General features: G+C 40.8%; 1 protein-coding gene across 2 annotated transcripts; it reads right to left on the reverse strand.

Moving 5' to 3' along the window:
• Positions 1-13,273: 13,273 nt before the first annotated feature.
• On the reverse strand, positions 13,274-47,213 carry NCOA4 (nuclear receptor coactivator 4). Of its 2 annotated transcripts, none has more exons than XM_063435270.1 (10): positions 47,119-47,213; positions 21,920-22,065; positions 21,251-21,391; positions 20,488-20,576; positions 19,614-19,722; positions 19,369-19,473; positions 18,824-18,970; positions 17,029-18,027; positions 15,934-16,026; positions 13,274-15,281 (listed from the first exon to the last, which is right to left on the reverse strand). In XM_063435270.1, exons 1-10 carry the CDS (start codon positions 47,156-47,158, stop codon positions 15,276-15,278), a joined length of 1,875 nt encoding a protein of 624 aa, XP_063291340.1. In that variant the 5' UTR covers positions 47,159-47,213; the 3' UTR covers positions 13,274-15,275. The 2 variants fall into 2 exon arrangements, with proteins under 2 accessions (XP_063291340.1, XP_063291341.1); XM_063435271.1 differs by lacking the exon at positions 47,119-47,213 and adding an exon at positions 24,924-25,017.
• Between the last annotated feature and the right edge of the window lie 24,876 nt (positions 47,214-72,089).

Below are 72,089 nucleotides of genomic sequence, written 5' to 3' on the forward strand. Positions count from 1 at the left end.
GCGGCGCAGCACTGCTGCACGGAGGGCGGCCGGGTTTGAGTGACCGGCAGGAGGGAAGCGCAGAGCGCTCCCTCCTGCCGGTCTCTCCATGTAGCGTGGCCGGGCGGCGCGGAACGCGGGACAGGAACCTTTGTTTCCTGTACCCGGCCGCCGGCGGAATGACAGGAAGTGCTCACTGAGTGAGCATTTCCGGTCATTCCGCCGGCGGCCGGGTACAGGAAACAGAGGTTCCTGTCCCGCGTTCCGCGCCGCCCGGCCACGCTACATGGGTAGGAGTTGAGGGTAAGGACCACTAAGGGGGGGGGGTTGTAAGGACCACTAAGGGGGGGGGGTTGTAAGGACCACTAAGGGGGGGGTGTTTGTAAGGACCACTAAGGGGGGGTTGTAAGGACCACGGGGGGGGGGGGTTGTAAGGACCACTAAGAAGGGGGGGGGTTGTAAGGACCACTAAGTGGGGGGGTATAAGGACCACTAAGGGGGAGGGGGGTATAAGGACCACTAAGGGGGAGGTGGGGTATAAGGACCACTAAGGGAGGGGGGTATAAGGACCACTAAGGGAGGGGGGGGTATAAGGACCACTAGGGGAGTGATGGGGGGGATAAGGACCACTATGGGAGGGAGGGGGGGATAAGGACCACTATGGGAGGGAGGGGGGATAAGGACCACTATGGGAGGGAGGGGGGATAAGGACCACTATGGGAGGGAGGGGGGATAAGGACCACTATGGGAGGGAGGGGGGGATAAGGACCACTATGGGAGGGAGGGGGGGATAAGGACCACTATGGGAGGGAGGGGGGATAAGGACCACTATGGGAGGGAGGGGGGGATAAGGACCACTATGGGAGGGAGGGAGGGGGGGGGGGATAAGGACCACTATGGGAGGGAGGGGGGGATAAGGACCACTATGGGAGGGAGGGGGGATAAGGACCACTATGGGAGGGAGGGGGGGATAAGGACCACTATGGGGGGGAGGGGGGATAAGGACCACTATGGGAGGGAGGGGGGATAAGGACCACTATGGGAGGGAGGGGGGATAAGGACCACTATGGGAGGGAGGGGGGGATAAGGACCACTATGGGAGGGAGGGGCGGGATAAGGACCCCTATGGGAGGGAAGGGGGGATAAGGACCACTATGGGAGGGAGGGAGGGGGGATAAGGACCACTATGGGAGGTTGGGGGGGATAAGGACCACTAGGGGAGGGGGGATAAGGACCACTAGGGGAGGGGGATAAGGACCAGTAGGGGAGGGGGGATAAGGACCACTAAGGGGGGGAAGGACCACCAAAGGGGGGTAAGGAGGGAGGACTACTAAGGAGAGGGGAGGAGGGTGATTACCACTAAGGGGGTGGGGGGAGTAGGGGAAGGTCTACTAAGGGGTTTGGGAGAGGGAGGACCACTAAGGGGTTTGGGAGAGGGAGGACCACTAAGGAGGGGGGAGTGAGAAGACCACCAAGGGGGACTGCAGAGGGACAGGGGGCCAAGGGAGAGCACTAAGTGACAGAAGGGGAGAACACGGAGGGACAGAAGGGAAGGGGAAATCAATAATTGAGGGGAGAGCACTATGAATTTTTTTTTAAAAAAGAAAGAGCTGTTCCCCTCCCAGTCTCTATCCTACCCCACAAACCCTCTCTTTTACACTACACACATACACAATGCACCCCCCTCACACAGAAACATACAATGCATTCCTACTCACACACAGACACACCCGAAACACACAATGCATCCCTTACGTTCTCTTACATAATTAATGCACCCCTTACAGACACACACTGCATTTAATTACATACAATGCATTCCTACTCACACACACACACACACACACACACCCAGAAACATACAATGCATTCCTTACACGCAAACACACACTACATCCCCTATAAACACACTACATCCCTTACACAAATTGCACACATAAAACATCCCCAACTCATGGATGGGCCATGTAGGTGGATTTATGGGTGGGCATTGTAGGCGTATGCCCCCTGGGGGCCCAGACCTTGAGCTGTGTAAGGGACCCTAAAAAATGGAGCTGCTTCCTGTTCGTTAATTGTTGTGAGCACTGTTAAAAACAGTCTCCAGAGAGCCTCTTCTACACCAGACCTGTGGAGCCAGACTGAGCCCATCATCAGCCTCTTGTCCTCATCTGGTGGTAAGTAGGCAATCCAATATATTATTAGTGGCACTAATCTCTAATTTACCTCACATTAAATGGATACTATAGTCACCAGAAGCACTACAGCATAATGTAGTGGTTCTGGTGTCTATAGCCTGTGCCTGTAGGCTTTTTAATGTAAACACACTGTCTTTTCAGATAAGACACTTTGTGAAGACTGGCGTTGGCCCATATGGCAGAGCATATGGGCGGGGCATTGTGATGTCACATGGTGGGCTGGACATATGGGGGGGCGGCAAATTTTTTTTTGCCTAGGGTGGCAAAAATCCTTGCACCGACCCTGCATGTATCATATTGTCACGTTCTCTTCACATTTAAGTCTATTTAGGGGGTGAGGCCACCCCTTGCATGTGATTTTATCAATATCGCTCCACTCTTCTTGTTGTATAACTTTAACACTTATTAACACTTGTTTTGATGAGGCCATGCAGTTGAAGGATGTAGAAAATGAGAGACATGGAAAGCGACTGACTGATCTTTGTCTTTGTCTCTGTCACTGAAATGACAATGTACACACTGGATTAAATCTATATATATATCTGTACCGTATAAGTCACATTCAGATTTTTCTTTGAGAGTCACTATAAACCTAATTATATTGAACTGAAGTCCAAATGACAACATTCATGCTAAAATCGCGGTCTTGGAAAATTTTCTAAATCTGCTATTGTCACCTATATTTTACAATTTGGTTGTTAATTCATTACAATTTGTTGTTTAGTAAATAATGCCATAAATCTGTAATGAGTTATTCAATTTACTTTGACAGAGACCTCAAACCACTCGTTATCTAATACACACACCAAATACAATAGTGGTCTGGTCTAATAAACTGGAAAAGATGATTTCCACTGACCACAAAGGTTTTTTTCTGGCTATTTTCTGTGAAATTCAGCATTGAAAGTTGTCACAAGGCTACGTGAATATTTGGTGATGAACTTGCAAAAAGTTTTGTCGACTTCAGCAACTTAATGCAGTTCCCCCCACCCCGCTAACATTGTGTATTAAGAAACAATATTCTAAGAATAGGACTCTGTTTTACTCTGTATGTTTACAGATAGGGAATCGACAACTACGAATTCTGGGGAAACTGCAGAGTCTTGTCCAACAACAAGAGTGCAAGAGATATGAGCTTTTTTTGATCCCTTACCTTAGCTATTAGTTTGGTAATATGGGTTCACTAGCGTGTAAGACGTGGGCAACGAAACGTCTAGAAGCAATTCAAAAAGAAAACACGAGACTGGGATTAATTGATTGTAATTCCACAGGAACTCAAACTTCCATTGAAATGGTGGGTTCAAACGTGACGCCCGAACAGGAGTTAACCTTGAACTGGGGTATGCCGCAGATCGACCCACTGGCAACACTCAAAAACTCCCAGGTACCCACTGGTAACACTCAAAAACTCCCAGGTCCCACTGGTAACACTCAAAAACTCCCAGGTACCCAGGTTTTTCGCCAGATAGCAAATCAACAAGTAGATGCACAGGATGAGCATTCCCAGACGTGGACGTTTGACCTGGCCAGGAGAGGCTGAACTCCCCCAGTAATACCATGTTAAACATGGTAGTTGAGAGCCCCCCAAAAAAGCCAACTATATTTTTAACAGGGGAATAAAGTATCCCAGCCTGTCAGCTAGGACAGGAAAAGAGACCAAGGAGCTCAGGAAGCAAAGGATTGTTATAGAGAGTGTTAATTGATTAATCAATTGATTATTTCTGTCCTGACAGCTGGGGAGGAACTTAGCCCATACGTGGTACTGCCAGGAAATAAAGCTTGCACTGATAATTTAATAATCATAATATTCATAGTAACGTAGACGGTGAGAGGATAGAGGGGAAGGAATGACAGATCAACCAGGGCTCTTTTAAAATGAGAAAAAAAATACTTGCCAAGTGTTTTAAAGTGTCCCTTAAAGATTGGTAATCAGTAATCACGGCCTCTTATGTTGTAGGCACAGGTCCTCATGTGGAAGATTAAACCTGACCCATCAAGCAAACCACATGGTAGCATTCAAATCGAAATTGATAAACTTCCAGTAAGAGTAAGATTTTCAATTTTTATTTTCCTTTATTTCCCGTTGTCTGTATGATGCATCTACTCAAAATATTTGCTCCCGTGACTTTTGAATTTGTGAACACATTTCCGGAATCATGCTTGAGAAAACGATTATGGACGTTATTCACCATGGCATTAACAAAGATTTGGGATCCTACTTCCTGTCTAAATGTTATCATACCACAAATGCTTCGTTGCCAGCATTGAAACAGAGTGAGGTCACGTCACTCCATTCCTATATCTTATATATGGTGGTTGCTATGCTTAGGAGAGCAGAGGGACCTCCTGTGGGTCCTCAATCTAATGAGCGGGAGTTCTTTGGGGAAATTAAATGAGCATTCTGTAGTTGTTATAGTGCAATCAGTGGCCTGGCCACCGCCCCATGTAAATAGTCAAATGATTTTAGAATGATTTGACTTTATATCTGGGTTCCGCCAATCACAGCTCCCTGCCGTAAGTTGCTTGAGCTAAGGTGGGTGGTGCAGGCCTTTGCTCAGGAGAGCTAACAGGTAGGAAAGCTAAATGGAAGGCAATAGACAACAGATAGCTATACCCGACAGACCCCCGGTAGAAGGTTGAAAAGCTTTCAATAGATTGACTACTTACATTGGGGGCGCCAGGGTATTGCTGGCACCATAACCACTACAGCCTACAGAGTTGGTAATGTTCCTTTAAGCCCCTACTGCAAAAAGCACTTAAAATACTGTTAATTGTGGATTTCTGCTTCCCTTTCTGAAGTATAAATAAGTTAGTTTGTAACAGCAATAATGTTGAATCCCCATCAAAGACTATGAATGTGTCATTAAAGAAGAAAAAAAAAAAAAAAAAAAACCTCCAGGAAAATAAATAATCATATAGTCAAATCTTCCTGCATTTCATTTTAGCTTGTACCTCTAAACCAGGGGTTCTCAACCTTGTCCTCAAGGACCCCCTACCAGTCCAGGGTTTAGGGATTACCTGGGTGTGTCTAAGGTGTTTAGAAAAATAAAAAAAAAACACCTTAGAGTCTAAGGTGTTTTTTTCCCCTTTTTCTTAACACCTTAGACACACCCAGGTAATCCCCAAATCCTGGACTGGTAGGGGGTCCTGAGGACTGGGTTGAGAACCCCTGCTCTAAACCTTAAAGGGACTCTTCAGTGCCAGAAATACACCCTGCAGTGCCCCTCTCCCTCCCACCCCTGCCGACGTCAGCCGGCAGGGGAGACCTAATGCGCATGCATATTCAATGCTTTCCTATGGGAATTTCGGCGATGCTGGAGGTCCTCACATGGCGTGAGGACGTCCAGCGTCGTATAACACACTTTTCGTGTTCTAAGAACACGGAAGTCCCTCTAGTGGCTGTCTGATAGACAGCTACCAGAGGAGGGCTTAACCCTTCAAGGTAAATATTGCAGTTTGTAAAAACTGCAATAATCACACTTGCAGGGTTAAGGGTGGTGGGAGTTGGCACCATGACCACTCCAATCGGCAGAAGTGATCTGGGTGCCTGGAGTGTCCCTTTAAGGCGGCCCTGGCATCCTTAATTAGGCCCTTTGTATCTTAATACTTATACTCCCACCCTTGTCACTTGCCTCTATTGATATTTTTTCTTCCTTGTGCTGGATCTCAATACCTGGATATCGCCATTGTATTTTTCTCTACTCATGTCTGTGGTTTGCACTTCAGTGGGATTGGTTTAAGTGATGGATTGTGAATAAATTCAATACTAAAGTTGAAAAACTCTTTAGTACGTTATTAAATAAAACACAAAGATTGGGTAAGTGGCGCTGAAAATGGTTAAAGATATAATAAATAAATCCCAGTGTGTCTAAAAACAAACCAGTGTTTTAGTCACCCTTAAAACACTTACATGGATACAAATGGATAACAGAAGAGGCAGTTTTTGCGCACACAATGGATGAGTGATGCTATAATCTGCAAAACAAACACCTTTCATAGGGCAATATATATAAACCCAACATGTAATATAAAGATAATTAGGAGCACTCACACTCTAGAGAGCCATATAAGTCGGCTCTCTACTGCAGTAGCATGTAGAATACTCCACAAACGAGGTTGTAGTTGGAATGGTCCCCCAGGAACAGGAATCAAATACTGTCTGGATAAAATCAGGAACCAAAATAAAATATGAATGAAATATTTTATTGAAAATAAAAACTGAACAGGCACAACGCGTTTCGACCAACTTCCTTGGTCTTCTTCAGGTGCAATAATAGTGCATGCAAGTAACATGCTTATATACCTTATAACAAATTAAAAATATCAAACACATGTGTAAAGTACAAAAGATCCCGCCCACCCAAGTCCTTATATGGGAGTTCCGGTTGTCATTCCCCTCCCAATATGGAGTCCTTATTCTCTGTAATCTATGTTAAATGACCTCCTTCCAATGGCCGCTCTATCCGGATGTATACGTCCGGAATGTCACTTCCGTTTTACGTTATTTAATGTAAATGCAAAAATTATAAATAAAAGTCTCACATCTGATGTTTCACATTTGCTGTATATCACCAGGTTTTGCAGTTAGAACTCCCCAGATCAGCAAGGGATTCAATGACACTTTCTTAAAGGGACACTATAGTCACCAAAACAACTTTAGCTTGATGTGGCAGTTTTGGTGTATATATCATTCCCCTGCAGTCTCACTGCTCAATTCTCTGCCATTTATCAGTTAAATTACAATGTCTATGCAGCCCTAAGCACATCTCGTTGGATGTGACTTACCCAGCCTTCCTAAGCACTTCCTGTCAAGAGTCATCTAATGTTTACACTTCCTTTATTGCAAATTCTGTGTATTTTAACGTCTTTTTCCTGTTCTGTTAATATTTTGTTAGATCCTCCAGAAGCCTGTTGTGTGTGATTAAAGTTCAAATTACAGAGCAGGAGATAAAACTTTTATAGTAAGTTACATCTGATTTAAAATGAAGCCATTTTGGTTTTTAATGCAGGCTGTCAGTCACAGCGAGAAGAGGTGTGGCTAGGGCTGCATAAACAGAAACAAAAGTGATGATCTATACACAACTGCTTCATTAACCCCTTAACCCCTTCAGGACCGGCCTGTTTTTGCGATGTTTGTACGTTAAGGACCAGAGCAGTTTTAACACTTTTGTGGTGTTTGTGTTTAGCTGTAATTTTCCGCTCTCTCATTTACGGTTCCCATACAAGTTATATATTGTTTTTTTCAAGACAAGAAGGGCTTTCTTTACATACCAGTATTTATATTATGTCATATATTGTATTTAAAAAAAATAATGAAATATGGTGAAAAATAAAAAAAAAAACATGTTTTTGGACTTTTACTTGAAAAATCTTTTACTTATCTACAAAAGCTAATGAAAAAAACTGCTAAATAGATTCAAAATTTTGTCCCGAGTTTAAAAACACCCAGTGTTTACATGCTTTATTGCTTTTTTTTGCAAGTTATAGGCCTATAAATACAAGTAGGAAATTGCTGTTTCAATATATATATATTTTAAATGTATCAATAGTGACATTGTTACACCGTTATCTGTCATAAATCCCCGAAACACACCTAACATGTACATATTTTTTAAAGTAGACAACCCAGGGTATTTAAAATGGGGTATGTCCAGTCTTTTTTAGTAGCCACCTAGTCACAAACACTGGCCAAAGTTAGCATTTATATTTGTTTGTGTGTTAAAAATGCAAAAACCGCTAACTTTGGCCGGTGTTTGTGACTAAGTGGCTACTAAAAAAGGCTGAACATACCCCATTTGCAATACCTTGGGTTGTCTTCTTTTGTAAATGGTATGCCATCATGGGGCTAATTCTCATTCCTTGGCTACCATACGCTGTCAAAGGCAACCTAACCAATCTGACAAATTTCAATAAAAAAAAAAAATCGCTGTGATATGTTTTACTGTTTTGAAACACTAATATTTGTGTTCAGCGAAGTCTCCCGAGTAAAACAGTACCCCCATGTACAGGATTTAGGGTGTCATAGAAAGTTACAGGGTTAAGCACAGTGCTAGCAAATTAAATTATCTGGACTTTTGGCCTGGGTTGGCAGGCAGGTCCCTCAAATTGCAATCATTAAAATTACTTAATTAGGTAAAAATATTACATAAATATGCACGTAGAATTTTAATATATATACATATTTATATATTTGACGTCTACGTGTATATTTATGAAATTATTAATGTAATTTTGTATGTGGACATATGTATATTTCGTATTATTTTTATTTATTTATTTATACATAGATATATATATCATTACATTCTAAGTGTATTTTGATATAAATATATATATATCAATATCAAAATACTGTTAGAATAAAATTGAATATATATATAATTTTTTTTTAATTATTAAAAATTATTTTTATTTTTTGTTATTTATTTTTATTAACATATTATTTGTATTTTATAATAATATATATATACCATATATATAGTTATTATATATATTGTATATATTCGTGTGTAATTTAAATATAAGTGTATTTTTATATTAATATACGTATATATAAATATAAAAATACACTTAGTGTGACATTATATATATGATACATATACATATATTATATATATAGATATAATACATGTATATATATCATATATATATACACATATTATAATTTTTTTTACACTGATTGTTTTTTTTTTTTACTTTATTTTATGATTTTTCACTTGCAGGGAGACTGCCTGTCAGCACAGACAGTCCCCCTGCAGGCAGATACAAAGACCCCTATTGCGGTCATGTGATCGAGTGATCACATGGCCGTGGGGTCCTGATCTGCCGAGGGGGGACTGCCCGGGCAGACAGGCAGTCCCCCTGGACCGGGAGGAGAGCTGATCGCCGCCGTGGGACCGACGGCGATCAGGTAAGTAGCCCAAAACCGTTATGACGGTTCAGGACCGTCAGCGGTCCAAACGCACGTTTTACCGCTGACGGTCCTGAACCGTCAGCGGTCCTGAAGGGGTTAAGGACTGAGCCAAATGTACACGTTGTGAACAAAACAAAGCCTGGCATTTGCGCTATATGTCTGTCCAACCGTAATTCACCTCTTTCATATTAAATGCACCCACCCTTATTATGATGTAGATTAATTTAGGAATAAACAAATATGTCTAAATGTCTATCTGTTCCTGTCCAAATCTGAGATGATTAAATTGCGTATACGCAGAAGTAACTTCAGACTGACACACAAAGTTCAGGTTAAAATAACTTCGAGGAAATTTAATGGCATCTGGTTAAAAGCGGGCTCGCAGACCCTTTTAAAGGCAATATTACATCATCATTGAATATCAGATAATAACAAATAAACATCATTAATTGGATTAAGTGTTAAGTGGTTATGTCAATGTCCACCCATCAATATTATTAATTGGCTCCAACACTAAGTGGTTAGCTAGGTGTCCTCCCACCCGGAGGTGGCGTTATTCTGGACTTAGGTGTGGACGGATGGCTCAAGCGCCATCTTACCCAGGACGAGGCTTACTCGGTGGGAAGGGGGGCTTGGGCGTCATTATGGGCAGTTAGTGATGTCAGACTCGTGGTCAGGTTCAGGGTCTTTTTTATGAAAGAACATTTCATACAGGCTGTTTCTCATGGCCTAGCTTTAGTATACTTTGTTTCATATTAGAGGAACTTGATAATTCCGGAGTTAGTCATGTCCTTCTAGAAAATACAGTCTCTATTCATTATACTAAATGCTGTTAGGAAATTCTGTCACATAATGTAGTTAAAATGGAGAATCTGTCATGTAATGAGGTTAAAATGGAGTTAATGCAAAAATTCAACACAGGTTTAATACAGGTTTTTAATAATTCTACATCAATTATATATCATTTTATTCAGGGGAAACAGGGCTTTCATTTAATATAAAATATTTAGCTATGAAACATGATTTAATATGAAAAAAAAAGGGAGAAAATAAGAATTGTTATTTTTTTAGTTCTACATGACATTTTAACTGTCAATGTCATAATACTGTTTGCTTTTACTGCAATAAAATACACATATTTGTATTCAGCAAAGTCTCACGTGTAAAACAGTACCCCCTATGTACAGGTTTTATGGTGTTTTGGGAAGTTACAGGGTCAAATATAGCACGTTACATTTGAAATTGAAATTCGCCAGATTGGCTTTTGAGACTGTATAGTAGCCCAGGAATTAAATTTACACCCATAATGGCATACCATTTGCAATAGTAGACAACCCAAGGTATTGCAAATGGGGTATGTCCAGTCTTTTTAAGTAGCCATTTGGTCACAAATACTGGCCAAAGTTAGCGTTAGTATTTGTTTGTGTGAAAAATGCAAAAAACGCCAATTTTGGCCAGTGTTTGTGACTAAGTGGCTACTAAAAGACTGGACATACCCCATTTGCAATACCTTGGGTTGTCTACTATTGCAAATGGTATGCCATCATAGGGGTAATTTTCATTCTTGGGCTACCATAGGGTCACAAAGGCAACGTAAGCAATCTGGCGAATTTTAATGTGAAAAAAATGAAACACAAGCCTTATATTTGACACTGTAACTTTTGAAAACACCATAAAACCTGCACATGAGGGGTACTGTTGTACTCGGGAGACTTCGCTGAACACAAATATTTGTGTTTTCAAAACAGTACAAAGTATTTCAGCAATAATATCGTCCGTGTAAGTGCTGTTTGTGCGTGAAAAATGCAAAAAACTTCACTTTTACTGGCGATATCATCGTTGTAATACATTTTACTATTTTGAAACACTAATATTTGTGTTCAGCGAAGTCTCCCGAGTAAAACAGTACCCCCCATGTACAGGTTTTATGGTGTCTTGGAAAGTTATAGGGTTAAATATAGTGCTAGCAAATTAAATTCCCTATACTTTTGTCAGGCAGGTCCCGCTAATTGTAATTAATTAGGATACCGAATAATGTAAAACTATTACATAAATATATGTGTAGAATTCATATATATATATATATATATATATATATATATATATATATATACATACACACACACACACACGTGTATATATATATAATTTTTTTTATATTTTTATTTATATATATATATAGTGATATATACGTATATATTTATGTATATAGATATATTATTTCGTTCTACGTGTATTTTGATATAAATATATATATATTAATATCACAATACAGTTAGAACGAAATAACACATCTATATTTTTTTTTTTTTTTACGTATTTACATTTTTTTATATTATATATAAATATATATATATATATAACAATAATTATATATATATTTAATCAGTATCAGTCTACGTTTAATTTGATATTAATATATATTAATAGTAAAATACACCTAGACAGTGTATGTGTGTGTATGTGTATATATATATATATATATATATATATGATCTAAGTATATATATATATATATATTTTTTTTTTTTACACTGATTTTATTTATATTTTATTTTATTTCCAACCAGCAGGGGGACTACCTGTCATTACAGGCAGTCCCCCTGCTGGCAATGCAGCAGGCAGCTATCCCGGCCATGTGATTGTGAGGTCCTCGCAAGGACCTCACTCTCACATGGCCCGGCCGGGCTGAAGAGGACGGAGGTGCCGCGGGGGGCTCTCTGGGAGTCCCCCCAACCGGGATCACCGGCGACCGGGTAAGTAAAAAAAAAAAAAAACGGAGGGCGAACAATTATGCCCGGCGGCGTTTAGAGCCGCTTAAAAAAGGACGTAATTGTACTCACCGGTCTAAAGGGGTTAAGCTAAAGTTGTTTTGGTGACTATAGTGTCATAATTACATAGCTGAAAAGAGACATGCGTCCATCAAGTTCAGTCTTCCTCACATATGCTTTTACTGTTGATCCAAAAGAAGGCAAAAACCCTAGTCTGTAGTGCTTCCAATTTTGCAACAAACTAGGGGAAAAAAATCATTCTTGTCCCCAAAATAGCAGTCAGATGTCTCCTGGGATCAAGCAGCTATTACCCCACTAATTAGAAATTATATTCCTGTATGTTATGTTTTTGCAAGTATTTATCGAATTTCAGTTTAAACATCTGTATGGACTCTGACAAAACCACCTCTTCAGGCAGCGAATTCCATATCCTTATTACTCTTACTGTAAAAAAAAAAAAAAAATTATTTGCCTTAGATGAAATCTCCTTTCTTCCAGCATAAATGTGTGACCTTGTGTCCTATGTATAGCCCTGTTTATGAATAGCTTTCCAGATAATGGTTTGTACTGGCCCCGAAGATATTTGTATAATGTTATCATATCCCCTCTCAGGCACCGCTTTTCCAAACTAAAGAGATTTCAATTTTTTAAACTTTCTTTGTAACTAAAATGCTCCATTCCTTTTATCAATTTTGTAGCTCGTCTCTGCACTTTTTCTAGTGCCATGATATCCTTCTTTAGAACAGGTGCCCAAAATTGCACTGCATATTCAAGGTGTGATTTTACCAGCGATTTATAAAGAGGCAAAATTATATTTTCATCCCGAGAATTTATGCCCCTATTTATACATGACAAAACCTTACTGGCCTTAGCAACTGCAGATTGACATTGCATATTGCTACCTAATTTGTTGTCTATAACCGTTCCCAAATCCTTCTCGTGTGTGGTTATCCCCAATTCACTACCATTTAGGGTGTAAGTTGCTTGTGCATTCTTGACCCCAAAGTGCATAACTTTGCATTTCTCTACGTTAAATTTCATCTGTCATTTTAGTGCCCAATCCCCCAATCTATCCAAATCCCTCTGCAGCAAAGCAATATCCCTTTAACTTTTTTCAGCAGTGCCGAATTAACCCCAAAATGTAATTATGTTATATATTACATAAATAATGTGTCACCAAGCTTATAACATTGTTATGGCCCCAGTCCAAAAATGAAAAAAATAAAAATAATTATGTAATTGTTGAATTTATTTTTTAAACCTGCAGAAGTAACAGTCCTCATGAATCAGCAAACATCCTTCACAAATACAGCCCACACCCATTACTCACGAGCAAGTCACGGAACACAAAAATAGGCTCATGATTCTCACTGCTTATCATTAAGTACTGCAAAGTAAATGAAACCAGTCTCATGTATTGCTGTAATTCTTTAATGATGAAAGAAAATTACATATGAAATTAAATTTGTAAGATTAACTAGCATAATCAAAATATATGGATTGACATAGCTAAAAGTGTTCACTTTAATAAACAGACAAGGTAGACTGGCACTTTCAGACAAAACATTGAAACAGGTCATTGCAATTAAAGGGGCACTCCAAACATACCATCTACAAGCTCACTGAAGTGGTTATCATGCACAAATCTTTGGGGGCTGTCCCATATCACTCCTCCAGCTTGTATCAAACCAGAAGTGAATTTGGCTCTTCCAACTTTGAGTGACTGATGACTATTGTCCTCTGGGGAAAACTGAAGACCAGTAGATCCATGTTATTTGTCAAACCGAATGAAAACTTGAATAACGCAATATGAGCTGAGGGGTAGTGCATACCCAATGTAATGAGCTGCAGAGATTATATTGCGTAGAGTGCCTCTTTAATATTGTTTATGCCTTTGCTGGTGGGGTACAAATATCGTTGAACAGGAGCCCCTTAAGCATAAAATGGTTAAAAATGACAGACAGATTCTATAATTCCAAATACTTCGAGAAGAATCAAAATAAAACTTTCCACATTTTTATATGCGAACAGATAATCCTGTGAATCTAAACTGCAATTAAAAAAAAATATTCTAACATTCATGTTTTTAAAAATAAATTGCCATTTCCCAGCTTTCTGTGCAAACAGCTAAAAAAAAAAAACTAATGTGAATGAAATGAATGCTTCTGCAATGGTCACCATGTGGAACAAACGTATTGAAGGGTGCAGACTTTTACTACCCAGTTCAGAAATTCATTCCTGAAATACAATTTAAAAGGACACTACCATTCAATGCTTTATTAGAGTGCCTACATTTAAAGGACTTTAAAGGTGTAGGGGAGATGTCAATGTTCGTATGATGCTATGTTTTTGTGTAAGTGCATGGTTTCAAAACACTTCACATTTTAAAGGAGGAATAACATTTAAGTGATAGTGCCCTCTATAGATAAAGAAAATCAATTATCAGAGAGATGCAGCAGCAGCTGACTTAGTGACCAAATAAATGTGAGGATGCCGAGATTCCACATGGCACAATAAATTATGTTTGATCCGCTGCTGCAAGCAAGTGTTGCATTAAAACAAAAAAAAACAAAAAAGAAAAAAAGGCATTTCAGCACTTTCCACAATGGATCGCACAATGACAGGGAGAAAACACATTCACTTTCTGTCATTTCAATATTTTGGAGCGGATGGATCCATAATTGGATATCAAAATGAACAAAGTGTGATTATAACGAGGCCAGAATTCATGCTGAACTTTAGAAGAAATTATAGGGCTACATTCTATTATGCTATTGACATTTCAACAGACACTTGCGTTCTATGGGGCATAAAACCCCTAAATTTCACATCTATGTCGGCAGGTGTGTTAGTGTGCCTTCTAATACCAAATAGTCGTTGAACTCACAGTTATACTCAAAGAGCAGAACATGTAAGCCAGGACATTTACTTCAGTTGCCAATAAGATGCCCCCGTGGAAAAGTAAAGTTCAGCTACTGCAAGGTTACATGCGTTAGTAAGCAGACAGGTATGAAGTAAAATGATACAAAATACCGCCCAAGCATATAGTTTGGCAAAAACCATACCAACACAGTGAACACTGCATGATGGAAATGATGGAACCACAAATATAAAATAACGTCACAGTGGTGCAGACATAGAATTCCTGGAAACATAAAGCAGACGGTGGCTGTGTTTGTATTTATATTGGATTATTTTCAATTGGATCGGTCAATACAAATTGCTTTGATGAAGGTCAAGGATGTGAGTTATTGACATTGCAGCACATGTTATAGACCAGCAGACGAACAAACTTTATGATAAAATAAAAATGGCATAGACAATGACAAAAAAAACAATAATTCTTTGCCATGAAGGTTCCTTAGTGTGCGTAATCAGCAAGAAGGTTGATTGGTGGCTTGGAGTTTATAATGTGCTTCACATCTAGGAATGAAAAAATGAAGGGATAAACTATTAATTCAAGCATGCCTACGAGGAAGATTTTAGGTGAGATCACATGTATTTATTAGTTATGGATCACGGACATTTCACCCAGGTAATGCAATAAATTGATTTTTCTAATCCCCAAGCGGTTAGGTAATGGTGTTCTGTCACCACTCCTTATACAGTACTAAAATTAACATGTCACAGTAACATGTGCTATTTAAATCTATAGCTCATTTGTTTTACATTTATAAAACTCAAACATGCTCTGCAGTGGTGTATACAAGATTATTTCCCAACGTCTGGCTCAATCTACTGAATTTTGTGGTTCTATTTATGACATTGGTTATAGTGTGTATCACATACTAATGGTCTACAATCGGTTTAACAGGAAAGCAATTGTAACACAATGTCATTATGCAATCTTAACATGTTCCTGTTTAAAGCCAGGCTGCTTCAGCAAAGGAAACAACAAAACAACTTTCTAATTGCAAAGGCACAGAAAGTGCAACATGTAGTGATGTTCAACAGCATTCCTAAACTTTGCAGGTTTTACATAACTCTACTTAGAACAAAGTGTCCAATATACACATAGGTTCCCCTACCTAATATTACAGATTTCACCATGGAGTTAGATTGTAAACAGTATTACCTGCAGGGGGCTACGATATAGCCATTTGTCATTGTCAGCTGCCAGTTTCATACAGGCAAATAAGTCACATACACTGGGGAGACCATAATAGTCCTGGGGAAAGAAGAACAGTGTGGTATGTTATGTAGGGTTTTGTTTTTCAGAAAGGAATATATTTTTCTACAATATCATTAATAGGACACTCCACTGCTCAAATACACAATAAATAAAAATCACTGTTTAGTAGATATACTCCAAATGAAAACTTGCATGCATTTAATTATGGTTTTGCTTTTTTCCCCATTGGGGTTATATCTAAAATCAGCTTGCAAAACCTGCAGTTCTGTTATCTGCTTCCTTTGCAAGCCCTCCCCTTCTAACCCCGCCCAGACTTTCTGTGGCTGTCCAATCACAGACTTCCCAATTCAGCTCAATGAGAAGTCTTTGTAAGTCAGGTGCTCTGGGCAATTGCTGCCTCTTGAGGTGAGCTGCATTGAGCCAGCAAAACCAGGAAGTAACATTACCTGGTGCCAGAGGGTGTAACCAGATACATTTATAAAAAGTGTTCATTTCTATTAAAACCTGCACTTTTTGCAAAATGAGAAAAAAAAACAAGGTTTATTAGTGGTCTAGAGTGACTTTTTAAGTTTACAGATCAAAACCACACACTTCATTCCAATAACAATTCTACAGGTTTCTATTAAATGGTTTACATTTGCTTAGACTAGGGAAAGCCAAATGTAGATCCCCAGCTGTTGGGGGGACAACTGCTCCCTCAAGGTTCAGTCACTTTGGTTGACAAAACAAATTAAATAAAAAAAAAATAGAAAGGTAAAAAACAAATAAACAAAATCATGGAATAGAATTGTGAGGATCCTCCCTTTTGCTATCCCTGGTCTTTATAATGCACTCTAAGTAAACATAAGTCGCATAAGAGTAGACTAAAATGTAATGAACATAATTTTGATTAACTTACAAGAAACTGCATTCATTCTACAGACACTAAGGAGCTCCCTTGCAGTAAATGCCATATAAGCAAATAGATAAAATGGTTACATGAATATGAAGCTCTAATCTGCACTGAACATTTGGTTAGCAGCTTTATCAGACACTTACATGTGCTTTCTTGCGTAGCAACCACTTATCCTTTAGATCAGGCTCTTCTGACTTCTCTGAGTTATCTGTCTTTGTAGAAGACAACACCCAGGCACTAGGATTCAGAGGCATATGGAAAGGGGACAGTGTGCTTTCAGGGAGGGCTTTACAAGGACGTTCTTTTGTTTCTTTGTTTCCTTTTTCTTCAGTTTGGTTAGATGTGGCAACCCAGTTTGACAAAGGAGATTCGATTATATCTTTAAACATCCTAACACATGGGTCAAGTTCTTCAACATTCTTGGTACTGCAGTGGTCTTCAGAGTTTTTTCTGCAGGGACGTAGCCACATCTCAATGGAAGGCCTTGGCTTTTCAGGTTCACAGTTTTTCGACTTGTGTTCTTGATTCAGTGGGATTCCATTCTTATCTTTTCCTTCTTTTTTGAGTAACCACTTGCTGAGGGCTTCTTTCTCACAACTTTCATCACAAACACATTCTGAAAAGGAAGAACACAGCTCATTGGCTTTACAGACGTTTTCCACCCTCAGCTCAGGTTGAGGGTGCTGCAATAGCCACATATCGTTGCTAGAGTTTGGGGTCTTCTTTCCTCCTAGTTGCTCATGGAGGCATTTCAGATTTCCGAGATTTTCTATTTCTAGGGCAGCTGTATGACCACCACAGCGATTACCACAAGACTCTACTTTTGGTAGCCAGTCATTTTTATTGTAGTCCTCAAAGAATGGTTTGAATACCTTCTTCCACTTATCTGCCACATTCACTGGGTCCTCTATCTCAGTAGGAGAAATCAGCCAGTCTGACATATCCATGTCCTCTTGATTATCCAACTCTTCAAATTCAACCTTTTCAATGGAAATGGAGGAGCCGGAGAAGGAACCGTCGCTTGAGCAGGTGGTGTCGTCTTGATTGTCATGCTTGGACTCTAGCAGCCAATTGTGCAACTCTCCCATCTGACCCCAAATCTTTTCCAGACTGAATGTGTGAGGTTTGGGAGCATTTAAATCCTGTTAAGAGCATAATTTACAATTAAAAAAGAAACATGCACCACAACACAGTTAATTTCATAAAGCATGTAATTTCCACATGAGGTTCAGAACCATATTTTGATTTATTTAAGGCAAAATAAACATTCTGCCCTTTGGTATGTATAATTCATATGCTGTAGAAAGGACAGCGATTCATTAAGGAAGAAGATATCCCTAAAGAACTCCCAAGTGTTGATATCCAATCACAGGGTAGTCACCAAAACAACTTTAGCTTAACGAAGTTTTGGTGTATTGATCATGCCCCAGCAGTCTTACTGCTCAATTCTCAGTCAATTTGGAGTTAACTCACTTCAGAGGCGTGATCTATACACCATTCAACCATTGCTTCATTAAGCTGAAGTTATTTTGGGGACTATAATGTACCTTTTACTCACTACGACAGAACAGTAATATTTCACTCCCTAAAATGATTTGTTAAATTTTACACTACAGGCATGATGGACTTTTTCACATTTGTATGTTACTTAAGTGGTGCAATCAAGTTGGAGACCAATGAGATGTTTCTGCAAATTTCATTAATTTCCATGGTAATCTCAATTTTAGAACTTTGCAGAAAAACTTTTTTATATCTCTCCATCTTTTGTTTGCATGCTTAATACTTTATATGGTCTTCTCTACAGAGCCAAAAAAAAAATGGTCACTGAAGTCCAACAATGACATTAGAGAGACTACAGTAAAGATAAGAGAAGCAGCAATTATATTAAGGTACATTTTTACAACACCACTGTTAAGGACTGGACACAAATAAACATACCTCTGTCACAGTAGGTTGTCCTTTTTGCAGCCAAAACTGGAGGGAAGAATTTGGAATGTGTGCGTCAGAGCTCTGAGGAAGGTTAGTGTCCTTTTTTTTCAACAGCCAATCAGAGAGAGGCGTGTCAAAAAATCTAGGCATTGGCTTCTATAATACACAAAGCATCATAATGAGTGTCTCTCTCAACTATCAATGGTAAAAGCAAGAGAAATAACTGCACATATTTATGAGCGAGATGACCATACAGTATATAGCTCAGCTGTAGCTTCCATGTCATTCTGTGTAAATCTGTTCACATAGGTCCTACACAGAGAGCAACGGACAGCCATGATCGTTGTTTGGGAATCTGATTAATTGAACAGGTGAGATTAGAGGAAGCTGTGCTGCAAGCACACAATATAGGGCCATTCACTAAAGTGTTAATTCAAAATTTTAGCCCAAAGAAGGCTGACTAGGGATTTTACTAATTTGGCTTAAAATGTGCAACCTGGTTTTCTGGAGATATTACATTTCAGTGAATGACACCTGAGCAGGAGAGAATTTACCTGTTCCGTTGCTGGAACAAAGCAGTTGTGCAGAAGCCATGGATTCTGGGACACAAAACTACAGGGCATATGATTGACAGGGGCTGGTTTCTCTTCAACTGAATTCTATGAAGTAAAATAAGAAGCAAACTTATTATAATAAACTGCTCCACAGAAAGGAGTGTTATAACATCTCTGAACCTTCTGCCAATGTACACAACTAGAACACTTCTCCTTTGGCAAGAATTTACAAAATCGGAACTTACTGTAGTTGTGATGGAACCAAACGTTCTGAGAAGTTGACGAAGAGAAGAAGTATCAGCTTCAAAGCCAAGGGCGGTTGACTCCTCTGGTTTAAGGGCGAGGCTTCCCAATCTGAACAAAATAAATCAATCACACAATTGAGAAAAAAAAAATATTGGAAACTGAAGTTTGCAGCTCCTGCTGTGAGGTTTCCTCACACAAGCAATTAGCCTATCACACCAGTAAATAGCTGAAATCCCTGGTGGGATGATACATTTCTATGGCCGAGCTGCACATCCCAGAAACCCCAGCTGTTTACAGAATATAGCATTTAGCAGTTTAATTTATGAAAAGAAATGTGGAAGCCTCTTGTGCTATTTAACAAAAGACTTGCCATGAATTTTATTGATGATAAAATTCATGTTTTTTTTTTTTCTACACGGCTGTCTTTTTTTGATATTACTTGTTAATTCTAAGTGCAGCCTCGTTACACATATATCCACTAACTCTTAATCTATCACCTCTTTAAAAGGTTATCCAACTAGTTAACCTTTGCATAATTAAGGGACAATATTAAACTAAAGAAAAATAAATTGTGAATTCTTTAAATCAGGGATGTCCAACCTGCGGCCCTCCAGATGTTGCTGAACTACAACTCCCATGATTCTTTCAATGAAACAGATAGCCAGGGAATCATGGGAGTTGTAGTTCAGCAACATCTAGGGGGACGCAGGTTGGACAGACCTGCTTTAAATACTATCTTAGCTAAGATGGCAAAAGTAACCAAAAAACGAACTATTTTATAATGGTGAACAACCTTTTGAGAATAATACAAGACTTGAATTTGTAAATGTCTTCGAGGATAAGAAACACTTTGTCAATGATGGATACCATTACCTTTCCAGACAAACGGTTATCTGATTGGCCAAGTCATTGCTGTGAGGGGTTTCCAGCTGGTGAATCAGGCAATTGAACTGTCCCAACAACTAGGAGACAAAACAAAGGCAGAAACGATTACCAAACTAAATAAAACCAAAAATAATAAAACCTACACCGATTAGAATTTTAGAAAATAAATAGCGTGCTTTTACTTTAAATCTGAATGAGGAGTGTAAACACAGTGTGGGAAAATAAAAATCATACACTTGAATCCCTGAAAGCAGAGTACTTAGAAGTGCTTCGTATTGTATGATCACAGACAATTAGTGTAATTGTCCTATTAATCCACCTGCCAATTATACTGAGCTGAGACCAAGTTTGGTAGTACATAGTACACTCTTTAAGAGCATGAAATATAAGCAGTCAATCAGGAAGAGGACAGATGCATGCCAGGAAAAAGTTTAAAGACTTTTACAATATATATATATATATATTTATTTTTTTTTCTTTTAGGCATGCAACAGTAATAAACGTAATGCTTTTGGAACGTAAAAGGCCAGCTGCGCTATGTATTGCATACAATGGATTTGGTTATATTGCAGCGGCAATCTTACATTCGATATTGCTTAACAAGCACTTACATAATATAAATTGATTAAAATGTATTCAGGGTGTGCCAATGCATGCACATAATAAAGCCAGTGCAAGATGAGTAAAGCAGCTAATCTCGTACTCCTTATTCGAGAGTAGAATGTGCCAGCATGGTGCCCTGTACCCTTACCCAGTAAAGCTGCTGTGCCTGTTGTTGCAATGCTTCCTCCTTTAGTTGCTGGACGAGGTCTGCTTGTTCCAGGAGCCAGACCTCACGGCTACGCAGACACTCTAAATGACGGCTAATGCAGGAGTTGATCTGAGCCTTTACCTGAAAATAAAATGAAACTTTATTAAAATGATGCATCACCTGTTTTCCTATTTCCCACAACCTGTCAGGACTACCCACTAAAGTGCCAATTATCTAGAATTTAGAGTGAATTCCATTTTAAGGCAAAATAATCAAAATAAACACAGGCCCACTTGGAGAATTGTTTTCCAATTTAAATCGATTAGCCTAAAATGTGAAATTCCCTCCTTAGTGAATAACCTTGTGTATATGTCAACACTAGTAGTAGTCCAAGAATATTCTGCATCTACTTGGAAATGTAAGGACTTTCTAGGGATTCACCACTATGCTGTCATGGCATCCCACAAGTGACACACACACTATAGACCACGTAATCTACAAAACATTCTTCAATGTCAAATAAGATTCTTTTCTTTTCCACTCAAAACGTATTATTTAAGTTAGGATATTCTTTTATTTATGCACCCGTTGTACAAAAATTGCAAGATATCCCATGTCAACTATCCAACAAACACAATCCTCTGTGTGACTTCCCTGCATGACACCTACCTCCCTCCCATTCTCCTTCACTTGTTGCTCTGCTTTGAGAACAGCTGAAATTGCAGTTTCCAATTCCTTTCTTGCTTGGAGACATTTAGAAAGAGGATCTCTTGCGAAGGAACGAATATCTTGGTCCATGTCCATGTTTCCTGACTCTAAAAAAAGGAAATCATAAAAAAAAAAAAAAAAAAGTTAAACTTTGCACACTGGCATTTTGCATGCTGGGCAAACACGCACAAAGACGAGTGATATAAAAACAGAATTAAACATTAAAACTACCTACACTTCCAATCTTAAATTCAGCACAAACTTAACATTACATAGAGTTTGGAAAAAAGAGGCACTAAACAATACCCTTATTCAAATCCCAGTACATGTCATGGCAGATTCCCATATCTGGGGCACAATACGGCCACATTATTTCCCAAAATTATGTCAAAACAAAAGTATGATATTTGAAAGGCTTTATGTACATTTCAAATGGGAACAAAGGTGACACTGGCAGGCTATGCTATCCTACATCAGGGGTCAGCAACTTATGCCGTGAGGTGCCCAAACAGGCTAGAAAAATTGGATGATCTCCCCTGAAACTGGCCTATCAGGGGTCGAAGGGGGAATTCTTCAGATAACTGCTAGTGCCAACTGAATGTTCAGCACTAGCAGTATTTGCCGCAGTTGGGAAGGGGCAGTCCTCAATATATACTCACTGCTGTGCTCAGAAGAAGTGAGCTCAGATGAGTTGCTCACAGTACTTGTGAAGTGGAATCTGCACTGGAGGACAGCAGCTTGCAGCGGTTACTGCAATCCCAGCCCCTTGACTTGTATCTACTGAACCCCAGGGGAGCAACACACAAATCCTCCTACACACAAATACAAACAGCCCACAAGAGGGATGGGTTGTCCCCTGGACAACCCACTTACATGGACACAATCTTACAAGCGACCTCTCACATGCAATAGCCCAAAAAGCCTTGACAAATACACACAGCACATAACCAGAAGTAACATTTTATTATTTATACAGCGCCAACAAATTCCACAGCGCTGTACAATGGGAATCATTTATATCACGCCAACATATCCGGCAGCGCTTACAATACTATAGTCACACATATAACCTGATACACTGCCTACATACATATGTAGCACACAATACCACAAACTGCACACAGACAAAATAACAGCACACATTCAGCCATACAAAGCAGTTGTAGCACCCATATATAAGACAAACAGAATACGGCAACATGCACATTCTTTTTAATAAAAATTTTAAAAATAGGACCGGCACACCACGAGACTTTAAAGTCTTGCTTTGGCACAGTGCTGCTCAATGGTTGCCTACCCGTGTCCTAGGCTAGCCTAACTTATAGGACTAACAGACGTGTTATATTACTCTTATTGATTTCACTATAAAACAAAAACACAGAAACAGGCGGTGTTAAAAATGTATCAAACTTAAACTTATGAAACCTGCAAAACAGGACATAATTTACAGAGCTGGTCTCCATATGGATAGGCTTCCTGTGAATCTACTTCACTGTAGAAATATACACAAACACATACAAAATAAACTGCAACATTAGACAAGCATAGGATGAAAACAACCTCTAAGACGGGAAATGAATGTTACTCAGTAACTGCAAGCTCCCAGACATAGAATGAAACAGTGAGTAACTACAGTTTGAATAAAAAGGGGACCTTGCTTGGTCATTGTTTTCAAAACACTGACGCAACCTGCATTTCAATGCATTATAAATTGAAGTTAATTATTATTACAATTAGGTTTGTTCAGGCCAAATACAAATGCACAACATGCCTGACAAGTCAGACAATAATGGGACATTCCAGCTGTGCTGAGGGGCCCCAGAGATCAGGTTTCAGACTGATCATAGAAACAGCATTGGAAAGAGAGAGAAACCCACTACAACATGCCCACAGTGCATTCTCAGCAGACTATGTATAATAAAGGTTATTGCAGGTTACTGCCTTCAGTTTTACCCTTAAGCATTAACAATAAAAAAAATAGAAAACTGTCAACATTGGTACATGTCCTAAAATCCCCAAAATCTGTAAATAAAATGTCACAAGCAGCTATGCATAAACCTTGTGTGAGCATGGGATTTCATAAATGCCAAAAATAAGATTAAGAATTACTGTGATCAAAGCCTCCATTTCTTATAAAGAGTCAAGTACACTTTCCAAGGTGACACACAATGACAGACAATATATAGAGTGCATTCCCAGCCTGGCGGCACCAGCTCTGGGATCTGATGGATCATGGTTTGATTACATTACTAACATTATGGAAATAATAATAATAACAATAATAATAAAGCAGGAACATCCAATAACTCTAATACAGCAGAATATAATAACCCCAGATAGAGCACAGTATCAGTGAGTGTATCAGTGAGTGTGAGTGTATCAGTGAGTGTGAGTGTATCAGTGAGTGTGAGTGTATCAGTGAGTGTGAGTGTATCAGTGTGTGTGTGTGTCAGTGTGTGTGTCAGTGTGTGTGTCAGTGTGTGTGTCAGTGTGTGTGTCAGTGTGTGTCAGTGTGTGTGTGTGTGTGTCAGTGTGTGTGTGTGTGTGTCAGTGTGTGTGTGTGTGTCAGTGTGTGTGTCAGTGTGTGTGTGTGTGTGTGTGTGTCAGTGTGTGTGTGTGTGTCAGTGTGTGTGTGTGCCAGTGTCAGTGAGTGTGCCAGTGTCAGTGAGTGTGCCAGTGTCAGTGAGTGTGCCAGTGAGTGTGCCAGTGAGTGTGCCAGTGAGTGTGTCAGTGAGTGTGTCAGTGAGTGTGAGTGAGTGTGAGTGAGTGTGAGTGAGTGTGTCAGTATCAGTGTGAGTGTCAGTGAGTGTGAGTGAGTGTGTCAGTGAGTGTGAGTGTGTGTATCAGTATCAGTGTGAGTGTCAGTGAGTGTATCAGTATCAGTGTGAGTGTCAGTGAGTGTATCAGTATCAGTGTGAGTGAGTACAGGGCCAGGCTGTCACACGGTGAGCCGCAGTCCTCCTACCTCTGTCACTAGGCCCCATGCTATCTCTGCCAGCACTCAGCACAGGAAAAACCAGAGCAGGATGTGCAGCTGTTTAAAGGGAGGCTGCTGACGTATTGGAATGTGGGCGGGGACAGAACGATGCCGGCTGGCAGCCACTAACAGCCAGCTCCAGCTCACGTACACAGAGAGAGAGAGAGAACTATGCTGCTACAGCGGGGAGAGAGAGATAGGGGGACTCTGGGGGGGGGAGAGAGATATATACTGCTACAGCGGGGAGAGAGATATAGGGGGACTCTAGGGGGGGAGAGAGAGAGCTATACTGCTACAGCGGGGAGAGAGAGATAGGGGGACTCTAGGGGGGAGAGAGATCCTGCTACAGCGGGGAGAGAGAGATAGGGGGACTCTAGGGGTGGAGAGAGATAGGGGGACTCTAGGGGTGGAGAGAGAGCTATACTGCTACAGCGGGGAGAGAGATAGGGGGACTTTAGGGGGAGAGAGAGCTATGCTGCTACAGCGGGGAGAGAGAGATAGGGGGACTCTAGGGGGAGAGAGAGAGCTATACTGCTACAGCGGGGAGAGAGAGAGATAGGGGGACTTTAGGGGGGAGGGAGAGAGAGAGCTATACTGCTACAGCGGGGAGAGAGATATAGGGGGACTCTAGGGGTGGAGAGAGAGAGCTATACTGCTACAGCGGGGAGAGAGATATAGGGGGACTCTAGGGGTGGAGAGAGAGAGCTATACTGCTACAGCGGGGAGAGAGAGATAGGGGGACTCTATGGGTGGAGAGAGAGAGCTATACTGCTACAGCGGGGAGAGAGAGATAGGGGGACTCTAGGGGTGGAGAGAGAGAGCTATACTGCTACAGCGGGGAGAGAGAGATAGGGGGACTTTAGGGGGGAGAGAGAGCTATACTGCTACAGTGGGGAGAGAGAGATAGGGGGGACTCTAGGGGGGAGAGAGAGAGCTATACTGCTACAGCGGGGAGAGAGAGATAGGGGGACTTTAGGGGGGAGAGAGAGCTATACTGCTACAGTGGGGAGAGAGAGATAGGGGGACTCTAGGGGGGAGAGAGAGAGCGCGCTTGGCAGACCCCAGGTAAGAAGTCAAACCATTCTCTAAAACCAGCTTGACTTCTTACAATGGAAGGGCACCATAACCACTACATCATGCTGTGGTTATGGTGATTGAAGTGTTCCTTTGAAACTAGTAAGCAGATTTGTATAATGTAATTGCCACAGGCTCTCACACATTAAGTAAACTACTAATTGATGGATTAATGACAACTAAGTGCTCAACTACTTTCTTCAAAGATCAAAAAAGATCAACATTCAGTCCAAGGACCTTTGTCTAGACTAGGTAGTCTTTTCTGACCTACTAAAAAAAATGCCACAAGATACAGTAGAAAGACTGCAGGAGCTAAGGGGGGTCCATGGCTTAGCTGAAATCTTCGTGTAGGAGGAAGGTTTTGTATTTAAAAAGCACTAGGCCGCTTTTGCACAGTATGAATGATATGGGGTCTGCTATACAAAGGGAGAGTGACATAGAAGGATAAATATGGTAGATAAAATAGATTGAATTCAGCTCATGTCCAGGAGAGTGGAGAAAAAAAAAACACAGAACAAAGGTAACTTTAAATGCTTGCTTAAAGCCTATGTAACAAAATGGTTAAAGGACCACTATAGTGCCAGAAAAACAAACTTGTTTTCCTGGCACTATAGTGTTAATAGGTTCCCCCCCACCCTCAGGGTCCCTCTCCCGCCGGGCTCTAAGGGTAGGAAGGGGTTAAACTCTTACCTTTCCCTCGGCGCTGGGGACTCTCCTCCTCCTTCCGACGTCATCGGCTGAATGCGCATGCGCGGCAAGAGCCGCGCGCGCAGTCAGTCAGTCCATAGGAAAGCATTCTCAATGCTTTCCTATGGACGCTGGCGTCTTCTCACTGTAAAAATCACAGTGAGAAGCGCGGAAGCGCCTCTAGCGGCTGTCAATGAGACAGCCACTAGAGGCTGGATTAACCCATAAGTAAACATAGCAGTTTCTCTGAAACAAACTGTTTTCCTTGCACTGCAGGTCCCCTCTCCCTCCCACCCCTATCCCAGGTTGCTGAAGAGGTTAAACCCCCATTCAGTGACTTACCTGTATCCAGCGCCGATGTCCCTCCGCGCTGGGTCAGGCTCTGCCTACGCTCCTTCCCCGCTATTGTGCATGCAATCCCCTATGGGAATTACGGCAGCGCTTGAGGTCCTCACATAGTGTGAGGAAGTCCAGCGTCGTTATAACACACTTTTCGTGTTTAATGAACACGGAAGTGTCCTCTACTGGCTGTCTAATAGACAGCCACTAGAGGAGGAGTTAACCCTGCAATGTGAATATTGCAGTTTATGAAAACTGCAATAATTACACTTGCAGGGTTAAGGGTAGTGGGAGTTGGCAGCCAGACCACTCCAATGGGCAGAAGTGGTCTGGGTGCCTGGAGTGTCCCTTTAGTTTAAATGATATGAAAACACACATGCATTTAATAGTTATTTTTTCCATTGGTGGTATATCTAAATAAAAGCTTGTAAAACCTGCAGATCTTGTCTGAGGCCTTTGAACACCCTCAGGTGGTTGGTATGTGAAAGATAGAATGTAAGCTCATTTGAGCAGCATCCTGTAGCAGCATTTCAGACAGACTGCCAGCAACATGAACATTTTATACCACTGAAGTACATGCGTCAAAGTAATAAATGTTCCACTTCATTTGGATAAAGTCTGAACTCTTTAAAAGGCAGATTTGTCTAAAAACAAACCTACCCTATCTCCCACTCCCTGTGTAGGCTGTTTTGATGTGCTCTAATCTCTATAACCTAATCTGTTTAATTTCTCAGATCTTGTAATTATCAGCCTTTCAATGTATTCATGATGTTGTTAAAGGGATATACTGCAACCACCATGACCAGTTCTGCTTTTAGAAGTGGTTATGGTGGTAGTAGTCTTTATGTGCAGCGTTTCTGCTTTAAATGATTCACGTACAGAGTAATCTGCACTTTTGTGTCAGAGGCCAATTGCATAACCTGCACACATGAACTTGTCAGCTTAGAACTCTATTCCAAGCTGCCTAACATCAATAATGTGCAAAAAGTATGGCTGTCGTCAGCTTCCATCCTTCACTTAAGCCCTCACTGCATGCACTCTAGCTAAAGTGATCCAATCAAATTCTCTATGAAAAGTATTTGATTGGACCAAGCGACAGTCCAGGTGATGTCAGATGGTGAGTTGAGAGCAGCGCCAGGAGCTTCGGCCGGCGATGGATATCAGGAAAGTTATTGCTTCTTATTATTAGTTATTTTAGAGTTGGTAGGGGAGTCCTAAAAAATAATTCCCAATATTACAAATTTAAAAAAATAAAAAACAGACTAAGCTTTTACCTCATATGTGCATTTATACGTGGAATTCTTAGTAAAAACTAGAAACATAAATAAATATTAAAAGTTACTTGATGGTATGATAACCATTTAAAAATGAAAGTACCACTAAATGCGCCCAGACCACTTCATCTTATACACTGCAGGTGTGCAAAATAATGAATAAAATGTAATTTGCTGCATAAATAGCAACACAAAAACAGACCATAAAATCACAAAAGTCAATGGGAAACAAGGACCCGGCCGGACAGGTGGTCAGAAACAAAAGATAAAGTAGATAATGTTTGCAAGTTCGATAATTAAATTTTTGAATTATATTATCAGATAAAAGTTACGAAGTCTAACATAATAATGAATGCATTTTGACGATACGTAAAGCCAAGCAATAAGGGAGCTATGAGTAAAACGAGATGTAATACCACTGAAAAACCTATGTAACATCATATGATTCTGGCATAATCTGTTATACGCAATGTTTATGTCAAATGCTTCAATCAAAAATAAAGTATTTAAAAAAAAAAAAAAAAAAATCACAAAAGTAACGAAAGGTGGAAATATTTGTAAGTTCATGTCAGAATGAAAATTCAAGAAAATGTGCAGGATATTCAGAAACATTTTAAGAAATCTCTACATTGCATATATCTTAAAGTGAATCTGCAAAGTTCTAAAAGTGAAGCGATCACCATAGGAGTCAGTTGAATGCTCTATATTTACAGCTCTGGCCAAGAACTTCTCTCACTTGCATACGTAGACTGAGTCACACAAAGTCGTATGAACTTGTCAGAACAACTGAGTAATAGAAATCAGTTATAGCTGTGCTTGTGAGTGATTAAGTGACTAATATTGTGCAGATGACATTGAGTAAGTGGAGTAGACAGAGGAGAGAAAGCAATAGTTTAAGAACATGAGACATTATCAAAGCTCAAGATGAATAAGTGCTCTATCGTAGATTAACCATTTTATGACAACATTGCAGTACAGGGGATTTAACACCCATTGACAGCCTTTACAGTCATGCAGTGTAAGTACTAGCAGGGGTGTATCAAGGAATCCCTGGAATTTCACTATGAGCTGGGCTATTTTAGTGGCACCATCTTTTTGAAAGTCAGCACGCAGCTCCTTAAATTGGCATTTAAAGCAGGCATAGGCAACCATCGGCACTCCAGATGTTGTGGACTACATCCCCCATAATGCTCTTAACCCCTTAAGGACCAAACTTCCGGAATAAAAGGGAATCATGACGTGTCACACACGTCATGTGTCCTTAAGGGGTTAAACCCATAATTCTGGCAAAGCATCAAGGGAGGTGTAGTCCAAAACATCTGGAGTGCCGAAGGTTGCCAATGCCTGGCTAGATCTTGGTGTGAGCAGAGTTAAAAACCTGCCAGGAAACCCAGGTATTAATAGATACCTGGGGCTCCCCTCTGGCCTCTGACAGTTGAGCTGCACACAGTGCTCAAAGTGCTCACACTACAGCAATGTAGTGTGAGCAGGGTTAAACTTCTGCTCACACCAGGAAAACCATGATTCAATAAATGCCTGGGGCTCCTATGTCAGCTGGGGCTATTTTAGTGATCCAAGACTTTTTGATAAGCATTTCATACAGCCCTTAACTTCATAGATAACACTGCAGCGGAGTGATCAAGCTCAGTAAATGAGCATGATTCTGTCACTGAATCTAACACTTGGGAGATAGATCCTGGAGTGTCTCTCCGTGCCCCAATGCCATGCCAAAAAACACCATCAAGTCCACCTGCTATAATGCTGTCTATATATAATTAGATAAAGTAAAAAAAGGTAATATGCACATACAAAGACCAAAATGTATTCTTGAGTGTGGTTATGCACTGGGAAGTAGTAAGTCACTTAACCAAAAGTATAGTTGCTGAGAAAGTCTATTAGGTCTAAAGCTGTTTAGCTTTTCACTGACTAGAAAATCTTGACTCAAGGGTGCCCCCTAATAAACAGGCTTTATTAGTGGTGGCCACAGGTTGGGGGGGAACCTAAAAGAGTTGTGTTAATTGGATAGTCCAGAGGAATGTAAGCTCGATTGAGCAGGGTCCTCTTCAACCTATTGTTCCTGTAAGTTTATTTGTAATTGTCCTATTTATAGTTAAATCCCCTCTCATAATATTGTAAAGCGCTATGGAATCTGTTGGAGCTATATTAATGGCAATAATAATAATAATAATAATACTGTACTGTTAGAAAGATGAGGTTTTCAGTACTTACTATTACAAATAAACACTCCAATATGTGGAGTCAGTAACACTCCAATGTATGGAGTCAGTAGATATCCCCCTTACTGCCCCTTAATTCAGACGTGAGCTCTTAACCCCTTAACACCGCAGCCAAATGTACAAGTTGTGAACGAAACAAAACGTAAACAAAACCTGGCATTTGCGCTATATGTCTGTCCAACCGTAATTCACCTCTTTCATATTAAATGCACCCCCCCTTATTATATATCATTTTATTCAGGGGAAACAGGGCTTTCATTTAATATCAAATATTTAGCTATGAAACATAATTTAATATGAAAAAAATGGGAGAAAATAAGATTTTTTTTTATTTTTTTCGTTCTACATGACATTTTAACTGTTAATGTCATAATACTGTTTGCTTTTACTGCAATAAAATACACATATTTGTATTCAGCAAAGTCTCACGTGTAAAACAGTACCCCCTATGTACAGGTTTTATGGTGTTTTGGGAAGTTACAGGGTCAAATATAGCATGTTACATTTGAAATTGAAATTCGCCAGATTGGTTACGTTGCCTTTGAGACTGTATAGTAGCCCAGGAAATAAATTTACACCCATAATGGCATACCATTTGCAATAGTAGACGACCCAAGGTATTGCAAATAAGCGATGTCCAGTCTTTTTTAGTAGCCATTTGGTCACAAACACTGGCCAAAGTTAGCGTTCGTATTTGTTTGTGTGTGAAAAATGCAAAAAACGCCAATTTTGGCCAATGTTTGTGACTGAGTGGCTACTAAAAAAGACTGGACATACCCCATTTGCAATACCTTTGGTTGTCTACTATTGCAAATGGTATGCCATCATAGGGGTAATTTTCATTCTTGGGCTACCATAGGGTCATAAAGGCAACGTAAGCAATCTGGCGAATTTTAATGTGAAAAAAATTAAACACAAGCATTATATTTGACGCTGTAATTTTTGAAAACACCATAAAACCTGTACATGAGGGGTACTGTTGTACTCAGGAGACTTCGCTGAACACAAATATTTGTGTTTCAAAACAGTAAAAAGTATTGCAGCAATAATATCGTCCCTGTAAGTGCTGTTTGTGCGTGAAAAATGCAAAAAACGTCACTTTTACTGGCGATATCATGGTTGTAATACATTTTAATGTTTTGAAACACTAATATTTGTGTTCAGCGAAGTCTCCCGAGTAAAACAGTACCCCCCATGTACAGGTTTTATGGTGTCTTGGAAAGTTATAGGGTTAAATATAGTGCTAGCAAATTAAATTCCCTATACTTTCGGCATGGGTGGTCAGGCAGGTTCCGCTAATTGTAATTAATTAGGATACCTAATTATGTAAAATTATTACATAAATATATGTGTAGAATTAATATATGTATATATATACATATGTGTATATATACGTATATATATATATATTTTTTTTTTTTAATATTTTTATTTATATATAGGTATATATATAGTGATATATATGTATATATTTATGTATATAGATATATATATTATTTCGTTCTACGTGTATTTTGATATAAATATATATATATTAATATCACAATACAGTTAGAACGAAATAAAACACATCTATATATTTTTTAATATTTTATTTTTAATTATTTATTTTATTTTATTTTTTTACGTATTTACATATTTTTTTTTTATATTATTTATAAATATATATATAACAATAATTATATATATATTTAATCAGTATCAGTCTACGTGTAATTTGATATTAATATATATATATATATTAATATTTAAATACACGTCGTGTATGTGTAAATGTGTGTGTATATATATATATATATATATACTTAGATCATATATATATAATATATATGATCTAAGTATATTTTATTTGTAACTGTCATTTTTTTTATTTCTTTTTTTAACTAATATTTTATTTTTATTACAGGACAGGGGGCAGAGACAGTGTCAGCCAGTGATTTCACATCACTGGCTGACACACAGGATCAGTGATCACAGTGACTGCCTGTCACTGTGATCACCTCCTGCAGATTGGGTAATTGACCACAGGGGGGAGTGCCTGGGTGGTACAAGCACTCCCCCCTTCCAATCTGCAGGGGGATCACTGTGCCAGTTACATGTGTCAGCCAATAGGCTGACACATGTAACACTGATCGCAGTGACAGGCTGTCACTGCGATCAGAGAGCTCTGAGATCGCAGTGACAGCCTGTCACTGCGATCAGAGAGCTCTGAGATCGCAGTGACAGCCTGTCACTGCGATCTCAGACTTAGCAGATCGCGGTCACTGACCCCAGGGGGACTGCCTGGGGGGCCAGGTAAGTCCCCCGACCGCGATCTGCAGAAGGGGAAAGCCGCCGGCCGCATGTGTCAGCCGATTTGAAATCGGCTGACACATGCTGAATACTGGTCGCAGTGACAGCCTGTCACTGCGATCAGAGACTGCAGATCGCGGTCACCGGCCACAGGGGGGGTTGCCTGGGGGGGCAGGCATCCCCCCCGACCGCGATCTGCAGCGGGCGATTAGCGCCGGCCACGTGGGCGGCCATTATGGGGAGGACGTACTATTACGCCCGCCGGCGTTTAGAGCCGGTTCCTGCAGGGCGTAATAGTACGTCCTCCGGATTTAAGGGGTTAATTATATATCTTTCTTCACAGATGATGATTGCTAGCCTCAATGTGTGAATTCAGTTGCTGTTTTCTCCGGTGTTCCTGTTTGCTGGGATCCTGTGATTGAACCATTTTTATATGATGTGCCTGTTTTTCACTTCAACTTTGTAAGTGTGTCTTTATATTAAAGTGTCTACTTTGACTGAGATACTCTGCACTATTATTATTTTTATCTTTTTTCCTCTATATTTGCCATGATGGGAGGGCGGGGCCTGACCGGGGAGCCGAGCAGACACGCTTTTCGTGAGCTCCCGAGACTGGACCCGATTTTCGGCGGAAAACGAGGGGAAACCCACCCAATCTGGACCCTCAGCACACCTAAACTGGCACTGAGACAACTGGGGCACGGAGGGGCACTTTTCAGACCCATTAACCCGCTGGGAATCCGGGCTGAGACTTTGGGGCCTACATCGCATGGTGGTGGGGAGAGACGGCCGCTCTCCCAGCCTACCAAATTAGGGCCCTTCTACCCCCCCCCCCCCCCCGGGACCAGTGGGGGTTATCCTGGTCCATTTAAGCAAACACCTTAAGCTAAACTCTGCTGCAGCAGGAGTACACTGTTAAATGCACGAGACACTGCGACAAGCAGACGCACCTAAAATGGCGACTACAGGCCATGCGGCAGAGCACGCTCCCACTCAACCTCTACATGAGCGACTGGACGCATTGTTCCGCCGATTCTGGGAGAAGCTGTACAGCCGGACGGCACCTTTGACCCCGCAACACGGAGAGAAGGTGAGGCGGCCTCAGACAGAGAGACAGGGCGGGCTGACCCCGAGGAAAGCCGATGTGCACCGACAGACGGCCCAACCATCCAGACAGAAGGAGATCCCCTCCTATACACCGGCCACACCGCAGGAGAGCCGCCCGCCGCTGGCGGCGGTTTACCACCTGGGCCCTCCGTAGCGCCCGTCATGGGAATGACCCGGCCCCGAGTGGCAACCGAGTCCGTGGCCACATGGTGCGTACCCTACTTGCTGCCAGGAAAGAGGGAGAAGCCCCCTACCGCAATCACCTCCACTCCCTGATGACCCATCTGAAATCTCTGCCGGAATCCAGGACCAGAGAGATCCCGAACGGCCGACAAGCGCCCGACCGCACTAAAAGAGCCTTCAGAACGGGCATAGGGTGAGGCAAGTTGGACTTATACAGGCCCCGGCCCACAACCAGCAACCCAGCCTAAACCGCAGAGACTTACTTTATGCCGAACTGAATTAAAGAATTTCTTGCATGCCTCCTTTAGTGGTAATCAGACCAAGCCGCATGTATCACAAACCACATACCTACCAAGGGAACACACTCACCTGTCACAATCAGCAATTTGCAGGCACCACACAGACAGGTAACGCACCAGCTGGAACCCGAGAATGCCCTGCTCAGCAAACTCGGATAGTGTAACTCCACTCACATGAATAGCGGTAAAGCCGCAGCATGCTCACACATAGTATAACACACATGCATTACTCTTTTTGTCACGCATTGTCGCAACCTGATCTAAAGAATGCTTGTGCTCCATCACCTAGGCAGCGATTTAATTTAATTTAATTGAATTATCATAACGTAATAGCTAGTTATGCCCTTCTTCTTGTTACTTAGCCTGTTGTACAGTATTAGCGAGTTTTAATCTATGCTATATCATAACGGTTACTCGCCTGCTGCTGTTGAGAACAGATGTTATTAAGCCATGTCTATCACATTGAATGTTCATCACCTTGACCTTTTTACTTTTTTATTTACTCTCTCTTAAGCGACGAATGTCTAAGCGACGAATGTCTAAGCGACGAATGTCTAAGCGACAAATGTCTAAGCGACAAATGTCTAAGCGACAAATGTCTAAGCGACAAATGTCTAAGCGACAAATGTCTAAGCGACAAATGTCTAAGCGACAAATGTCTAAGCGACAAATGTCTAAGCGACAAATGTCTAAGCGACAAATGTCTACCATTCTAATTTTTTATTTTATTAACCACGCTTGTATAAACCTGTTTACATGACGTTCTAAAAAAACAAAAATATGGCAGTCTTTCTCAGAGGTGTATTGTCCACCACCTTGTTATACTAACCTGTGTTACCCCACAATGCTTCCTCTTTCTCTTCTGTACCCCATGACGCATATGCCATAATAAAAGAAAGATTTACAAAAAAATAAAAATATTTGCCATGATGCTCCACAAGTCCTGAGGTTTCTACTATTTTTAGGATACGCCTACAATCAATTTTGGTTTGTGAGTGTGATTATTGCATTAACTTTCCATCCCAAAATGTTTTTCTCTGTCATTATTGTATTGTAGATTTTCAGTTTTCCATATTATTTTGAGGACTGTGAGGAGTCCTTATCTACAGTACTTGTAGTACAAGGGAACTGTTTTAGAATGTTATTGTATTGTAGATAAACTAACTAAATAGTCAGAGATTGGAAATAGAGTGTGGGAGAGAAAGAAATAACTTATAAATCCATTATATCATGCTTAATATGTGCAGGATGAAAGAACACCAGCTTGAGGGTGTGTAAGAAGTGCCCTTTGAAAATCACAAGTTTACAAAATGCAGTATAATAATGCAAGTCGCCCTGACGGGTTTTATTGTTATACTGAATTTTGTAAACTTGTGATTTTATTTTTACCAAGTCCCTGAGGATGTTCCAACATTGGAACGAAACACGTAGGACTTGTCTTTCACATACTTTTTAACCATTGGCAATAAATGACTGTTTAAGAAGATACTACACTATGTTATTTTGTTTGTTTTCATTATTCTTTTAGGTTGGCAGCTGTATCCCATTATTTTCTACATTCTATACGTCTACTAGTCAGTGACCCACTGTGAGGGTTAATTTGGGAAGCTGCTGATTAATTAAGTTATTTATATTTTTTCTTGTGTTTGTATAATGTAGACTGTCTATATATAATGTGTGCCGCCTGTTTATTATATATAATGTATACTGTACACACTATGCTGTCTATATATAATGTGTGCCGTCTGTATATTATATATAATGTATGCTGTCTGTATATTATATATAATGTAATATATATAATGTATGCTGTCTATATTTTATATAATGTATACTATGCGGTCCAATGTACACACTATGCGGTCTATATATATTATAAAATGTACACTGTCTGTATATTATATATATATATATATATATATATAATGTACACACTATGCTATATATATTATATATAATGTATGTTGATGGCGCTATATAAAGATCATCATAATAATGTACACACTATGCTGTCTATATATTATATATACAGTTGCAAGCAAAAGTATGTGAACCTTTTGGAATGATATGGATTTCTGCACAAATTGGTCGTCACAACAATAGACAATCACAGTCTGCTTAAACTAATAACACACAAAGAATTAACCCCTTCAGGACCGGACTGTTTTTGCGATGTTTGTACGTTAAGGACCAGAGCTATTTTAACACTTTTGTGGTGTTTGTGTTTAGCTGTAATTTTCCGCTCTCTCATTTACTGTTCCCATACAAGTTATATATTGTTTTTTTCAGGACAAGAAGGGCTTTCTTTACATACCATTATTTGTATCATTTCATATCATTTACTTTAAAAAAAATAGTAAAATATGGTGAAAAAACCCCAAAAAAACGTGTTTTTTGACTTCTACTTAAAAAATATTTTACTGATCTACAAAATCGAATGAAACAAACTGCTAAATAGATTAAACATTTTGTCCTTAGTTTAAAAACACCCAATGTTTACGTGTTTTTTTGCTTTTATTTGCAAGTTATAGGGCTATAAGTACAAGTAGGAAATTGCGGTTTCAAAATTTACATTTTTCAAATGTATCAATAGTGACATTGTACCACTGTTATGTCATAAATCTCCAAAAAACACCCCACATGTATATATTTTTCTTAAACTAGATAACCCAGGGTATTCATCTAAGAATATTTTGATACTTTCTATGCAGCCATTTTACCATAAACCTTTGTCAAACTTTGCATAGGTAGTTTATTTTTTTTATTTTTTTCACATAAATTGCAATTCAGGTATAAATTCACAGATTTTGTTATGTGTCACTACCAAACAACACCCCAATATGTGTTCAGTAACATCTCCCGAGTACAGGGATACCCCCCATGTATAGGTGTTTTGGGTTGTTTGGGGGCTAAAAGGCCACATTTTGCAGGTGCGCATATCAGTTTCCCAGCTCGGAATTTTGACATGTAGTCAACCTGCATGCATGTCCTATTTGGGACATTTTTGAAGCCGGCCAATGTATTTTACCCCCATCAAACCATATATTTTTGAAAAGTAGACACCCTAGGGTATTTCACATGGTGGAATTTTTACACTTTCCATGCACTAATTCTACCACCAGGCTTTGTCAAACATTGAGTTAGTAATTTTTTTTCTGTTTTTTTCACACACATTGTACTTTAGGCATGAATTAACAGATCCTGTTATGTGTCACTGCCAAACAACACCCCAACATGTGTTCAGTAACATCTCCCGAGTACAGGGATACCCCCCATGTATAGGTGTTTTGGGTTGTTTGGGGGCTAAAAGGCCACATTTTGCAGGTGCGCATATCAGTTTCCCAGCTCGGAATTTTGACATGTAGTCAACCTGCATGCATGTCCTATTTGGGACATTTTTGAAGCCGGCCAATGTATTTTACCCCCATCAAACCATATATTTTTGAAAAGTAGACACCCTAGGGTATTTCACATGGTGGAATTTTTACACTTTCCATGCACTAATTCTACCACCAGGCTTTGTCAAACATTGAGTTAGTAATTTTTTTTCTGTTTTTTTCACACACATTGTACTTTAGGCATGAATTAACAGATCCTGTTATGTGTCACTGCCAAACAACACCCCAACATGTGTTCAGTAACATCTCCCGAGTACAGGGATACCCCCCATGTATAGGTGTTTTGGGTTGTTTGGGGGCTAAAAGGCCACATTTTGCAGGTGCGCATATCAGTTTCCCAGCTCGGAATTTTGACATGTAGTCAACCTGCATGCATGTCCTATTTGGGACATTTTTGAAGCCGGCCAATGTATTTTACCCCCATCAAACCATATATTTTTGAAAAGTAGACACCCTAGGGTATTTCACATGGTGGAATTTTTACACTTTCCATGCACTAATTCTACCACCAGGCTTTGTCAAACATTGAGTTAGTAATTTTTTTTCTGTTTTTTTCACACACATTGTACTTTAGGCATGAATTAACAGATCCTGTTATGTGTCACTGCCAAACAACACCCCAACATGTGTTCAGTAACATCTCCCGAGTACAGGGATACCCCCCATGTATAGGTGTTTTGGGTTGTTTGGGGGCTAAAAGGCCACATTTTGCAGGTGCGCATATCAGTTTCCCAGCTCGGAATTTTGACATGTAGTCAACCTGCATGCATGTCCTATTTGGGACATTTTTGAAGCCGGCCAATGTATTTTACCCCCATCAAACCATATATTTTTGAAAAGTAGACACCCTAGGGTATTTCACATGGTGGAATTTTTACACTTTCCATGCACTAATTCTACCACCAGGCTTTGTCAAACATTGAGTTAGTACATTTTTTTCAGTTTTTTTCACACACCTTGTACTTTAGGCATGAATTATCAGATCCTGTTATGTGTCACTGCCAAACAACACCCCAATATGTGTTCAGCAAGATCTCCTGAATACAGTGATACCACCCATGCATAGGCTTGTCGGGTTCTTTGGGGGCTAAAAGGCCACGTTTGGCAGGTGCGCTTATCAGTTTCCCAACTTGGAATTTTGACATGTAATCAACCTGCGCCCATGTCCCATTTGAGCCAATGTATTTTACCCCCATCAAACCATATATTTTTGAAAAGTAGACAACCCAGGGCATTTTAAATTGTGGTATTTTAACACTTTTCATGCACTGAATTCTACCACCAGCCTTTGTCAAACTTTTGGATAGTAATCTTTTTTTGTTTCTTTGTCACACACATTGTACTTTAGGCATGAATTAACAGATCCTGTTATGTGTCACTGCCAAACACTGCCCAATATGTTCAGCAACATCTCTTGAGTACAGTGATACCCCCCATGTATATGGTTGCTGGGTTGTTTGGGGGCCAAAAGGCAACAATCAGAACTTGTACATGTCAGTTTTTCAACTTGATATATAGGTATGCTTGGTCTATCTTCAGTTTGACATATTTTTGTACCCCCCAGTTAATGTTACCATCATGCCAATATGTATAGTATATATTTTTATAAAGTAGACATCAAATGTTATAGAGGATGGGGTGTTTTGACTTCTTTCCCCCAACCATTTTGCCCCCCAAAGAAAGTGTAGTGGTATTTTCTTTATTCTGGTTTTTATGCACACGTCATCTGGTTTTGGACAGCTGGTTATGTGTTACTGCCAGAAAACTTGTTAGGCCAAATGTGCAGGTAGCAAATGTACATTTAGCAGCAATCTTTAAACTGACTCCTGCAAATAGAATCTAAATGGAGATTTGGGGGAAGGAAACTGACTAACAAAAAAATGGCTGCTTTCCAAAGAAACAGAAAATAAAATAAAAATTCAGGAACACTTCTTACAACTGTTCTGTGTGGTACTGCTTGAAACATGTTCCTACACAGAGTCCTGGTTTCGAAGGACAATCAGGACAGTGAAAAGGGGTGTCTGTCCTTTTCCCGTTTTTAAAACAGACCCGGCAACGTTTCTGGGGGTTTTTTTTTCTAGCAGTTGGCGGTAACTTAAAAATAAAATGTCTGGACTCAGCTTGCACCGTTGTTGGAACTTGTCCATCTCCATAAATTGTTAAAGAAATTATTTTCAATTGAAATTGGAGAAAGGTGATTTTCCCTGGATTATTTTTTTTAAAAAGTAAAAATGAGTTGTGGGTTGCTATTTGCATCAGATATATAGCCACCTTTTTATACCATGCTTTGGTTTTTCGTAAAATAAGATACGGCTGCATAAGCTGATCAGCCAAATCAACACCACCCATGTACTTATTATACGCCCTGATGCAAACCGGTTTGGACTCTACTTTGCCCCGGACAGAGACGTCGGACATGCGTTCATCATGGATGGTGGTGAGCATTTGGACATCCTTCCTGTCCCTAAATTTTAGTGCAAGCACCTCAGCTTTCCGAAGTGCTTTACATTCGCCTTTTTTTAATTTTGCATCTATGAGAGATCGTGGAAAATCTTTGGAATTTTTTCTGGCAGTGCCGCAGGCCAGTGTCTGTAAAGCATAAAGGGTTTTAAATAGACGGACACTACTATAAAAATTATCCACATAAAGGTGGTAACCTTTATTAAACAAGGGGTTTAGTAGGTCCCATACAAGTTTCCCACTTGTCCCCAGGGAGTCAGGACAGTCAGGAGGGTCCAGTTGACCATCTTTCCCCTCATATACACGAAAGGCAAATGTGTATCCGCTTTCGCTCTCACACAGTTTGTACAGTTTAATGCCATACCTAGAGCGCTTTGAGGGGATGTATTGTCTGAACCCTAATCTCCCTTTGTATTTCATTAGAGATTCATCTATGGATAAATTTTGTTGGGGGGTATAAACATCCGAAAATTTGTCCTGAAAATGGTCTAGCAGTGGGCGTATTTTATAAAGCCTATCGTATTGGGGGTGATCTCTAGGGTGACAGAGGGTATTGTCACTGAAATGTAAAAATCTCAGCAGTAACTCGTATCTGGCTCTAGGCATGGTTTGGGAGAATACTGGACTCGACATTATTGGGTTGGTGCTCCAGTATGAGCGAATCGATGGCTTTTTTATAATCCCCATGAGCGATGTGAGAGCCCAGAATTTTTTAAGCTCTGGGACATCTGTGGGATGCCAGTCATGCTCCCTGGCTGTATAGCTACCTGGATTGTTGTCAATAAATTGGGTAGCATACAAGTTAGTCTGGGAAGCAATCTCCTCCCAGATGGTATCCCCTAAAAATAGTTCTACATACTGCATTGGGGAGAAGCCATCCACATTAACATTAATGCCTGCGTTGGCACTAAAAGGGGGGACGTTGGGCTCGGCTAACTGTGGAGGTACCCAGTCCTCCTCCACATTTGGCATAGCAGAGGAAGCACAGCTTCTTTCTTCAGCCGGCTCACACACAGATGACATGTCGTCTTGACTAGACATGTCAGAAAACTGACCTGGGTCAAAATCTGACGCAGTGTCAGTGGCGTCAGAGTCTGACGCCAAGAAGGCATATGCCTCCTGCAAGTTATACATACGCTGCATGTTTTACACACGACTAAAACAAATTACAAACACACAAATTTTTTTTTAGACTTTTTTTTTTTTTTTTTTTTACTAAAACAGACTAAACAGCAATCCCTAAACTAACTCCTGTCACAAAAATCTAATGGAGATTTGGGGGAAGGAAACTGACAGACTACGACAGACTACGACAGACTACGACAGACTACGACAGACTACGACAGACTACGACAGACTACGACAGACTACGACAGACTACGACAGACTAAGACAGACTAAGACAGACTAAGACAGACTAAGACAGACTAAGACAGACTAAGACAGACTAAGACAAATATTTTTAAAACAAATTTAACCCTTTAAGGGCAAAAAAAAAGACAGACAGTACAAATGCACTGCTGAAACAGATCTGGCAGGGAAGGGGTTAAAATGGATTTTGAATTCACTGCTGATACTTTTTACAACTCTCTGGAACACTCTGCTGCAACAAACTATCACGATCTCTGTCTCTCTCGCCTCACAAAACTCTACAGAGGAGAGAGGGGCAGAGATCACTGTCAAAGTGAGTGTTTGTAACACCCACTTTGACAGCAGCCAATTGTGAGCGATCGCGGATCGCTCACACACCGTAATTGGCTGTTACTATCTGCCTGGGATGTCTGGCAGATAGTTACATCATAGTACGGGCAAGAGCGATCTTTGATCGCTTCCTGCAGCCCGTTTTCCGCTATGACGGTTCAGGACCGTCAGCGGTCCAAACGCACGTTTTACCGCTGACGGTCCTGAACCGTCCGCGGTCGTGAAAGGGTTAAATGTTGCCATGTTTTTATTGAACACACCATGTAAACATTCACAGTGCAGATTGGAAAAGTATGTGAACCCCTAGACTAATGACATCTCCAAGAGCTAATTGGAGTGAGATGTCAGCCAACTGGAGTCCAATCAATGAGATGAGATTGGAGGTGTTGGTTACAGCTGCTCTGCCCTATAAAAAAAAAAAACACCAGTTCTGGGTTTGCTTTTTACAAGAAGCATTGCCTGATGTGAATGATGCCTCGCACAAAAGAGAACTCAGAAGACCTACGATTAAGAATTGTTGACTTGGATAAAGCTGGAAAGGGTTATAAAAGTATCTGCAAAAGCCTTGCTGTTCATCAGTCCACGGTAAGACAAATTGTCTATAAATGGAGAAAGTTCGGCACTGCTGCTACTCTCCCTAGGAGTGGCCGTCCTGTAAAGATAACTGCAAGAGCACAGCACAGACTGCTCAATGAGGTGAAGAAGAATCCTAGCGTGTCAGCTAAAGACTTACAAAAGTCACTGGCAAATGCTAACATCCCTGTTAGCGAATCTACAATACGTAAAACACTAAACAAGAATGGATTTCATGTGAGGATACCACAGAGGAAGCCACTGCTGTCCAAACAAAACATTGCTGCACGTTTACAGTTTGCACAAGAGCACCTGGATGTTCCACAGCAGTACTGGCAAAATATTCTGTGGATAGATGAAACCAAAGTTGAGTTGTTTGGAAGAAACACATAACACTATGTGTGGCGAAAAAGAGGCACAGCACACCAACATCAAAACCTCATCCCAACTGTGAAGTATGGTGGTGGGGGCATCATGGTTTGGGGCTGCTTTGCTGTGTCAGGGCCTGGACAGATTGATATCATCGAAGGAAAAATGAATTCCCAAGTTTATCAAGACATTTTGCAGGAGAACCTATGGCCACCTGTCTACCAGCTGAAGCTCAACAGAAGATGGGTGTTGCAAAAGGACAATGACCCAAAGCATAGAAGTAAATCAACAACAGAAGAAAATACGCCTTCTGAAGTGGCCCAGTCAAAGTCCTGACCTCAACCCGATTGAGATGCTGTGGCATGACCTCAAGAAAGCGATTCACACCAGACATCCCAAGAATATTGCTGAACTGAAACAGTTCTGTAAAGAGGAATTGTCAACCATTACTCCTGACCGTTGTGCACGTCTGATCTGCAACTACAGGAAATGTTTGGTTGAAGTTATTGCTGCCAAAGGAGGTTCAACCAGTTATTCAATCCAAGGGTTCACATACTTTTTCCACCTGCACTGTGAATGTTTACATGGTGTGTTCAATAAACACATGGCAACATTTCATTCTTTGTGTTATTAGTTTAAGCACACTGTGATTGTCTATTGTTGTGACTTAGATGATGATCAGATCACATTTTATGACCAATTTGTTCAAAAATCCATATAATTCCAAAGGGTTCACATACTTTTTCTTGCAACTGTGTGTGTGTGTGTGTGTGTATATATATATATATATATATATATTATATACATATATACAAGATAGCACTCTCAGGACTTGTTCAATCAAAAATAAAACTTAGCTTTTAATCAGCTTGTGAAAATCAACGTTTTAGTCTGCTAACCACAGACTTTCATCAGGAATGTATATATGGCACACACTGTGCTGTCTATATATTATATACGGCACACACTGTGCTGTCTATATATTATATACGGCACACACTGTGCTGTCTATATATTATATACGGCACACACTGTGCTGTCTATATATTATATACGGCACACACTGTGCTGTCTATATATTATATACGGCACACACTGTGCTGTCTATATATTATATACGGCACACACTGTGCTGTCTATATATTATATACGGCACACACTGTGCTGTCTATATATTATATACGGCACACACTGTGCTGTCTATATATTATATACGGCACACACTGTGCTGTCTATATATTATATACGGCACACACTGTGCTGTCTATATATTATATACGGCACACACTGTGCTGTCTATATATTATATACTGCACACACTGTGCTGTCTATATATTATATACGGCACACACTGTGCTGTCTATATATTATATACGGCACACACTGTGCTGTCTATATATTATATACTGCACACACTGTGCTGTCTATATATTATATACGGCACACACTGTGCTGTCTATATATTATATACTGCACACACTGTGCTGTCTATATATTATATACGGCACACACTGTGCTGTCTATATATTATATACTGCACACACTGTGCTGTCTATATATTATATACGGCACACACTGTGCTGTCTATATATTATATACGGCACACACTGTGCAGTCTATATATTATATACGGCACACACTGTGCAGTCTATATATTATATACGGCATACACTGTGCAGTCTATATATTATATACGGCATACACTGTGCAGTCTATATATTATATACTGCATACACTGTGCAGTCTATATATTATATACTGCATACACTGTGCAGTCTATATATTATATACTGCATACACTGTGCAGTCTATATATTATATACTGCATACACTGTGCAGTCTATATATTATATACTGCATACACTGTGCAGTCTATATATTATATACTGCATACACTGTGCAGTCTATATATTATATACTGCATACACTGTGCAGTCTATATATTATATACTGCATACACTGTGCAGTCTATATATTATATACTGCATACACTGTGCAGTCTATATATTATATACTGCATACACTGTGCAGTCTATATATTATATACTGCATACACTGTGCAGTCTATATATTATATACTGCATACACTGTGCAGTCTATATATTATATACTGCATACACTGTGCAGTCTATATATTATATACTGCATACACTGTGCAGTCTATATATTATATACTGCATACACTGTGCAGTCTATATATTATATACTGCATACACTGTGCAGTCTATATATTATATACTGCATACACTGTGCAGTCTATATATTATATACTGCATACACTGTGCAGTCTATATATTATATACTGCATACACTGTGCAGTCTATATATTATATACTGCATACACTGTGCAGTCTATATATTATATACTGCATACACTGTGCAGTCTATATATTATATACTGCATACACTGTGCAGTCTATATATTATATACTGCATACACTGTGCAGTCTATATATTATATACTGCATACACTGTGCAGTCTATATATTATATACTGCATACACTGTGCAGTCTATATATTATATACTGCATACACTGTGCAGTCTATATATTATATACTGCATACACTGTGCAGTCTATATATTATATACTGCATACACTGTGCAGTCTATATATTATATACTGCATACACTGTGCAGTCTATATATTATATACTGCATACACTGTGCAGTCTATATATTATATACTGCATACACTGTGCAGTCTATATATTATATACTGCATACACTGTGCAGTCTATATATTATATACTGCATACACTGTGCAGTCTATATATTATATACTGCATACACTGTGCAGTCTATATATTATATACTGCATACACTGTGCAGTCTATATATTATATACTGCATACACTGTGCAGTCTATATATTATATACTGCATACACTGTGCAGTCTATATATTATATACTGCATACACTGTGCAGTCTATATATTATATACTGCATACACTGTGCAGTCTATATATTATATACTGCATACACTGTGCAGTCTATATATTATATACTGCATACACTGTGCAGTCTATATATTATATACTGCATACACTGTGCAGTCTATATATTATATACTGCATACACTGTGCAGTCTATATATATTATATACTGCATACACTGTGCAGTCTATATATTATATACTGCATACACTGTGCAGTCTATATATTATATACTGCATACACTGTGCAGTCTATATATATTATATACTGCATACACTGTGCAGTCTATATATATTATATACTGCATACACTATGCAGTCTATATATATTATATACTGCATACACTATGCAGTCTATATATATTATATACTGCATACACTATGCAGTCTATATATATTATATACTGCATACACTATGCAGTCTATATATATTATATACTGCATACACTATGCAGTCTATATATATTATATACTGCATACACTATGCAGTCTATATATTATATACTGCATACACTATGCAGTCTATATATTATATACTGCATACACTATGCAGTCTATATATTATATACTGCATACTGTATACATTCTATGCTGTCTATATATTATATACTGTATACACTATGCTGTCTATATATTATATATTATATACTGTATACATTCTATGCTGTCTATATATTATATATTATATACTGTATACATTCTATGCTGTCTATATATTATATACTGTATACATTCTATGCTGTCTATATATTATATACTGTATACATTCTATGCTGTCTATATATTATATACTGTATACATTCTATGCTGTCTATATATTATATACTGTATACATTCTATGCTGTCTATATATTATATTGTATTATATACTGTATACATTCTATGCTGTCTATATTATATTATATACTGTATACATTCTATGCTGTCTATATTATATTATATACTGTATACATTATATTATATACTGTATACATTCTATGCTGTCTATATTATATTATATACTGTATACATTATATGCTGTCTATATATTATATTATATACTGTATGCATTCTATGCTGTCGATGATCTCCCCGGTCGCTGCTCACTCAGCCCCTGGCAGGGCCCCCTCCTCTCTCTCCCCCCCTCCCCTATCATGCGCATGCGCACACCGTCCAGCTCTGTCTCCAGGCGGTGGCTCCCATAGTAAAGCCGTCCATAGAGCGCTGACCCCGGGGTCCGCCAGCATGGAGAGCCGGACGGTCACTCGGACACTCACCTCGCGGCCTTCCGCCCGCCCTGCTGCCTCCGCTCTGCATCACGATCCGTGCCGGGGGCCGAGCTGCCGAGCCTCGCACCGAGCGCTTCCGAGCGGCCGGAGAAAGAGAGAGAGAGGGAGGGGGAGGGAGGGGCCGTGCAGCGCCAGGAGTGACAGTGCTTATTACTGTCCTCTGCTGGACGGAGGCCGCAACTGCAGCACTCACCATGTGTTTCTAGAAAGCCCTGCTCCTCCATGGCTGCATTATTGGCTAATGGCTGTGTGTTCAGATAGTTATTGGTTTAACTTTGTATTAAATTCAGCTCATCACTAGTACACATCCCTCAATGCTGTTACCTGCTACCATTCTGTCAGAGCAGCTAGAATGTAATGCTATACTGGGACCTGGGTGGAAGTCTTGGGAAAATGAGTAAAAGGCAAAATGAAAGCTATTTATCCTAGGACCAGCATACATGGAGCTAATGAAATAATATATGACATCCTTAAAGGGGCACAGTAACCATAGAAACCAATTGAGTCAAAAAGAACATTCCACAATTTCCATGGCGATTGCTCCAATTCTCATATCTGTTATGTTGTTTGTCTTGGAACAAAGCTTTTATAAGTAAGGAATAATTGACTCCAGGCCGTTGAATTATTAGAAAAATAATGAGCTCATAGTGTAGCCTCCCTGAGCCTGCAAAACCAGAGAATACATTTAATAGGCTGTTATCTAATCCTTTTTAAGTAAATAGAGGGGATAATTAGTTTTTTTGCAGAATTTGATATACGTTTTATATTGTTCCTTTAACTCACAGTTCTCGCTCTCAAATTGATACCGTGATGCTGGGTTATTGATATGGCCTCTGTCACACTGTGAGGAAAACTCTGTTAAAGTAGAGCTGTAAAGTGCAGCCCAATGCCATACCTTCCAAGTGTCCCTATTTCGGAGGGACAGTGCCTATTTTTGGCCCTCTTTGTTGGTGTGTCTGAGTGTAAAACAGAGCTGCACAGCAATAATCTGCACAGTAATGTGCAGGGCCAATGCTAGGGTCATCACAGACGCCTGGGTGCAGAATTTGTTTTGGCGCCCCTAGGTGGGTATGGCCATCTTACTAACTCCTTCATTTGCAAATGTCCAATCCAGACATGTATGTTTAAATGGCAATGACTCCAACTATCCATCTGTAAGTCCCATCCCCTTATGTAAACAGACACACACTAACTGACAGTCACACTCTGGCTGACAGACATGCATATTCACTGATTTGACACACACACTCACACTCACTGACAGACACATTGACGCTACTTCCTGGCTCCCTCTGACAGGGCTCCACGAGGCCCCCCTTATTTCTGGTGCCTGGGCGCGGTGCACCCTGTGCACTCGCCCACGATTGGCACTGGTAATGTGTCTTTAAACAACAATAAATGTGTTTAGAAATCAGTCTGTGTAAATAAGACACGTTGCTTTTGTTCTAAATTACATTTTAGTTGCATAAATTGTTATTTGTAAGTTACCTAAAATGTCTCAGAATTGCCCTTCCCCTGGCTACATATCTTAAATTAAAGTGTCTCCCTTTGTCCATTTTAAATGTTGGGAGGTATACAATGGTCACCACCCCCATGTTCAAACAATTAAACAACAGAATACAAACATTATTTGGGTTCCAGGTAACAAGCAGGGCAGTACAGGGGATATTGTAGTAATTTTTCCGTTGCAGCATGTTTGGTAGTGTGAAAGAAGCCATTTCTAATTTATTTATACCCTCTATTTACCCCTATTGATTTTGTGTAGAATAGCAGTATCTGACTAGGTCAATATGATTTCCATCACAAGTCTCTTAGATTGTACCCGAACTGCTTGCTGTAAGTAACACAGGCCTTGTCTGATACTGCCATGGCATACTGAATTGATGATCATACATGGGGAATAGCTGTAGCATTATGAGGTCCCTTCCATACACTAGCTGCATCCTTGTTATTACTCCTTCTGAGTGAATATGACTCCTGTGTGTGTATGAGCACACATTGTGCCTGATTGAATTTCTAATCCCTCAGAGTAAGACAAGAGTGCTGACAGTTAAATTGCTTTCGTTACATAGTAAACACTGGTACTAGAGCAGAAAAAAAAATAATGGGAGCTTTATTTAAAATATTTATTTTTTGCTTGCCTTGCAGTATCTGAAGGCAAACCTATGAGCCGTGTTTGGAGATGACTTTTCATAAATATCCATTTTAAATTGTAAAAATGGTGCTTGTTTAAAGGGGTGTATTTTAATAAAATACCACTTTGGAGTAGACATTGAGCTCCCTCTGTATATTTGAGGAAGTGACCTGCTCTCACTTCCTTCCAGCTCTATTAGAATTAAAGGAGCCTTGTTGGGCTGTTAAAGGGCCTCGGCACCCGACTGGGCACCTGTTCAGTAATGCCCAGCGTGAGGGTTCTTCCACTGCCTGACAGATTTACATATGTGTTGGAAGGAAGTTGCAACACAGGGAGAAGAGAGGGAGTCTGATCTGTGTGATCTTGCAGAGCAGGCAATACTCTGGGATTTCTGCCCTTGCACAATGATGCCCTGTTTTTATCGTTAAAGAACTGGTCTGAAATTGAGAAAAGTGGGTAAGAGGAAATGGGAGGCTGAAGAAACTCCCTTAGCTGAGGGGCGTGTCCAACAAATTCAGTCTGATCAGGTTTATAGTAAGTTTAGAAATATTATGTAACTATATGTAACTATGTAATTTGTAACATACTTTTCCAAGTTTTTATTGCTTTGTTATGGTTTATATATTTTTTTAATAATGTTTGCCTGCTGGTTTAAAAACAAAATAGTCAAGTGATGCATGTCCCTTTAACATGTGGGGATTTGTAAATTCCAAGTGTAATCCAGTAAACAAGGGATTTTTACTTTAAATTATCTAGGAGAGGGGCGAGGGCTTCAGAATTATAACATGCTTACGTTTTACTTATCTTATCAACCAATTACCCTATCACAGAAATGGTTTAACACATACAAATAATTCACACATACAAATAATTAATCCTCATTATTTAAAGATAATGGCATTTGGGGTAATATATATTTTTAAATTTGCAGTAAGGTGTTTACCATTATAGTCCATGCATATATCTCAAGCCATGTTGCATTATGGGAATTCCCTTAATGCCCATTTATGGAAAGTTTATGAATATACACCACTCTGACATCAAACGCTGACATCACAATCCAGCCCATGCATTGTGTTTATGTATATCTGAGAGACAGACCAGTTGCTTCTCTCTGACATGACTGGCAGCACAGAGGTAGGCAGAGATGGTATAACAATGATTTATTAGAAGTGTTTTGGGATTAGGCTATGCAAATTCATTGAGTCAGTGTGATGGAAGTGAGCTGTCTCTGATGGGGGTCTTTTAGTGTTTTCAGCAGCTTTATTGATGGAAAATGTGCTTGTCATATGTATACAGTTTTTTTGTTGGGGGGGGGGGGGGGGGGTATCAAATACACAAGCTCCTTTTGTAGAGATTTGCTGAGATCACATTTGGTAGCAAACAATTATTTGACAAACTTTTTATCCAAGAGAGCTCCTATTCTGTCCAAACCAGTGTTCATTTTGTCGAATAGCAATTTTAGTCTTTTTTTTTTTAAATTTGTATTTTATTGAATTTCGTGCGAAATAGCAGATAGACCAAGGCTTGGGAGAGAGACACCTAGAGGGTTTGGGGGCACAAAGAGACACAGAGGGGCTGGGGAAGGGGCTAAAGAGACAAATAGAGGCTTTAACTAAACCTATTAGATTTTAGTTGTGTAAAATCTGTTGGAGATTTAGTTGTAAAAACTACCGTATATACTCGAGTATAAGCCGACCCGAATATAAGCCGAGGCCCCTAATTTTACCACAAAAAACTGGGAAAACTCATTGACTCGAGTATAAGACTAGGGTGGGAAATGCAGCAGCTACTGGTAAATTTCTAAATAAAATTAGATCCTAAAAAAATTATATTAATTGAATATTTATTTACAGCGTGTGTATATAATGAATGCAGTGTGTGTATGAATGCAGTGTGTGTGTATGAGTGCAGAGTGTGTGTGATGCAGAGTGTGTGTGTGATGCAGGGCCTTGGTGGGGGGTGGGCATTTTTTTCCCTTTTTTTTTGCCTCTGACGAAGGTGCTATCACAGCACTGAAACGTGCGTCAGGCGTGTTTACTGTCCAGTTTCTTGGACATCACTGTTTGCTCACTCTTTTCACTACACGGAAATGGTTTGAGGACACTTGTTTATGTTTAAATAGATAGGATTACTTTTGCTTTTTTTGCTTAACCACTATTCAGCTGGTTAGTAGATGTAGCAAGTGCATTTATACTTTGTTGCCATTTGGACTGCTACACAGTTATTTTTTGCAACCTTTATGCTACTTCCTTTTTGCATGTACATGTATACTAATCTGTCCTATTTACCACTATTTAGCTAGTTAGTAGATGTAGCAAGCACATTTATATTTTGTTGCCATTTGGACTGCTACAAAGTTAGTTTTGCAACCCTTATGCTACTCTCTTTCTGCATGCACATGTATACCAACCTGTCCTGTCTATAGATATGCCGTGGGCATTCTAAGCTCCACGATATCTATATCCTCCTACTTACTCTATATATTTGATACTATATACCTATATTTCTCTGAGGATCTACATAGTGGTATTTTAATGGGATTTATATCCCTATATCTATTCCCTCCCCTATTGCCATTGAGGCATCGGTTATGATAGAGAACACCTTTGAGCACTATTTATTAAAGCTCAAGTTTGGTGTCCTATGCTATATACCTAGATTCCATATTGGGGTTTTGGGATAGACGTTGTCTATCTATTTATTTTTCTTGATTACAAGGAGATCAAGATACACTTTATCAGTTTGTTTGTGTGACTACTTTATCTTTTCCAGACCAATACAGTTAGATACACCCGTAGTGTTGTCGCGAACCCGGAATTTTCGGATCGCGAACGGCGAACGCGAACTTCCGCAAATGTTCGCGAACCGGCGAACCGCGCGAACCGCCATTGACTTCAATGGGCAGGCGAATTTTAAAAACAACAGGGACTCTTTCTGGCCACAAAAGTGATGGAAAAGTTGTTTCAAGGGGACTAACACCTGGACTGTGGCATGCCGGAGGGGGATCCATGGCAAAACTCCCATGGAAAATTGCACAGTTGATGCAGAGTCTGCTTTTAATCCATAAAGGGCAGAAATCACCTAACATTGACACCTGTCCTCAAAGCCCAGCCCTGATACACAATGACACAGAGCAGAATAGAGACTGTTCCCCCTACATAGGGTCACTTGGCAGATATGGATTGACACCTATCCTAATGATCCCTGATACACACTGACACAGAGCAGAATAGAGACTGTTCACCCTACATAGGGTCACTTGGCAGATATGGATTGACACCTATCCTAATGATCCCTGTTACACACTGACACAGAGCAGAATAGAGACTGTTCCCCCTACATAGGGTCACTTGGCAGATATGGATTGACACCTATCCTAATGATCCCTGATACACACTGACACAGAGCAGAATAGAGACTGTTCCCCCTACATAGGGTCACTTGGCAGATATGGATTGACACCTATCCTAATGATCCCTGATACACACTGACACAGAGCAGAATAGAGACTGTTCCCCCTACATAGGGTCACTTGGCAGATATGGATTGACACCTATCCTAATGATCCCTGATACACAGTGACACAGAGCAGAATAGGGACTGTTCCTCCTACATAGGGTCACTTGGCAGATATGGATTGACACCTATCCTAATGATCCCTGATACACACTGACACAGAGCAGAATAGGGACTGTTCCCCCTACATAGGGTCACTTGGCAGATATGGATTGACACCAATCCTAATGATCCCTGATACACACTGACACAGAGCAGAATAGAGACGTTTCCCCCTACATAGGGTCACTTGGCAGATATGGATTGACACCTATCCTAATGATCCCTGATACACACTGACACAGAGCAGAATAGAGACTGTTCCCCCTACATAGGGTCACTTGGCAGATATGGATTGACACCTGTACTCAAAACCCCTGATACACACTGACACAGAGCAGAATAGAGACTGTTCCCCCTACATAGGGTCACTTGGCAGATATGGATTGACACCTATCCTAATGATCCCTGATACACAGTGACACAGAGCAGAATAGGGACTGTTCCTCCTACATAGGGTCACTTGGCAGATATGGATTGACACCTATCCTAATGATCCCTGATACACACTGACACAGAGCAGAATAGAGACTGTTCCCCCTACATAGGGTCACTTGGCAGATATGGATTGACACCTATCCTAATGATCCCTGATACACACTGACACAGAGCAGAATAGAGACTGTTCCCCCTACATAGGGTCACTTGGCAGATATGGATTGACACCTATCCTAATGATCCCTGATACACAGTGACACAGAGCAGAATAGGGACTGTTCCTCCTACATAGGGTCACTTGGCAGATATGGATTGACACCTATCCTAATGATCCCTGATACACACTGACACAGAGCAGAATAGAGACTGTTCCCCCTACATAGGGTCACTTGGCAGATATGGATTGACACCTATCCTAATGATCCCTGATACACACTGACACAGAGCAGAATAGAGACTGTTCCCCCTACATAGGGTCACTTGGCAGATATGGATTGACACCTGTCCTCAAAACCCCTGATACACACTGACACAGAGCAGAATAGAGACTGTTCCCCCTACATAGGGTCACTTGGCAGATATGGATTGACACCTATCCTAATGATCCTTGATACACACTGACACAGAGCAGAATAGAGACTGTTCCCCCTACATAGGGTCACTTGGCAGATATGGATTGACACCTATCCTAATGATCCCTGATACACAGTGACACAGAGCAGAATAGAGACTGTTCCCCCTACATAGGGTCACTTGGCAGATATGGATTGACACCTATCCTAATGATCCCTGATACACAGTGACACAGAGCAGAATAGGGACTGTTCCTCCTACATAGGGTCACTTGGCAGATATGGATTGACACCTATCCTAATGATCCCTGATACACACTGACACAGAGCAGAATAGAGACTGTTCCCCCTACATAGGGTCACTTGGCAGATATGGATTGACACTTATCCTAATGATCCCTGATACACACTGACACAGAGCAGAATAGAGACTGTTCCCCCTACATAGGGTCACTTGGCAGATATGGATTGACACCTGTCCTCAAAACCCCTGATACACACTGACACAGAGCAGAATAGAGACTGTTCCCCCTACATAGGGTCACTTGGCAGATATGGATTGACACCTATCCTAATGATCCCTGATACACAGTGACACAGAGCAGAATAGGGACTGTTCCTCCTACATAGGGTCACTTGGCAGATATGGATTGACAAATCCCTGACCAACAGCTACCACATGCAAGGAAGGCAGCAGGGGCGCAAATGACCCACTCCCGACGCGGGAAGGTAGTGACGACAAATAACAATACAGGACTCTTTAGAGGCCCTGTAATTGTAATCAGTCCACTTGAAATCCTTTAACTTTGATCAATTGGAGGGAAGTCTGGTGCAGAGCCACTGACCCATGCGCAGGGCCAGCCTTAGGCCTTTGGGCACCCTGTGCAAGAAATCTTCCCGACGCGGGAAGGTAGTGACGACAAATAACAATACAGGACTCTTTAGAGGCCCTGTGATTGTAATCAGTCCACTTGAAATCCTTTAACTTTGATCAATTGGAGGGAAGCCTGGTGCAGAGCCACTGACCCATGCGCAGGGCCAGCCTTAGGCCTTTGGGCGCCCTGTTCAAGAAATCTTCCCGACGCGGGAAGGTAGTGACGACAAATAACAATACAGGACTCTTTAGAGGCCCTGTAATTGTAATCAGTCCACTTGAAATCCTTTAACTTTGATCAATTGGAGGGAAGTCTGGTGCAGAGCCACTGACCCATGCGCAGGGCCGGCCTTTGGGCGCCCTGTTCAAGAAATCTTCCCGACGCGGGAAGGTAGTGACGACAAATAACAATACAGGACTCTTTAGAGGCCCTGTAATTGTAATCAGTCCACTTGAAATCCTTTAACTTTGATCAATTGGAGGGAAGTCTGGTGCAGAGCCACTGCAATGAGCCTACAGGCATTGCGCATGAGCGTCCAGTAACGTGGCAAAAAAATTCCCAGCTCCCCAGAGGCTGTCCTAGCATCCCAGTCATACAAATATTCATTAACAGCTTTTTCTTGTTGGAGCAGGCGGTCGAACATTAGGAGTGTTGAATTCCAACGTGTAGGGCTGTCGCAAATCAAGCGCCTCCCTGGCATGTTGTTTCGCCGCTGGATATCGGCAAAGTGAGCCATGGCCGTGTAGGAACGCCTAAAATGGCCACACACCTTCCTGGCCTGCTTCAGGACGTCCTGTAAGCCTGTGTACTTATGCACAAAGCGTTGTACGATCAGATTACACACATGTGCCATGCACGGCACATGTGTCAACTTGCCCAACTTCAATGCCGCTATCAAATTTTTTCCGTTGTCACACACCACTTTGCCGATATCCAGTTGCTGCGGAGTCAGCCACTTTTCCACCTGAGCATTCAGGGCGGACAGGAGTGCTTGTCCGGTGTGACTCTCTGCTTTCAAGCAAGTCAAACCCAAGACGGCGTGACACTGCCGTATCCGGGATGTGGAATAGTACCTGGGGAGCTGGGGGGGTAACGTTGATGTGGAGCAAGACGCAGCGGCACAAGAGGACTCAGCCGAGGAGGTTATGGAAGAGGATGGAGTAGGAGGAGTAGAGGAGGTGGCAGCAGGACTGCCTGCAATTCGTGGTGGTGTCACCAACTCCTCTGCAATGCCACGCATTCCTTGCTTGTCAGCCGTCAGCAGGTTTACCCAATGCGCAGTGTAGGTGATATACCTGCCCTGACCATGCTTTGCAGACCAGGTATCAGTGGTCAGATGGACCCTTGCCCCAACACTGTGTGCCAGACATGCCATGACTTCCTTTTGCACAATCGAGTACAAGTTGGGGATTGCCTTTTGTGAAAAGAAATTCCGGCCGGGTACCTTCCACTGCGGTGTCCCAATAGCTAAAAAATTTTTGAACGCCTCAGACTCAACCAGATTGTATGGTAAAAGCTGGCGGGCTAATAGTTCGGACAAGCCAGCTGTCAGACGCTGGGCAAGGGGGTGACTTGGTGACATTGGCTTCTTACGCTCAAACATGTCCTTGACAGAAACACATGACTGTGGGCAGATGAGCGGGAACTGCTCAAGGCAGGAGACGGAGTGGCGGATGGTTGAGAGGGGGCAAGAAGGACAGCAGTGGTTGACGTGGCTGAAGATGCTGGACCAGGAGGAGGATGGCGGCTTAGAGTAGGCGTGCTGCTTGTACTCATGTGTTGATCCCATAGGCGTTTGTGATGTGAGATCATGTGCCTACGCAAAGCAGTTGTACCTAGGTGGGTGTTGGACCTCCCACGACTCAGTTTCCTTTGGCACAGGTTGCAAATGGCATCGCTGTTGTCAGAGGCAGACACACAAAAAAAATGCCACACTGCTGAGCTCTGCAATGACGGCATTCTGGTGGTGGACACAGCATGCGTTGATTGGCGTGCTGTCGGGCTGACCCCGGGTGCCGATGCATGCTGTCTGACTGTGCCACTAGCTCCTTGCGACGACCCCCCCCTGCTTCCAACTGGTCTCCTCCTCCTCCTCTCTGTCTCCCCATCTGAACTTTCGCCCTGTTCTTCTCTTCTAGCGGGCACCCACGTGACATCCATGGACGCATCGTCATCATCAACCGCTTCGCTTGTATCTGACAACTCAGAAAAGGAAGCAGCAGCGGGTACAACATCATCATCATCATCACACCGTACCTCCATGTGTTTAATGCTGCCTGCCTGAGACATATCCCTGTTATCTACATCCTCTAGCAATAATGGTTGCGCATCACTCATTTCTTCAAACGGGTGTGTGAATAACTCCTCTGACATACCAAGTAAAGTGGCTGTGGTGCTAGTTTTGGTGGTGGCGGCAGGCGGGTGAGTGCTATCTTGAGAGGTGCCTGAAGCTAAGCTGGAGGAGGATGGTGCGTCAAGGTTCCGAGCGGAGGCTGTACAAGATTGGGTGTCCTGTGTTAGCCAGTCAACTAAGTCCTCAGAACTTTTCAAGTTCAGGGTACGTGGCTTCTGAAAACTGGGCATTATTCTAGGGCAAAAGGGAATCACAGCACCACGACCACGACGGCCCCTGCGGGGTGGCCTGCCTCTGCCTGTCATTTTTTTGGGGATTTGTGGTACTATGCGTGCAAGCTACTGTGAGACCAGATATGATTGGCAATGTGCACTGGAACAGTTCTGCAGAGCACACACTGTAGGCCTGAGACACCCGCTTGAAGACAAGTAACTGCTATTCAATCTATAACAGTGAAAAACAAATTTTGTTTTTAAAAGCACGCTATAGAGACACCAGATATGATTGGCAATGTGCACTGGAACAGTGCTGCAGAGCACACACTGTAGGCCTGAGACACCCGCTTGAAGACAAGTAACTGCTATTCAATCTATAACAGTGAAAAACAAATTTTGGTTGTAAAAGCACGCTATAGAGACACAAGATATGAGTGGCAACTGTCAAAGCACGCTGGCACAGGTCTGCAGAGCACACGCTGAAGTAGGCCTGACACCAAGATGCTTGCAGGCAGGCAACTGCTCTTCTATTACAGTGAAAAAAAATTATTTCTTTTAAATCGAAAGCTTAACCAATTGTTAAAACAGATATGAGTGGTGGCACTGGGCAAATAGGCACAGTATCCAATGTGAACCTCACACAGAAGCTGGCAGGCAGGCAACTGCTCTTCTATTACAGTGAAAAAAAATTATTTCTTTTAAATCGAAAGCTTAACCAATTGTTAAAACAGATATGAGTGGTGGCACTGGGCAAATAGGCACAGTATCCAATGTGAACCTCACACAGAAGCTGGCAGGCAGGCAACTGCTCTTCTATTACAGTGGAAACAAAATGTTGGTTGTAAAAGCACGCTAAAGAGACACCAGGTATGATTGGCAACTGTCAAAGCATGCTGGCACAGGTCTGCAGAGCACACGCTGAAGTAGGCCTGAAACACAGACGCTTGCAGACAACTAACTGCTCTTCTATTACAGTGAAAAAAATTATTTATTTTAAATCGAAAGCTTAACCAATTGTTAAAACAGATATGAGTGGTGGCACTGACTGTGCAAATGGGCAAGGCATCCAACCTCACACAGAAGCTGGCAGGCAGGCAACTGCTCTTCTATTACAGTGAAAAAAATGATTTATTTAAAATCTAAAGCTTAACCAATTGTTAAAACAGATATGAGTGGTGGCACTGACTGTGCAAATGGGCAAGGCATCCAACCTCACACAGAAGCTGGCAGGCAGGCAACTGCTCTTCTATTACAGTGAAAAAAAATATTTATTTTAAATCTAAAGCTTAACCAATTGTTAAAACAGATATGAGTGGTGGCACTGACTGTGCAAATGGGCAAGGCATCCAACCTCACACAGAAGCTGGCAGGCAGGCAACTGCTCTTCTATTACAGTGAAAAAAAAAATATTTTTTTTAAATGTAAAGCTTAACCGATTGTTAAAACAGATATGAGTGGTGGCACTGGGCAAATAGGCACAGTATCCAATGTGAATCTCACACAGAAGCTGGCAGGCAGGCACCTGCAATTACATTACACAGGAAAAAAAAAAAAAAGCAGCCTGATGTTCTAGCCCTAAAAAGGGCTTTTTGGGGTGCTGTCCTTACAGCAGAGATCAGATGAGTCCTTCAGGATTGTAGTGGACACTGAATACCCTAGCCTAGCTATCAATTTCCCTATGTAATCAGCAGCAGCTAAACTTTCCCTCCTCTCACTAAGCATGCATCTTCCGAATGAATCGAAAATGGATGCTGAGAGGGAGGTTGGAGGGTGTGGAAGGGAGGGAGTGCTGCTGATTGGCTGTAATGTGTCTGCTGACCGAGAGGCACAGGGTCAAAGTTTGCCCAATGATGACAAATAGGGGGCGGATCGAACTGCGCATGTGTCCACCCGCCGCGGCGAACGCGAACACGCTAATTTCGCCAGGAACTGTTCGCCGGCGGACAGTTCGGTACATCACTATACACCCGTCTTTGTGCGGCTGTATCATTCTGTGTTTTCCATTTTTTCTTTCTATATATAACCTGGGGTCAAGCCCCTGGAGCCTGCTGGAGTCTCCATTAGGTACTGGACTAGTCTCCCTGTACCAGTAGTGCCAGCTCTGCTAGGTTCTACGTGGTTTAGGTTGACTTTTCTTTTTCTTTGTTTGCTCTATGTATGTGTCTGTGTGTTTTTTTTAATATAAGTGACTGGTTTTTTTTTTGTCTTTGAATGTATCTAACTGTGTTAATGTGTGTATATCTGTGACTGCGTTTTGTGATGTGTCTGTGTACATCATGTGTGTTCATATCTGACAAGCTTCTTCGCTAAAACGACAATTGTCAGGAATGTGAATTTGTGTCACCTGTGTTTCGAATTCAGCTATTTTGGCACCAAATATGAAATCCGCTTAGAATTCCTGACAAACCTCATTTTAGTAAATAACATAGTATGCATAGGCGTGCGCACGGGGTGTGCCGGGTGTGCCTGGGCACACCCTAATCCCCGCGGCACGCCTATGGATTGAGTCCTGCAGGAACGGAGTACGCCGTTCCTGCAGGCACTCAGCGCCCCCCTTCCTCCCCCCATGTCCCCCCTGTCATGGATGGGAGGGGGGGGGGCAAGAGGTTATGGAACCCCCCCCCCCGGTCGGCTCTCTCAATATCAGCCGCGGCGAGGGAGCTGTGAGCTTTCTGCTCCCTCTCGCCGCGCGCTGCTTGCTGATGCTGGGAGCCGGAATATGACGTCATATTCCGGCTCCCAGCTACAGCGGACAGCCCGCGCGGCGAGAGGGAGCAGACAGCACACAGCTCCCTCGCCGCGGCTTAGATGGAGAGAGCCGCCCGACCCACTGGACCCCAGGGACAAGTCCACGCCAGCACTCCAGGTAGGGAGGCTGGGTGGACATTTTTTTAATTAAAAAAATAATAATTTGTGTGTGTGTCTGTGACTGTGTTTGTGTGTGTGTGTGTGCCTGTTTGTGTGTGTGTGTGTGTCTGTGTGTGTGTGTGTGTGTCTGTGTGTGTGAATGTGTGTGTGTGTGTGTGAATGTGTGTGTGTATGTGAATATGTGTGTGAATGTGTGTGTGTGTGTGTGTCTGTGAATGTGTGTGTGAGTGTATGTGTGTATGTGTATCTGTGAATGTGTGTCTGTGAATGTGTGTCTGTGAATGTGTGTATGTGAATATGTGTGTCTGTGAATGTGTGTGTCTATGAATGTATGAGTGTGTGTGTGTCTGTGAGTGTATGTGTGTGTGTTTGAGTATGCGTGTCAGTGTGTGTATATATGTATATGTATATATATATATATATATATACACACACACACATATACTTACACACACTGGAGTGTATATTATTTTTTTGGGGGGGTGGGAATCTTGGTTCCCACACTTTATTCTCCCCTGTCGGCTCACGCAGAACCGGCGCTGAGTGTCGGCTCTGCTCTAAGCCTCCATGGGCCGGCGGGGAGATCAAAGATCTACCTCACCGGCCCACAGCAGCATGAAGGGAGGCAGGAGAGGACCCGGGGAGCTCTAGACAGCAGCTCCGCCAGGTTCCTCTGGCGAGATCTGAGCGTTGCCGCGGCAACGCTCAGATCTCACGAGAGTTAACTCTAGCCCCGCAGGCTAGAGTTCACTCTCCACTGGACCACCAGGGATGGCACATGGCAGCAAGGATCCCCCCTCCCTACATAAGGTAAGAAGGGAGGGGGGATATTTACTAATCTGCCCCCACCTCCACAATCTGTCCAAACATACAGCACCCACACACAAAAAGCACCTACAGACATACAGCACTCTCACACAAACAGCACACACACAGCACCCTCACACACACAGCACCCAAGCAGCACCCACACACATACAGTACACATACAGCACCCTCACACACACAGTACACTAACCGCACCCTCACAAACACACACAGCACCTTTACAAACACACAACACCCTCACACACAGCACACTAACAACACCCTCGCAAACACACACACACAAACAGCACCCTCAGAAATACATGACACCCACACACATCACACAAACAGCACCCTCACACACACAGCACCATCACACACACATCACACAAACAGCACCCTCACACACACAGCACCCTCACACACACAGCACCCTCACACAGCACACTAACAGGACCCTAACACACACACAAACACCCTCACACACAAACAGCACCCTCACATACACACACACACACACACAAACACCCTCACCCACATAGCACACTACCAGCACCCTCACACATACACACACACAGCAGCACCCTTACACACACCACCCTCACACAGCACACTAACAGCCCACACACACACACACCGCAGTGTATGTATATATGTGTGTGTGTGTGTGTGTATATATATATATATATACATACATATACATGCGGCGTGTGTTTGTGCTTTAGGGTGCACACCCTAATGCAATAGGCTGCGCACGCCTATGATAGTATGTATGTATGTGTGCCAATGTATATGATGGCATGTGTCTGTATCTGTATGTGAATGTGTGTATTTATGTATTTGTGAGATGTGATCTGTGGATTTGTATGTGTATTAATGGTTAAGCCCTCTAATGTACTTTATAAAGGGGGTGGTGCACACATCACAATACATATAGAGCAAATTAAAATAAGGAAAATATTTTACCAAGAAACTTTGAATTAAAAAAAATACACAGTGTGTGTGTATTAACTGAGTGTGTGTGTGCCTATCATCATGCGTGAGTGTCTGCATGCCTGTAACGTAGTGTGTATGACTGTCTGCTTGTAATGGAGTATGTGTTACTGTCTGCTTGTGACTGTGTGTGTGACTGTCTGCCTTTAACTGTGTGTTTGGCTCTGTGACTGTCTGCCTTTAACTGTGTGTTTGGCTCTGTGACTGTCTGCCTGTAACAGAGCATGTGTGACTGTCTGCCTGTAACTGTGTGTGTGTGTGTGTGACTGTCTGCTTGTAACTGTTTGTGTGACTGTCTGCTTGTGCCTGTGAGTGTGACTGTATACAGCTTTTTTTGAGGGGAGGGCGGGGGGGGGGCGCCGTGAAGACTTTTCGCACAGGGTGCCTAATGACCTAAGGCCAGCCCTGAGTGTGTGTATGAGTGCAGTGTGTGTATGAATGCAGTGTGTGTATGAGTGCAGTGTGTGTGTGTGATGCAGAGCCATGGTGGGGGGTGGGCATTTTTATTATTATTTTTTTAATATTATTTAAAAACATTTTAGTAATATTTTTTTTATTATTTTATTTTATTATTTACATTTTTATTTATTTTTTTCGTCCACCCTCCATGCTTGATACATGGCAGGGAGGGGGGCTCTCGCTCCCTGGTGGTCCAGTGGATGGGCTGTGTAGGAGAGGGCTGGCAGCGAGCTGTAACTTACCTTTCCTGCAGCTCCTGTCAGCTCCCTCCTCCTCCGCGCCGGTCCAGTCAGCTCCCCTGTCAGCTCCCACTGTAAGTCTCGTGGCCGCGCGGAGCATTGCCACGGTAACCCGTGGCAACGCTCTGACCCCGCGGCTCTCGCAAGATTTACACTGGAGGAGAAGAGAGCTGACCGGACCGGTGCGGAGGAGAAGGGAGCTGACAGGAGCTGCAGGAAAGGTAAGTTACAGCTCGCTGCTAGCCCCCTTGTCTGTATTATGGCAATGTAAGTTGCCATAATACAGACATTGACTCGAGTATAAGTCGAGTTGGGGTTTTTCAGCACAAAAAATGTGCCGAAAAACTCGACTTATACTCGAGTATATACGGTAGACTAAAACTAAAACAATTGAGATGACTAAAATACGACTAAAACTAAAATGGATTTATAGTAAAGCGACTGTGACTAAAACTAAATTGAAATTTGCCGCCAAAATAATCACTGGCTCAAACCCCATTACTTATGCTCTTGAGATCCTAAATGAGACTACCGTATATACTCGAGTATAAGCCGAGTTTTTCAGCACATTTTTTGTGCAGAAAAACCCCAACTCGGCTTATACTCGAGTCACTGTCTGTATTATGGCAATTTGCATTGCCATAATACAGACTGGGGGCTGTGTGCGGTTACATACCTCTCCTGCAGCTCCTGTCAGCTCCCTCCTCCTCCGCGGCGGTCCGTTCAGCACTTCGGTCAGCTCCCAGTGTAAGTCTCGCAAGAGCCGCGGGGTCATAGTGCGGCTCTCGCGAGACTTACAGTGTGAGCTGACAGAAGAGCTGCATGGACCGGCGCGGAGGAGAAGGGAGCTGATAGGAGCTGCAGGAGAGGTAAGTGCTCTCTGCCAGCCCCCCTCCCCCCCACTGAACTGCCAATGCCACTGGACCACCAGGGAAGGAGAGCCCCCCTCACTGCCATGTATCAAGCAGGGAGGGGGGACAAAAAATAAATAAATTAATAATAATAATAAAAACTAGAAAAGCTACCATTTCTGGGGAAATTGTGTGAAGTGTTCTTGCCTCCATCAGTAGTCTACAACTGGAGTGGGCGGAGTAACTGTTATCATTTATATAGCACATTTAATTGCAACGTTGTTGCACAGTTACATTAACCCCTTCAGGACGGAGTCAATAGTGCACGTTCTGATCAAAACAAAACGTAAACAAAAACTGGAATTTGCGCTATATGTCTGTTCACCCGTAGTTCCCCTCTTTCATATTATATGCACCCACACTTATTATATATCATTTTGTTCAGGAGAAACAGGGCTTTAATTTACCATTAACTATTCATATATGGAATATAATTTATTATGAATAAAATAAAAAAAACTGTGAGAAATTTATTTATTTTTTAAAAATGTGTAGTTCCGCCTCACATTTTAGCTGTAAATGTCATAATACTGTTAGGTTTTACTGCAACAAAATGCACATATTTGTAATCAGCGATGTCTCACGAGTACAACAGTACCCCCCATTAACAGGTTTTATGTTGTTTTGGAAAGTTACAGGGTCAAATATAGAACGTTCCATTTTCAAATTGAAATTTGCCAGATTAGTAATGTTACCTTTGAGACGGTGTGGTAGCCCAGGAATGAGAATTACCCCCATAATGGCATACCATTTGAAAAAGTAGACAAGCCAAGGTATTGAAAGTGGGGTATGTTTAGTCTTTGTTAGTAGCCACTTAGTCACAAACACTGGCCAAAGTTAGCGTTCATATTTGTTTTTGTGTGAAAAAAGCAAAAAACGAATATTTGGCCAGTGTTTGTGACTAAGTGGCTACTAAGAAAGACTGGACATACCCCACTTGCAATACCTCGGGTTGTCTACTTTTGCAAATGGTATGCCATCATGGGGGTAATTCTCATTCCTGGGCTACCATACGCTCTCAAAGGCAACATAACCAATCTAGCAAATTTCAATGTGAAAAAAATGAAACGCAAGCCTTATATGTGACTCTCTAACTTTCCAAAACACCATAAAACCTGTACATGGGGGGTACTGTTATTCTCGGGAGACTTCACTAAACACAAATATTAGTGTTTTAAAACGGTAAAACATATTACAACAATAATATAGTCCATAAAAGTGCCGTTTGTTTGTAAAAAATGCAAAAAACGTCACTTTTGCTTAAAATATCATCGTTGTAATACAATTTACCAGTTTGAAACACTAATATTTGAGTTCAGCGAAGTCTCCCGAGTAAAACAGTACCCCCTATGTACAGGTTTTATGGTGTCGTGGAGTATTACAGGGTCAAATATAGTGCTTGCAAATTAAATTCTCTGCACTTTCTCCCTGTGTTGTCAGGCATGTCAATCAAATTTTAATTAATCAAATCACATAATTATGTTAAAAGATTATTTAAATATACATGTAGAATTTTAATATATATACATATATATGTATTTAAATGCTACGTGTATACTAATGTAATTTTTTATGTAATTATATGTATTTATCTATATATATATATTTGCGGTTATTTGTATTTTATATATAGATAGATATATATAGAATGCCATTCTAAGTGTATTTTGTTACCAATATATATACATTAATAACAAAATACAGTTAGAATGAAATTACATATGAATATATAATTTATATTAAATTTTGTTTCAATATTTTATTTATTTATTTTATTATTTTATTTATTTATTATTTTAATTATACGTATATATATATAATATATATATGTACATCTATTATATATATAATATATATACATATTATATATATGTAACATCATTCTAAGTGTATTTTAATGCTAATATATATACTTATATTAATATTAAAATACACTTTGTATGACGTTACATATATATAATATGTATATATATTATATATATAATATATATACATATTATATATATATAAAAATATTTTCAATTTATTTTTTAACATGTTTAATTTCTTTTTTTATACTTTCTTACCAGCAGGGGGACTGTCTGATATTTTAGACAGTCCCCCTGCAGGCAGATCCATAGCCAGCTATAGGGGGCCATGTGATCGCTCTTTGAGAGCGATCACATGGCCCCCGGGGGCCTCATTTGCCGTGGGAGGGCTGCCTGGGCTGTCAGGCAGCCCCCCAGAAGAGGATCGCGGCGGAGGTAAGTATAACTTACCTCCTGGGGCTCAAAGCCGTTACGGCGTTCCATGCCGCCGCAACGGCTTTAAAGCCCATTATAATGGGGACGGCATGGAACGCCGTAACGGCGTTAACGGGTTAAAACATACATTTATAAAAACATTAACAGGTGTACAAAAGGCTTTGTCTATGACATCACTTGCTGCTGCAGCCTGGCACAGGTCAGAGTATTTTGGCGGTTGCCATCTTCAAACGGTCGTATTTTAACCCCTTCAGGACCGGCCTGTTTTTGCGATGTTTGTACGTTAAGGACCAGAGCAGTTTTAACACTTTTGTGGTGTTTGTGTTTAGCTGTAATTTTCCGCTCTCTCATTTACGGTTCCCATACAAGTTATATATTGTTTTTTTCACGACAAGAAGGGCTTTCTTTACATACCAGTATTTATATTATGTCATATATTGTATTTAAAAAAAATAATAAAATATGGTGAAAAAAAAAAAAAAAAACATGTTTTTGGACTTTTACTTGAAAAATCTTTTACTTATCTACAAAAGCTAATGAAAAAAACTGCTAAATAGATTCAAAATTTTGTCCCGAGTTTAAAAACACCCAGTGTTTACATGCTTTATTGCTTTTTTTTGCAAGTTATAGGCCTATAAATACAAGTAGGAAATTGCTGTTTCAATATATATATATTTTAAATGTATCAATAGTGACATTGTTACACCGTTATCTGTCATAAATCCCCGAAACACACCTAACATGTACATATTTTTTAAAGTAGACAACCCAGGGTATTCAAAATGGGGTATGTCCAGTCTTTTTTAGTAGCCACCTAGTCACAAACACTGGCCAAAGTTAGCATTTATATTTGTTTGTGTGTTAAAAATGCAAAAAACGCTAACTTTGGCCGGTGTTTGTGACTAAGTGGCTACTAAAAAAAGCTGAACATACCCCATTTGCAATACCTTGGGTTGTCTTCTTTTGCAAATGGTTTGCCATCATGGGGCTAATTCTCATTCCTTGGCTACCATACGCTCTCAAAGGCAACCTAACCAATCTGACAAATTTCAATAAAAAAAAAAAAAGTAAAATCAAGCCTTATATTTGACCCTGTAACTTTCACAAACACTATAAAACCTCTACATGTGGGGTACTGTTATACTCAGGAGACTTCGCTGAACACAAATATTAGTGTATCAGAACAGTAAAATATATCACAGCAATAATATCCTCCGTGAAAGAGCTGTTTGTGTGTGAAAAATGCAAAAAAATTCACTTTCACTGACAATATAATCGCTGTGATATGTTTTACTGTTTTGAAACACTAATATTTGTGTTCAGCGAAGTCTCCCGAGTAAAACAGTACCCCCATGTACAGGATTTAGGGTGTCATAGAAAGTTACAGGGTTAAACACAGTGCTAGCAAATTAAATTATCTGGACTTTTGGCCTGGGTTGGCAGGCAGGTCCCTCAAATTGCAATCATTAAAATTACTTAATTAGGTAAAAATATTACATAAATATGCACGTAGAATTTTAATATATATACATATTTATATATTTGACGTCTACGTGTATATTTATGAAATTATTTATGTAATTATGTATGTGGACATATGTATATTTCGTATTATTTATTTATTTATACATAGATATATATAGCATTACATTCTAAGTGTATTTTGATATAAATATATATATATCAATATCAAAATACTGTTAGAATAAAACTGAATATATATATAATTTTTTTTAATTATTAAAAATTATTTTTATTTTTTGTTATTTATTTTTATTAACATATTATTTGTATTTTATAATAATATATATATACCATATATATAGTTATTATATATATTGTATATATTCGTGTGTAATTTAAATACAAGTGTATTTTTATAATTATATACGTATATATAAATATAAAAATACACTTACTGTGACATTATATATATATGATATATATACATATATTATATATAGGTATATATAGATATAATACATGTATATATACACATTATTATTTTTTTACACAGATTTTTTTGTTTTACACTTTATTTTATGATTTTTCACTTGCAGGGAGACTGCCTGTCAGCACAGACAGTCCCCCTGCAGGCAGATACACAGACCCCTATTGCGGTCATGTGATCGAGTGATCACATGGCCGTGGGGTCCTGATCTGCCGAGGGGGGGCTGCCCGGGCAGACAGGCAACCCCCCTGGACCGGGAGGAGAGCTGATCGCCGCCGTGGGACCGACGGCAATCAGGTAAGTAGCCCAAAACCGTTATGACGGTTCAGGACCGTCAGCGGTCCAAACGCACGTTTTACCGCTGACGGTCCTGAACCGTCAGCGGTCCTTAAGGGGTTAAAAACTATAAATCCTACAGCGAAGAGTTTTCTATTGTGAGAATCACAAGACTCAGACCTACATTTTGATGCATAGTATGTCTCTGCAATATTAACAATGAAGGCACAGTCGCAGTTTAGAAATTGCCCTTCAAATGTGAGCTTTGCAGAGTGGAGTTTCAATGAATGTCAATGGATGGCATGAGTTGTAAACAAATGGTCATATTGTGAAAACTATGCCATTTTTAGTGGCAGCAGGGATAGCTGAACGTTTTGATATAAGATTTGTGTAGGTGGGCCTGAAAATGAGGAAGTTGTGGCAGTTTAGAAATCATGTCCTGATTTTTCAGCTTTTGCCAGCTCCCACTCTAGCTTTGCCATTCATTCCTATGGGACAAATTTCGCCACAAGAACGACGATATTCCGTGAACCATTCGGTGAAACGTTCCACAAAGTAATAGCAATCCGATCGGGAACAATCTGCACGTTTTGGTAAATTTTTGTCTATGTAGTGTAAAAACTGTGGGAGGAGTTAGGGTGGAAAATTTGGCTATAATAATATATATGTGAGATAACAGTAAGTGGTCTTGCTATGCAAGAACACTTAATAATAATAAAAATAAATAATAATATAACAATTTTTTTTAAAATAATAATAATAATAAAAAAATATTAAAAATGCCCACCCCCCACCAACGCTCTGCATCACACACACACACACACTACACTCATACACACACACTGCATTCACACACACACACACACACACTGCATTCACACACACACACTGCACTCATACACACACACTGCATTCATACACACACACTGCACTCATATACACACTCCATTCATGCACACATACACACACTGCACTCATACACACACACTGCACTCACACACACACACTGCACTCATACACACACTGCATTCATACACACACACACTGTACTCATACATACACACTGCACACACTGCACTCATATACACACACTGCATTCATACATACACACTGCACTCATACACACACTGCACTCACACACACACACACACACACACACACACTGCACTCATACACACTGCACTCATACACACACACTGCACTCATACACACACTGCACTCATACACACACTGCACTCATACACACACTGCACTCATACACACTGCACTCATACACACACACTGCACTCATACACACTGCACTCATACACACACACTACATTCATACACACTGCACTCATACACACACTGCAGTCATACACACTGCACTCATACACACACTGCAGTCATACACACTGCACTCATACACACACTGCACTCATACACACACTGCATTCATACACACACACTGCACTCATACACACACACTGCACTCATACACACACACTGCATTCATACACACACACACTGCACTCATACACACTGCACTCATTCACACTGCACTCATACACACACACTGCACTCATATACACACACACTGCATTCATTATATACACACACTGTAAATAAATATTCAATTAATATAATTTTTTTAGGATCTAATTTTATTTAGAAATTTACCAGTAGCTGCTGCATTTCCCACCCTAATCTTATACTCGAGTCATTAAGTTTTCCCAGTTTTTTGGGGTAAAATTAGGGGCCTCGGCTTATATTCGGGTCGGCTTATACTCTAGTAATTGCTTTTTGGATATATCTTGGTTAATTGTAAGGGAACTAAATGTCAGTGAATTATTAGTATATTACGTAATTTAACACAGCTTATATTATTTATTCATATTAACTGGTCATTTTGTCCATTATGTGCAAAATCTTGTCTCAAGCATATTGTTTCACTGGAATGTCTGCATTTATATGGTTTGTATAACATTTGAATTCTGTTTATGCAGGTTTTATTTGTGGTTGCTAGTAAACAATTAGTGATGTTAATGATATTCTTTAAATGTAACTTTTAATCAGCAAATAATTAAACTCAGGGCCAGATAAACAGCCCAGTGGGCCTGGTGCTGACAATTATGACTGGCCTAATTACAGAATCTTATCGACCAAAAACACTAAAACACTCCCAAGCGTCATGTATCTGATGGAGATAAAACAGCAGCTATAAGAAAACACATACCCTATGCTAATCTCCCTCTAATTTATGTTTTCATCTTTCAAGTAAATCCATAATCCCTAACAGCAGTGTCCAGTCAAGCAGGAAGTCAATGGGCCCGGTAAAAGGGTGTGCCACTGACACAAATCACGTAACCTGCCAAAAGGGGCGAACATGCCCAAAAAGAGGACATGTCTGCCCAAAGAATTAGAATTTTATTAAAGTACACAGAGGCTCCTATTATGCTATTCTCTTTCTTTTATTCCTCAGCAGCAAAAGAGAGAAATACTGTAAATATTCAACAAAATTTAAATAATAACAACATTTATCCCAAAGGGTTAACCATATATAACACATTAACCAATGAGAGTGTCCCTATCCTAATAATGTCCCATGTGACCTTAAGCCACTCCTCTTTCTTTTGCTGCTGCCTCCTCAGCTAAGTACAATTTTACATCTCTCTACATATTTGGAAAATTATCTATTTATCTCTGTTTAGTTTGGTACATTTGCCTTAATTTAACCTTGTTGCATTACCTATGCCTTATTTGTCCTTTTTTCTGTGGTAAATTATTTGTTTTTTTTATCACTGTTTTATTGCTGTCTTTGTTGCTCCCTTTCCCCTCCCCTCCCTCAGTCACCTGGTCAGTTTGATTATCTTCTGACCAGGCTTTTCTACCATCCTGCTTTGAAGGGACCTCAGTCTGGGGCTCCCTCCTCGCACCGGGTACCGTTTCCTGCGGCCCCGGCGGTTCTCGGCATTAGCCGCGGCGGCCATGTTTTGATTGGCGATTTTGCCGCGCTTTTTCCTAACGCAGCCAATACGCTCACCTGGCGGCGGTAACGTGTCTGTGCTACTAGCCTGCTCTACTGCTCTAACTGTGCCTAGTTTTTTCTTGTTACTCAGCTTTGCATATTGTTTTACTTGTGCCTCTTAAAGCTGTATTGCTTAAATAGCTGGTGCCTATTAAAGCTGTATTGCTTAAATAGCTGGTGCCTCTTCAGCTGTTGGCTTCTTTAGCTAGCTGCTAAACTGTCACACTCCTACTCCACAGATAGAAGTGCCCAGTTAAGGCTAAAAATATTTATCTGTCAGTCATTTAATCCTTTCCTCCTGGCCACGCAATGATTGAAGGGCCACAGGAGCAAATGGACTCTGAAGAGTTGCATTCCCTCCTGGACGCGGCTATGACGAAGTCCGTGACACAGGCCATATTTACCGCTATGGGGGCCATGTCAGACAATATCTCACTGTCAATTACCAAGGCACTGAAATCCTCCACTTCTAACCCCCCAGAGGATAATCCGGTAGCCCCTAGTGGGCGTAAGGACATCAAAAAGTCCCACCACCTGGACAAAAATGCCTCCAAAACAATACAGACTGACAGGGTACGTCCTGTCACAGATCATGTGGTTGAACCACAACAAGGAGCCCCCCACCGGGCAAAATCAGTGAGGAATTGGAAAAGGGCTAGAGCCCTCATTGAATCCTCCGAATCTGAGTCGGAGCAAGAGGAGGCACAGAGTGAGTCCGATGAGGAGGACTCTTATGACCCCAGTTTTTAATCTCCCTGAGTACAGCTCCATGACAGGAGCGGGAGCAGACTCCAAAGATGGAGTAGACGACTCCGCCCTGGTTGATCCGCAAGGCGAACCACCTTTTGACCCCGACACCTGGCAACACCCGAGATCCTCGGAGTGGTATCCCCTAGAGCACATTGCAAAATATATCGCTGCTCGTATTAGAAAACCACTCAACAAGGTGGCATGAAGCAAACTCCGGGCGGAAAGCCCACACCCCACTATTCCGGATATG

This window comes from Pelobates fuscus, chromosome 10 (assembly GCF_036172605.1).
Source record: "Pelobates fuscus isolate aPelFus1 chromosome 10, aPelFus1.pri, whole genome shotgun sequence".
NCBI classification, from domain to species: Eukaryota; Metazoa; Chordata; class Amphibia; order Anura; family Pelobatidae; genus Pelobates; species Pelobates fuscus.

Excerpts from the sequence above, each read along its gene's own strand:
- NCOA4 (XM_063435270.1), bottom strand. The coding sequence starts at position 47,158 with ATGCAGAGCGGAGGCAGCAGGGCGGGCGGAAGGCCGCGAG. Across the intron at positions 19,723-20,487 it reads ATAACCGTTTGTCTGGAAAG|ATTGGGAAGCCTCGCCCTTA; the intron begins GTAATGGTATCC and ends TATTTTGTTCAG. Across the intron at positions 19,474-19,613 it reads TTGGTTCCATCACAACTACA|AATTCAGTTGAAGAGAAACC; the intron begins GTAAGTTCCGAT and ends TTTACTTCATAG.